The sequence below is a fragment of the Triticum dicoccoides genome, chromosome 3A, assembly GCF_002162155.2.
Source record: "Triticum dicoccoides isolate Atlit2015 ecotype Zavitan chromosome 3A, WEW_v2.0, whole genome shotgun sequence".
NCBI classification, from domain to species: domain Eukaryota; kingdom Viridiplantae; phylum Streptophyta; class Magnoliopsida; order Poales; family Poaceae; genus Triticum; species Triticum dicoccoides.
Window position 1 is genome coordinate 253825193 of NC_041384.1, and position 72089 is coordinate 253897281.

Sequence of the window (72089 nt, forward strand, 5' to 3'; positions counted from 1 at the left end):
CTCCAGTCCGAAGCGGCTATCAAGCACTACTCGGAAGAACAACCTTCGCTCGTTTTAATGCAATACCACATTACGCTTATCTTAAGCTTAAGATGCCCGGTCCCCGTGGCATCACCATAGTTAGCGGAAACTTAGAGCATTCCTTACATGTGGATGAAAGTACAGCGGCTTTCGCAGCCGAACACTAAACGACCCCTCCAACCATAATAAATGATCGGTCGTCAAGACCGTGGACACGGCTCGACGAGTCCGGCGCACCCCTCGCTCTAACAATTCAGATAAACCCGAGATTGGGTCGACGGATAAACCCCCATAGGTGGCACTAGGGGCTTCCCGCATGTAAAAAGGACTATAGTTCGGTTTGACCTTACTGAGATTGAATTTCCATGGTCTATTAAGAATAACAAATTTTCCACACGTAGACTTTCACCTGGGTTTTTCCTCTCTTGCAGATGACAATCGTGCTACACCCTTCTAGGACACAGGACAACAGAGACACAGGCGCAGACGTGCAGGAGGGCCCCGCTCAAAGGTTTCTTTCTAGATTAAGACCCTGTGTAAACCATTCTCATTGTCTCTTCTTGCTTCACGCCCTCCGGATAATCAGCACAACCGAGAGGGACGCTGACGTTATTGGCATTTTTGCCACATCAGACTGATGCATGTACCTGGAAATTCAGGGTTCATTATCAAGGGCTTCGTTCAGCCCGGTATATGTTGTAAAGTCCAAATACCTTAGGGAGTGTTCAGCGTCGCGAGTTTGGCCTTATATGCATCAGCTCCGAATCATGTCTTTGGTCAAATGTTGGGTTTGCCCGGCTCCCGTATTTTGCTACCTTACGTTCTGCTCTATTGGATAAGGTGGCACCGGGAGAACTACTGCGATTGTGCCCTGGTTCATCTGGATGAGCACCATAGTAGAGAAAGCCGAAAACTGACTGTCATGATAAAGCGCGAGACTGGTCAACCACTCGTGGACTCAGCGGAACCTTCACGATTCCTCCACATTAACGAAGGACCGGTTTCCTGGTCATGTATGTACACGCACTGTATTCGGATAAGCATGGAAGTACCAGGGGCTATATAGTAGCCCCATTGTCAAACTCCTATGGCTAAGTGAAATTGTTAAAGCAATATAGTTCGATTTCCTGTTCGCCGCGCTATCACCTCCTTCATGGACCAAGACGTTGGATCAAGTGTGAATACGTGCTTTTCCAAACACCCCCGCATAATGTGCGTGGGGGCTGAAGCCGATGACTGCAAATTCCAGGTTATATACTTACATAAACGGCCGCACAGGAGGGATCATAATACCTTCAGGCAATAAAAATAGCCTGTGTAATTCAAATAACACTATTATTACAATGGGGATACATGTCACTCGAACATGATACTCTTCGAGCACTGAGCCTCTATTAAACGAGCGCCTTCTAGGACTTCTTCTAAATAGTGCTCGGCCGAGACCTAGCCCACGGCCAGACCCTGGGTTGCAATAGCGGTGGCATCCATCTCTGCCTAGTATGTCTTAACACGGGCAAGAGCCATCCGCGCACCCTCTATGCACGCCGACCTCTTTACAGTATCGATATGCTGCACAACACCAAGGAATCGTTGCACTAAACCAAAATAACTATTCGGCTTTGGTCCTTCCAGCCAAAGATGATCCACGACAGACCTCATGGCAAGCCCGGACAACCTATGGAGCTCAGCCCACTCGGACATTCGCTCATTTAACAGCAGCGGACGCGTCGGAGCACTGAACTGCGACCAGAACAACTTCTCTACCTTGTGATCTTCTTGATCTTTGAAAAACGCAGTCGCATCAGCAGCACTCATTGCCAAGTCCACATACGCGTATGTAGCACTCAATAATAGATCTAGAGGGGCATAGTTTGGATCTCCAAACTTCATCCGCAACAAAAGGGCTTCCAAGCCGTGATATCTCCGGCTTGACGGAGCTCCTCCTCTGCTGCTCTGATTTTAGAATGGGTTTCCTTGGCTGCCTCCACGGCTCTCTTCAGGTCAGCCGCTCTCGCTTGGCTTTCTTTTTAAAGAAGCTCATATCGGCCGGCGGCATGTTTCAGCTCAACAACCATCTTGGCTATTTCATCTTCGCTCTTGCGATGAGCAGCCTGTTCGGCTCTTAAGCCTTCGGCCACCTTTAGGGCGGCTGCATCACTTCTCCTTGCTTATTCCTTGGCTCGGACAAGTTCTGCCCGAAGGGTCTCCACGGCGGCAGCTCCATCTGCAGTCAAAACATATCATAGATACTAGCATCATGCTCCTCTTAATACTTGTTGACTACCCGAAAATACATACCATGTGCCTCGTCAAGCCGCTTGTTCACAAGCGCAATGTCGGCATATGTCGCGTCCAGTTGCCGGCTAAGTCTGGCCAGCCACCAGACCGTCCGCTACCTGCACATGAAAGCAGCATGATCATTACCTGGGACTATGATCCTCTGTTTGCCGCCTTGGGACAGCAACCAGAGTCTCAGGGGCTACTATCTATATAGAGCACACCTAGCGTGTGCTGTACCATCAAATTTTTTTTGGGTACCTCAAAGCCTTTTAGCAGGCTCGTAAAAGCTTCATGCAACCCACTTTGGGCGGATGAGATCCTCTGAACCACCGTACCCATTAAAGTACGATGCTCCTCCGAGATAGCCGCTTGCTCCAAAAGACCCGTCAGTACGTCCGGTTGCGCACCGGAAAATCCCGGACTCTTTCTGTTACTCCCCTTAGGAGCCGAATAATCCGGACTTCGAGTGGCCGAAGGGTTACCTTCTGGCATTGGCGGATCAGGATAAATCCTCCGTGAAGACACCTCAGGGTCATCCGCCCCAAGAGGCGGGGAGATAAGGGGAGGCATTTCGCTCTCCATCATCTTCGAAAGAAGATCCCCCGAAGACAAACTCTGTCGGGAAGGGCTACGATCCGGACTGCAAGACATATGTCTCGGTTATTGTCCGCAGAAATAAAGTAGAATATATTTACCAAAAGTACTTTTGTTCACTTACAGCTCGGTGGAGGGCTGACCCCTTTGCCGACATTGTGCGGTAAGGATGCCCGTCGAATCAGGACCCCCTGGCGAGGGTTTCTTCACTCCTTTGGAAACCCTTGTTTCCAAGTCTTCAGGAGCGGTCCTTTTCCTTCCTTGGGGAGAGGGAATTTCAGATTCTTCTCCCCGATTATCCTCCTTTGTGGAGGTACTAATTCCTTCGGTTTGGATGAGTAATGCGTGAGGCTCGCTTTCAGCTTTTTCGTCTCTCCCTTTATCTCCCCAGAGGGCACTTGATAAGGTGCGTACTCCAGCATCCTAACTAGTACAGGATCCGGCGAGCCTTTGGGAAGGGGAGCCAAACACCTGATCATCTTTGACTTTCTTACCTAGTCCTGGCCAGGAGCAATTCTTTCAAAATTATGTTATGGCAAATGAAAAGACAGTGTGTTCAGTCCTGGAAATACTTACCTGGGTATCTGGACGATTACAGTTGAGACCCGCATCCTCGGTGGTGTCCGGACACGTTATTCGTGATCCGAAGAACAATCCATACATCTCTTCGAGCGTCATGCCGAAGAACTGCTGAATAGTTCGATGTCCTTCCGGGTTGAACTCCCACATACGGAGAGATCGACGTTGGCATGTCAGGGCCCGACGAACTAGCATAACTTGCATTACTTTGACGAGACCGACATCCCTCTTGAGGAGATCTTAGATGCAACTTTGCAATGTTGGCACGTCATTAACCGGCCCCCAGTCTAGCCCCTTGTTGAGCCATGACGCCAGTTGTGGTGGGGGGCCTGAATGAAAGGCGGGGGCAGCCACCTACTTAGTACTTCGGGGAGCTATGATGTAAAACCACTCCCGATGCCATAAGTTGGATATCTCTGGGAAGGAACCCTTTGGCCATGGGGCATCGATGCCTTTGCTTATTGTGGCACCTCCGCATTCTGCGTGTCACCCATCGATCATCTTTGGCTTCACATTGAAGGTCTTGAGCCATAAGCCGAAGTGTGGGGTGATGCGGAGGAAGGCCTCACATACGATGATAAATGACAAGATGTGAAGAATGGAATCCGGAGCTAGATCGTGGAAGTCAAGCCCATAATAGAACATGATCCCTCTGACGAAGGGATCAATACTAAAGCCTAGCCCTCGGAGGAAGTGGGAAACAAATACGACACTCTCGTTGGGTTCGGGAGTGGGGATGACCTTCCCTCGGGCAGGCAGCCTGTGCGAGATTTCAGCGGTCAGATACCTGGCCTCCTTTATATTCTTGATGTCCTCCTCTGTGATAGAGGAAGCCATCCACCAGCCCTGAAGGTTGATCCGGACATGATTGAAGGTCTGAAGCGCTTCGCCTGAGCCTTGGGTGTTGCAACTCGGGGTGGGGGAAGGGAGGGATTGAGTGCGAGAGGAAAGGGACTTGCCTTGGCCCCTTTATAAAGAGGGCGAATATCAAGCGTCCTCCGCGTGGCCGTTTGGAACTTGCCTAAAATCGAGGAGTCGTACTAACGAGCATGATTGGATTACACACCCGTATTGATGAGAATCCCGTGATAAGGGACACTATCTCTGCTTCGAGAAGACGTGCCAATAAAACCGCCTCACAACACGTGTAGTGGCGGGCAGGGAAAAATGGTTCGAATAAGGACCGAGGCCATGGCATGATGTCACATTATGAAAAGTTGTCAGCAGATTAGATTTGTGGAAATATTATACTCTCTACGGTGGTATGTGGAATTTGTTTTGCAGAGTCGGACACTATCCTTGTGTTCAAAATCTTCTATGGAATATTCGGAGGAGGAACCCGCCTTGCAATGCCGAAGACAATCTGCGCGCCGGACTCATCGTCATTGAAGCCTGCTTCAGGGGCTACTAAGGGAGTCCTGGATTAGGGGGTCCCCGGACAGCCGGACTATATCCCTTGGCCAGACTGTTGAACTATGAAGATACAAGATTGAAGACTTCGTCTCGTGTCACGATGGGACTCTCCTTTGCGTGGAAGGCAAGCTTGGCAATTCGGATATGTAGATCTCCTCCCTATATAAACCGGAGGGTTTTAGTCCGTAGGACAACAACAATCATACCATAGTCCAGCTTCTATGGTTTAGCCTCTCCGATCTCATGGTAGATCAACTCTTGTAATACTCATATCATCAAGATCAATCAAGCAAGAAGTAGGGTATTACCTCCATCGAGAGGGCCCGAACCTGGGTAAACATTGTGCCCCCCGCCTCCTGTTACCATTCGCCTTAGACACACAGTTCGGGACCCCCTACCCGAGTTCCGCCAGTTTTGACACCGACAGTAGGGCCTTGCACAAACGATCCTGGCGTGGCAGTGTGAGGAGTGGCGGAGCGTTCTCTTGCGGTTGAGGGACTTCTTGACAGCTTGTTTCTTCACACGCGGGTGCCGGACACGGTGGGTCGCGCCGTGGAGCCGCGCGCCTTGGTGCTAGGGTGCGGTCTTGGTGTAGAGGTGGTGGAGGTGCTTCGTGAGCTACGTCGCCCGTGGCTGGCGGAGGGCGAGGCTGAGAGAGGGACGACGCAGGGGAGCCCCCTGTGGCGTGGACATGAAGCCAGTACTCGTAGAGGTCGTCGACTGGGCGGTAGCGCAGGAGCTCGTGCGCCATGAGGAAAGTGGCCCGTGCGTCCGTGGGAACGCGACGAGTGTGCGACGACAAACCAGCGGGAGTCAGTGATGGAGTGGTGGTGCGGCCGTCCTGTCACACCGAGGGGTGCAGCGAGGATGCTTGCTGCTCGTTCCCTGCCGGCCCGGTGGCGGCGTTGGCGGCAGGCGACGGAGAGCGATGGGGTGGCCCGTCGACAGGGGCCGTCTGAGCAACGCGGGTGGCGAGGGCAGCCCGGTGCTCGGCGCGTGCGCGGCGTGCGTCCGCCATGGAGACGATGAAGCAACGTGACGCAGAGCGACATAAGGGAAGCTTCGGTGCACCCCTACCTGGCGCGCCAAATGTCGGATCACGAGTTCCGGCAAAACCCTTAAGGTTCTAGCACTGGGGTGCGCGCGAAGATCTCCCCCTACCGATCCACTTCCTAGCTCGGCTAAGATCTTACGGACTAACTCGACGAACTCGCAACACAATGGACACAAGATTTATACTAGTTCAGGCCACCATTGTGGTGTAATACCCTACTCCAGTGTGGTGGTGGTGGATTGCCTCTCGGGCTGAGGATGAACAGTACAAAGGGAAGAACAGCCTCCTGAGGTTGAGGTGTTCTTGGGCTTGGCGGACTTGTGTGTGTTCTGGTCTCTCTTCATCTCACCCCCTAGCTATGGTGGTGGCTAGTCCTATTTATAGAGGCCTTGGTCCTCTTCCCAAATATTGAGCGGGAAGGGATCCTACAACGGCCAATTCGAAGGGGGACAGCTAGTACAAGCTATCTAACAAAAGCAGTCTTCGCCTGCCAAAGGCTCTGGTGGTGACGCCATCTTGGGCTCCACGGTGACCTCTGCCTTGTCGTCCTTCTGGTCTTGGTCTTGTTGCACTGATATGGAAACCTTTGCTTGACGCCTTGGTACTCCGCGCCTGCGCCTGCTTCCTGAGCACCGTAGAGGAAACAAGGACACTGCGCGCTGGCGCCCTCCTGGCCTTGGTCGTCATGGCTCACGTCACTAGAACCTCGCGAGGTTTTCCTGGCCTTGAACTCTCCGCCCCTCGCGAGCCAGCCTAGTGAGGCCGCTCCTGAGGAGGTCTTGTGTCGTCCGCCCCGTGAGGCTTGGCCCCTCCCGAAGGTCTTGAATGCCTTGTTGATGAAGATGGGCCGTACAGGCCTGCTAGCAAAGCCACGCTGTGGGCCACAGGTAGGCAAGTCTGGGGACCCCGTTCCTAGAACGCCGACAGGCTTTCCTATGGACTGAATGTGATCTTGGATCACTAAAAACAAAATGTAGAGCCTTGAGCCAATATTTTGTCCTTAGCATTTTGAAGGGGTTCCACATCTTCTTCTCCACGCCACTCCATATGTTGAACTTATTTGAAATATACTAGATAAACCATTAGTCCAACAAGAGATATGTTGACATTAATTACCAAAACCACCCATGGAGCACTTGTGCTTTCAATCTCCCCCTTTTTGGTAATTGATCACAACATACATCAAAGCTTTAGATAAAGATGTAGAGAATAGCAAGTAAAGCTTTGGAAAGACATGTAACATGCATGGACTCCCTCTACATGCATGCAATCATGTCAATATGGAAAGTAAGAGCATGTGAATGCATAAACATGACAGAGCAAGCAATGTGTTGCATGTATCTTGGCTATATGCAGCAGAGCAAATGATGTGAGTGTATGAAGTTGTAACTTCATGCTCATGATTCCTTCTTGCAAACAGTATGTACATCAGCAAGAAATCCTCATGCACATGAGTGTGATGCATATACTTACCTTGTGGTCTTGAGCAGGCTTTGAAAGAGATGAACCTGGGTAAACAAGGTTAGATAACACAGAGACATCTACTAAGTAGAGCAGAACAGCAAACCACAAGAGTACCAAGATTGGGATGACATGTAGAGAGTGAATATTAGGTACCAAGATTGTATATAGACATGTCCCCAAAGGGTGAAGATATGCAATGAATTCAATGATTTCCTTCCCTAGCAGTCTTTCTCCCCCTAAATCTTGTATTGGATAATGGGAGAACATAGGGAAGCAAAATCAAAGAAAAACAGATCATAAACATAAACATAACATAGACATGTCTTTCCCCTCTTAAACACATGTGACTTCTCTCCTCTTGAACACCAAGCATCTGGGGCCTTTGATGTGATTACCTCGCTCTCCCCCTTTGAAGAGAATAAGCTTTGATGTGATCTCTCTCCCCCTTTGACATCAATTTCCAAGAAGGGATCTTCAGGAGTGTGAGTCAAAATAGGTTTGGTCCTTGAGTCACAGAGCAAAGCAGCATATAGATTGTGATGCCGGTAGAGGACAAGAATCATCAAGTGGAGCTGGAACAAAACTGCAAGAACAAGTGGCAAATTGTTTTCTCTGTATTGAAATCGGTGACACCGAGTTATATTTTTCGGTTGCACTGAAATGGTTCTGCGTGACCGAAAGAGACGAATCGGTATGACCAAGTTCCAGACAGAGAGAACATTTGTCACCTCAGCTCACTAGGCAAATAAGATCTCACAAAGATTTGCAAGGAATTAACTGAAAGATTTGCAATGAATTGGATGCAGAAAATGCAGAACTAAATAGAAAATGAGAAGAAATCTAGATGAAGGGAAATAAATACGCAAGAGACAAATGCAAGAATACATAGAAACACTAGAGAACTTCATCTAGAATTGGTCGTCAACGAGTCACCTATGTTAGATTATATTGACTGAGGAGTCAAGTGAGAACACTTGATCGTAGGTCATACTCATCGTTTAAGCTCAAAATGGGGTTACCATTTATCGTTTAAGCTTTTGATGTATTCGCATCTTGTTGGGTTGCTTTGACCCATGTCTCGGGGTAAAGCTTCTCTAATATGGAATAACATACCTTGGGTGGTAGTGTTGAACTTGATCATGTAGTTGAACTTGTGTGGGTTTCTCAAGGTTGAGGTAGCTCATCACGAGTTGGGAGAACCACTTGAAATTGGAGTTCATCTACCTACATGGGTTAGTCTTTCAAGGAAGAGCACCTGTGTATCCAAGATGACAGTCGTGAAATTTGATATAGGATTTGTCAAAGGATATGTTGTGGGGTTTCATGCTTCCTTGTCTTGAATATGCTTGAGCGCAACATGAACCAACGACAATGTATTCCGCTTCGGCGGTGGATAAGGATAACGAGTTTTGTTTCTTGGAATACCAAGACACGAGAGATCTACCAAGAAATTGGCAAGTACCCGAAGTGGACTTTCTATCAACCTTGTCTCCAGCATAGTTCGAACCGGAGTATCCAACACGATCAAAAGAAGACCTCTTGGGATACCAAATGCCAAAATTTGGTGTATGTATTAAGTATCTCACTATCCTTTTCACAACCTTAAGATGACATTCTTTGGGGGGCGCTTGACATCGTGCACGCATGCACACACTTAGCATGATATCGGGACGGGAGGCACATAGATATAATAATGAACCAATCATAGAGCGATAAACCTTTTGGTCAACCGGTTTTCCATCCTTGGTCAAGTCAAGATGTCCACTAGTAGGCATGGGAGTTTTCATACCTTTGCTTTCTTGCATGTTAAACTTCTTGAATAAGTCCTTAGTGTACTTTGTTTGAGAAAAAAGGTACCTTCCTTAGTTTGCTTGATTTGCAAACTAAGGAAGAACTTGAGTTCACTCATCATAGATATCTCAAACTTTTCCGACATTAGCTACCCAAACTTTTCACTAAAATGAGGGTTAGTCGAACCAAATATTATATCATCAACATAAATTTGGCACACAAATAATTTATCATTAATCATTTTAGTAAAAAGAGTAGAATCTATTTTTCAAAACTCACACCCTTTTTCAATAAGGAACTTGGTTAAGCATTTATACCACGCTCTAGGAGCTTGTTTAAGACCATAAAGAGCTTTGTGATGTTTGTAAACATGATTAGGTTTCTTAGGATTGACAAAGCTAGGAGGTTGTTTAACATAAACTTCCTCCTCAATTTCACCATTAATAAAAGCACTCTTAATGTCCATTTGGTACAAGGTGACATCATGGTGATTAGCATAGGCAGGTAAGATGCGGATGGACTCAAGTCTAGAAACAGGGGCATATATCTCACCGTAGTCCATACCTTCGACTTGAGTGTAGCCTTGGGCGACGAGACATGCTTTGTTGCGGACGACTTGACCATCTTCGTCTTGCTTGTTGGAAAACACCCATTTGGTACCACTGATGTTGTGGTTGTTGTCGGGCTTATCGACCAATGTCCACACTTGATTTCTCTCAAAGTTGTGTAGTTCTTCATGCATGGCATTTATCCAATCCGGATCTTCTAATGCTTCTTCAACCTTCATAGGTTCAATGCTAGAGATGAACGAATAATGTTCACAAAAGTTAGCCAAACGAGTTTTAGAGCGAATGATTCTCCCAGTTTGAATAACATTGAAGATTTGTTCGACGGGATGGTCTCTTGAGACTCTTGCTCGAACTCGTGAAAGCTTTTGCTTTGGTCGGGGTTGAACATCTTCTTCATCATCTTGTCCTTCTTCTTGGCCTTCTTCATTATTGGCGTTGTTGTTCTCTTATCTTGGTGGAGAAGGAGGTTGATGAGGTTCTGATACGTCTCCAATGTATCTATAATTTTTTATTGTTCCATGCTATTATATTATCTGTTTTGGATGTTAATGGGCTTATCTATAGACTTTTATATTATTTTTGGGACTAATCTACTAACCCAAGGCCCAGTGCAAATTGCTTTTTTTTTGCCTATTTCAGTGTTTCACAGAAAAGGAATATCAAACGGAATCCAAACGGAATAAAACCTTCGGGAGAGTTATTTTTGGAACAAACGTGATCCAGGGGACTTGGAGTGGACGTCAAGAAACCAATGAGGAGACCATGCGGTAGAGGCGCGCCTACCCCCTGGGCACGCCCTCCACCCTCATGGGCCCCTCGCGGCTCCACTGACCTACTTCTTCCTCCTATATATATTCATATACCCCGAAAACAGTGAGGAGCACCACGAAACCCTATTTCCAGCGCCGCAACCTTCTATACCCAATAGATCCCATCTTGGGGCCTTTTTCGGAGCTCCGCTGGAGGGGGAATCGATCACAGAGGGCTTCTACATCAACAGCATAGCCTCTCCGATGATGTGTGAGTAGTTTACTTTAGACCTTCGGGTCCATAGTTATTAGCTAGATGGCTTCTTCTCTCTCTTTGGATCTCAATACAATGTTCTCCTCGATCTTCTTGGAGATCTATTTGATGCAACTCTTTTTGTGGTGTGTTTGTCAAGATCCTATGAATTGTGGGTTTGTGATCAAGTTTATCTTTGAACAATATTTGATTCTTCTCTGAAATCTTTTATGTATGATTGGTTATCTTTGCAAGTATCTTCGAATTATAAGTTTGGTTTGGCCTACTAGATTGATCTTTCTTGTAATGGGAGAAGTGCTTATCTTTGGATTCAATCTTGCGGTGTCCTTTCCCAGTGACAGCAGGGGCAGCAAGGCACGTATTGTATTGATGCCATCAAGGATACAAATATGGGGTTTATATCATATTGCTTGAGTTTATCCCTCTACATCATGTCATCTTGCCTAATGTGTTACTCTGTTCTTATGAACTTAATACTCTAGATGCATGCTGGATAGCGGTAGATGTGTGGAGTAATAGTAGTAGATGCAGAATCGTTTCGATCTACTTGTCGTGGACGTGACGCCTATATACATGATCATGCCTAGATATTCTCATAATTATGCACTTTTCTATCAATTGCTCGATAGTAAATTGTTCACCCACCGTAATACTTATGCTATCTTGAGAGAAGCCACTAGTGAAACCTATGGCCCTAGGGTCTATCTTTTATCATATAACTTTCCAATCTATTTTATTTTGCAATCTTTATTTTCCTATCTATATCATAAAAATACCAAAAATATTTATTTTATTATTATTATCTCTATCAGATCTCACTCTCGTAAGTGACTGTGAAGGGATTGACAACCCCTTTATCGTGTTGGTTGCGAGGTTCTTATTTGTTTGTGTAGGTACGAGGGACTTGCGTGTTGTCTCCTACTGGATTAATACCTTGGTTCTCAAAAACTCAGGGAAATACTTAAGCTACTTTGCTGCATCACACTTTCCTCTTCAAGGGAAAACCAACGCAGTGCTCAAGAGGTAGCAAGAAGGATTTCTGGCGCCGTTGTCGGGGAGATCTACGCACAAGTCAAGACATACCAAGTACCCATCATAAACTCTTATCCCTCGCATTACATTATTTGCCATTTTCCTCTCGTTTTCCTCTCCCCCACTTCACCCTTGCCATTTTATTTGCCCTCTTTTCTAGTTCACCTTTTTTCGCTTGCTTCTTGTGTTGTCGTGTGTCATCATGGCTAGTCCATTATCTGCCCCTTTGTCCCCCGAGTTTGAAGTTCTTCACTTCAAACAAAGACAAGGAGAAAATTTAAAAGATGCTTGGTTTAGGATGATGGAATCTTATCGAAATTGCACCCTAGAGGTGAATTTAAGAATTTTACTTCACAATTTTTATGTTGGGCTGAATATGTCGCACAGAAAACTCTTGCATTGCGCTGCCAAAGGGAATTTTATCGAAATTGATCCTAGTATTGCTCATGAAATCATAGAGGGAATAGTGGGAGCACTACCTCAACAAAAGGGGTCACATCATACCTGCTACCTCTTGAGCACTGCGTTGGTTTTCCCCGAAGAGGAAGGGATGATGCAGCAAAGTAGCATAAGTATTTCCCTCAGTTTTTGAGAACCAGGGTATCAATCCAGTAGGAGGCCACACGCGAATCCCTCATACCTGCACAAAACAAATAAATCCTCGCAACCAACGCAAATAGGGGTTGTCAATCCCTATAAGGCCACTTACGAGAGTGAGATGTGATAGATATGATAAGATAATATTTTTGGTATTTTTATGATAAAAGATGCAAAGTCAAATAAAGGCAAAGTAAATAGCAAAGGAAATAACTAGGTAGTAGGAGATCAATATGATAAAGATAGACCCGGGGGCGATAGGTTTCACTAGTGGCTTCTCTCGAGAGCATAAGTATTCTACGGTGGGTGAACAAATTACTGTTGAGCAATTCACAGAATTTAGCATAGTTATGAGAATATCTAGGTATGATCATGTATATAGGCATCAAGTCTGAGACAAGTAGACCGACTCCTGCCTGCATCTACTACAATTACTCCACTTATCGACCGCTATCCAGCATGCATCTAGAGTATTAAGTTAAAAACAGAGTAACGCCTTAAGCAAGATGACATGATGTAGAGGGATAGACTCATGCAATATGAAGAAAACCCCATCTTGTTATCCTCGATGGCAACATTACAATACGTGCCTTGCTGCCCCTACTGTCACTGGGAAAGGACACCACAAGATTGAACCCAAAGCTAAGCACTCCTCCCATTGCAAGAAAGATCAATCTAGTAGGCCAAACCAAACTGATAATTCGAAGAGACTTGCAAAGATAACCAATCATACATAAAAGAATTCAGAGAAGATTCAAATATTATCCATAGATAGACTTTCTCATAAACCCACAATTCATCGATCTCAACAAACACACCGCAAAAAGAAGATTACATCGAATAGTTCTCCACAAGAGAGGGGGAGAACATTGTATTGAGATCCAAAAAGAGAGAAGAAGCCATCTAGCTACTAACTATGGACCCGTAGGTCTAAGGTAAACTACTCACACTTCATCGGAGAGGCTATGGTGTTGATGTAGAAGCCCTCCATGATCGATGCCCCCTCCAGCGGAGCTCCGCAACAGGCCCCAAGATGGGATCTCGTGGATACAGAAATTTACGGTGGTGGAATTAGGGTTTTGGCTCCGTATCTGATCATTTGGGGGTACGTAGGTATATATAGGAGGAAGGAGTACGTCGGTGGAGCAACAGGGGGCCCACGAGGGTGGAGGGCGCGCCTGGGGTAGGCAAGCGCGCCCCCCTACCTCGTGGCCTCCTCTCTTGTGCCTTAACGTAGGGTCCAAGTCTCCTAGGTCTTATTCATTGAGAAAATCACGTTCCCGAAGGTTTCATTCCATTTGGACTCCGTTTGATATTCCTTTTCTTCGAAACCCTAAAACAGGCAAAAACAGCAATTCTGGGCTGGGCCTCCGGTTAATAGGTTAGTCCCAAAAATAGTATAAAAGTGGATAATAAAGCCCAATAATGTCCAAAATAGTAGATAATATAGCATGGAGCAATAAAAAAATTATAGATACGTTGGAGACGTATCAAGCATCCCCAAGCTTAATTCCTGCTCGTCCTCGAGTGGGTAAATGATAAAAACAGAATTTTTGATGCGGAGTGCTACTTGGCATAATTTTAATATAACTCTTCTTAATTGTGGTATGAATATTCAGATTCGAAAGATTCTAGACAAAAGTTCATATTGACATAAAAATAATAATACTTCAAGGATACTAACAAAGCAATTATGTAACACCCCGTATGTAACATGCCATATTTGTATTCCAACTCTTGCCATTTTCGGCACTAAGTTATGATATTCCCTCGTTGTCGGGTTTTTGTCTTCGTGTGCTTTTGTCTTTTTCATGCATCTCATATCATGTCATCATGTCCATTGCATTTGGATACGTGTTCGTCTCATGCATCCGAGCATTTTCCCCGTTGTCCGTTTTGCATTCCGGCGCTTCTATGTCCTCCGGTGTCCCTTTCTACCTCTTTTCGTGTGTGGGTATTAAACGTTCTTGGATTGGACCGAGACTTGCCAAGCGGCCTTGGTTTACTACCGGTAGACCGCCTGTCAAGTTTCGTGCCATTTGGACTTCGTTTGATACTCCAACGGTTAACCGAGGGACCAAAAAGGCCTCGTGTGTGTTGCAACCCAACACCCCTTCAAATTGGCCCAAAACCCACCTAAACCCCTTCCATCATCTAGGCCACTCGATCACGATCGCGTGGCCCCAAACCACACCTCATTTGGAGCCTCCTAGCTCCCTCTACCTCTATTTATAGATCTCTCCCCGAAAATCCCGGGTCTCCTCCACCCCTAACCCTAAAAACTCTGCTCACGCCGCGTCGGACGTGTCCGCTTCCGGCCGTACAACCCCGCCGCACCAACCACATCATGCCACGTGTCACCGCCGGGTCTCCCCCGCCGCCGGCCCGCGCGCCCCGCGCCGCCTCCTACCGCGCCCCGCCGCCTTCTTCCGCTGTCCGGCATCGCCGCGCCGCCGCGGGCACCTCGCTGGACTTCGCCTCCTCGCCGCCAGATAGCTCTGTCGGCCGCCCCCGCGCCAAAGCCGCCCCTCGTCGCCCGGATCTCCGCCCCGCGCCGCCGTGGACGTGCGTCGGCGACGGCCGCACCACCACCTCGCCTCCCCGCCTCTTCCTCGTCTCCGGCCGGCGACCCATCTCCGGTGAACAGGATTTCAGGCGAACCTTGGGCCGCATGCAGCTACAGTGCCCCGGATCTGGATCTATGATTCGGTTGACTTTTGCCCCCCTAACCCTAATTTTTATGCGATCTTCATCATGTCATAACTGCATCACCGTGGCTCCGTTTCGTGCGTGTAGCATATTGAAATGTTCGCCTCGACGAGTACTTCATTTCATCTCATTACATCGTGTTCATTTGAGCTCATCTTGATGCCCTAAATGCTGTTGGAAGAGGGCTATGTGATGTTTGTTTCAGATCCGTATGAGCATTTGCACTTTTGTCATTTTTGCCATGATTAATGTGTGCCTCCCATGAACTTGAGCCCTACATGTGTTTTGAAGCATGCCATGCCATGTTTACTGAGGTGTATGCCATGTATTTTTATGATCTCTGTGGTGACTAGCACAAGCATGCAAAGTAGCTTACTTAATGTTGCTGATTTTAGGGACTTACAAATATTCTAAATCTTTGTCCTGCTATAATTTTTATGCCATGTGTTCATGTTTCTACCGAGTGATCTGTTTCTCTTTTGAGCACCCTATGTCTATCCATCCATCCATGTTTTGTTGATATGGTGGTGCTCTATCCATCCATGTCTTTGTTTGCATTTATGGAGCACCCAATCTTGAGTCAATCGAGCTCTACTTTTGCTACATAATGTTCCTGGCAGATTGTTAACATGTTTAGCAATTTTGCCGAGCTTGTTGTAATTGATCCGTGCATGCTATGTTGTTGTTCTTGCCATGTTTAGCTTCTATGCCATGTCTACTTGCTGGGTGTATTATTAGTTTGTCATGTCTTGCTTTGTGGTGAGTTCATCGAACTCGTAAACATGCCTACTTGATATCTGTTTTGCCATGTTCCAGTTTTTCACAAAGTCTGAATTTGTTAACGATAATTGCTATGTTCACATGGTTGCCATTGTATTTTCTGATCCCATTTGGCTCATGGTCAGTAATGGACTTTTGTTGTATGCTTTGAGTAGCTTCATGCCATGCCTTACCTTTCCATGATATGTTCCAGTAGCATGTTGTTATCTTGCTCTAAACATTGCTTCCTGATGTTAAATTCCTGACTTGTTATTTTCACTAAGTCTGTAACCTGTAATCTTTTGCTCTTTTGCCATGCTTGTTTGAACCTGCTATTGAGTGAATTAGCCATAGCTCAGTGTTCATCGTTTGTCAAGCATCTTGAGTGGATCCCTGACATGTATTTTGTTGTTATGTTAGAGTGTTGTAGCATGTTGTTCTTGATGCATTTAGATGGTCTCGTGCTGTTAATCGCAGACCGGTGCCATATTTGTTTTGCTTGCCATTTCCAAACCGTGCATCCGATTCCGGTGATCTTTATATCGATTTAGACCGAAATAAACTCCTCTTTCCGGTGGCACTCTTTGTTTTCAAAATTGAGGCCAGGTTCAATCATTCCTTTCCGAATCATGCATATGCATCGCATAACGCATCCCGCATATCATGCCATGTTTTGCATCATGTTGCTTGTGCATTGCACGTGGTTGATTGTGTCTCCCTTTGTTTGTGTTCTTGCTTGGGTAGAGTCGGGAGATGAGTACATGATCGAGGATCCCGTTGAGTATGTTTACGAGGATCGAGCTAACGTCAACTCAGAGAACTTTGCAGGCAAGATGACCATACCCTTGAAATCACTTCTATCTTTGCTTGCTATATGCTCGCTCTTTTGCTATGCCTATGCTACGATACCTACCACGTGCTTATCATGCCTCCCATATTGCCATGTCAATCCTCTAACCCACCTTGTCCTAGCAAACCGTTGTTTGGCTATGTTACCGCTTTGCTCAGCCCCTCTTATAGCGTTGCTAGTTGCAGGTGAATATTAGAGTCTGTTCCTTGTTGGAACATGTTTATTATTGGGATATCATTATTATATCTTGTCTACTTTAATGCACCTATATACTTGGTAAAGGGTGGCAGGATCGGCCTTATGCTTGGTGTTTTGTTCCACTCTTGCCGCCCTAGTTTCCGTCATACCGCTGTTATGTTCCTTGATTTTGCGTTCCTTACACAGTTGGGTTATAATGGGAACCCCTTGACAGTTCGCCTTGAATAAAACTCCTCCAGCAATGCCCAACCTTGGTTTTACCATTTGCCACCTAGCCTCTTTTTCCCTTGGGTTTCCGGAGCCCGAGGGTCATCTTTATTTAAACCCACCTGGGCCAGTGCTCCTCTGAGTGTTGGTCCGACCGAGTAGACTGTGGGGCCACCTCCGGGCAACTTGAGGGTTGGTTTTACTCGTAGGATGTCTCATCTGAGTGTGCCCTGAGAACGAGATATATGCAGCTCCTATCGGGATTTGTCGGCACATTCGGGCGGCTTTGCTGGTTTAGTTTTACCATTGTCGAGATGTCTTCTAACCGGGATTCCGAGTCTGATCGGATTGTCTTGGGAGAAGGAATATCCTTTGTTGACCGTGAGAGATTGTGGTGGGCTAAGTTGGGACACCACTGCAGGGATTTGATCTTTCGAAATCCATGCCCGTAGTTATGGGCAGATGAGAATTTGTTAATGTCCGGTTGTAGATAACCTGAAAATTAACTTAATTAAAATGAATCAACAGAGTGTGTGGCCATGATGGTCTCTTTTCGGCGGAGTCCGGGAAGAGAACACGGTCTCGTGTTATGATTGAACGTAGGTTGTTCTAGGATCACTTCTTGATCATAGTTGTTCGATCGTGCCTTTGCCTTCTCTTCTCGCTCTCTTTTGCGTATGTTAGCCACCATATATGCTAGTCGCTTGCTGCAGCTCCACATCGTACTTTTACCCTTCCTATAACCTTAAATAGTTTTGATTGCGAGGGTGTGAGATTGCTGAGTCCCCGTGACTCACGGATTCTTCCAAAACCAAATGCAGGGACCGATGATACCGCTCCAGGTGATTCGACTGAGCTCAAGTGGGAGTTCGATGAGGACTTAGGACGATACTACGTTTCATTTCCAGACGATCAGTAGTGGTGCCCAGTTGGGGCGATCGGGGACATTGTTGCTTTTGGGGTTTATCTTCATTTTGGTTCCGTAGTCGGACCTTGAGTGTAACTGGATGAATGTAATGATATTTATGCTATTTGTGTGGCGTGGCGAGTGTAAGCCAACTATGTACCTTTTCCCTTATTTATTACATGGGTTATTGTGAAGATTACCTCACTTGCGACATTGCTTTCAATGCGGTTATGCCTCTAAGTCATGCTTCGAGACGTGGGAGATATAGCCGCATCGAGGGCGTTACAAGTTGGTATCAGAGCCTTCCCCGACTTCAGGAGCCCCCTGCTTGATCGAATCGTTGGCGTTGTTGAGTCTAGAAAAATGTTTTGAGTCATTTAGGAATTATATATATCGGAGAGTAGGATTCTTTTTACTCCTCAGTCCCTTCGTCACTCTGGTGAGGCATCATGACGTAGAGTTTTGACTCTTCTCTTCTCAAATTTCACAAAAAAAGTTTTTAGTATCACGCGGGTATCTTGGAATCGTTCTGATGGTTTTGTGACGAGAACATTGTTCTTGGTGCCTCCTGACATTTAGGGGTTGTGGCAGTGTCCCAGGGAGTTGAGCTCCGAGGTGTTGTCGTCACAATTTTATCGTTGCAATTCTGGAATACCTGAGTTTCGTCGACATCAAAAATATCTTTTATGCAGTTGCTGGTGAGATAACCTCGACGCCGCCCAGTACTGGGGCGGGAGGTCGGGAGTATCGCCATAACTCGTATAACTGATGCTTTTCGAAGGTTGAGGTAAATGATTTCTGATGTTTTCTTGGTTATGTGTTGAAGGATGGATACAGCTGGATGTAGGATTTGCTAGCTTTGGGTGAGATATTATGCTTCCCCTGTATCCCCAACACCTGATTGCATAATCGGAAAGGTTCGGGAGTTTCATAGGTGGGAATTCATGTAGATCTTGTATTTCTTCCGCGGATATTTGGTTTGTGATTGGGTAATCCTCACCAAGTATTTGTTCATGTCCGTACCTTGTTGTTTTTTTATTCTTCTACCTCTATCTAAGTGGCTTCTCAATTTATGGAAGTGTGACCATTTCTATTGGAATGCATTCGTTCATTTTGTTCGAATGTTAAGACTATATGTTGCAATTTCAATCTGTTTGATTCAGCTTGAATATATGTCTGTCAAGATGCTAACGGATGTCACCCTCTCCAAGATGGCTCCTCCAACGCGTACGAGTCCGAATCCTGATCTGCCACCACCACCTCCACCTCCGGAGGCATGGCAAGCTATGATGGCCGCTACCAATGCAAACACATAGCTGATCATGCAAATTCTGCAAGAGCGCAACCAAGGGTATCATGGCCATGGCAACAATCAGAATCAGTTTGCTACACTCAACCTGTTCCTCGCTAACTAGCCAAAGACCTTCAGCAATTGTGTCGAGGCAACAGACGCTGATGATTGGCTCGTGGATATCTTCCAGCATTTCGAGTGCAGCAACGTCAGGCCTGAGGACTTTGTCAAGTTTGCCTCCTTCCAACTCAAAGACCAAGCTGCAGAATGGTTTCAACAATACAAAGATTCCAGAGGAGGCCGTGTGATTACCTGGGATGAATTCCGTCAAGACTTCAAAGCTCACCACATTCCTTAGAGTGTTGTTGAGAGCAAGCGTGAGGAATTCCGCAACCTGAAGCAAGGCAGCTTGTCTGTTTACCAGTATAACATCATGTTCCAGAAGCTCGCTCGTTTCACCAAGCAGGACGTCCCTGATGAGAAGAGCATGATTTATCAGTTCAGGGGTGGCCTCAGAGAAGATCTTCAACTTTCTCTTGTCCTTTTCGAGCCTCAGAAGTACGATGAGTTTTCCAACATGGCAATGAAACAACAAGATGCTCAACTCAAGTGCGATGCTTCCAAGAAGCGAGTCAGAGATGCAACTCCTTCTTCCTCAACTCAAGTGGCTACTAAGCAGCAAAAGTATTGGTTGCCTCCTCCTCCTCTGTTCTGTCAACCTTATCAGCAGAAGAGCAAAGGTGGCAATGGATCTTCCCACCCACCCAACCCAGGCTTTCAAAACAAGACTTCATCTCAAGCTCCAAAATCAAGTGCTCCATATCACCATCCGCTTTCAGAGGTCACGTGCAACAAGTGTCAGCAGAAGGGTCACTATGCCAACAAATGCTTCAACCAGAGGCGTCTCCCTCCTCCTCCTCCTGTGAGATCTGCCAGCACCGCAGTGGTCAAGCATAATCCCAACCATGCCAAGGTCAACTTGTTGAACGCAGCTCAGGCAGAGGACTCGTCAGATGTCATCATGGGTAACCTTCCTGTTAACGATGTTCCTGCTAAAGTACTTTTTGATACTGGTGCATCGCATTCTTTATTGCCATTCCCATTTGCATCGAAGCACAATGTTGACACTGAGGTTTTACCTAAAGTCATGCAAGTTGTTTCTCCTGGAAAGCTTATGACTTCTAGTTTGGTTGCTCCAGATGTTTCTATCACGTTGGGCGACTACAAGTTTCTGTCCTCTCCAGTGGTCCTTGGTAACTCAGATATTGATCTTATTCTCAGAATGGATTGGCTTTCTAAGCACAAGGCTCACCTTGATTGTGCTGCCAAGCAGATCCAATTGACACATTCGTCTGAGGATGTCATCGTCTTTGCCGCTCGTGATGATACCATTCGACTGTTTTCTCTCAATGAGAAGGGCGAGCTGGATGCCATCTCTCAGATTCGAGTCATTTGTGAGTATCAAGACATCTTTCCAGATGAGCTTCCAGGAATGCCTCCTCACCAGCCTGAATTCGTCATCGATCTTGAGCCTGGCACGGAACCTGTTTGTAAACGTCCTTACAAGCTTGGACCTGAAGAGTTAAAGGAGCTGAAGAAGCAACTCGATATTCAAGAGCGTATGGGTCTGATCCGACCAAGTTCTTCTCCATGGGGTTGTGGTGTTCTTTTCGTCAAGAAGAAGGATGGAATGGACCGACTTTGTGTCGACTACCGTCCATTGAACAAGAAGACCATAAAGAACAAGTACCCACTTCCCAACATCAACGAGCTGTTTGAACAACTCAAAGGTGCTCAAGTATTCTCCAAGCTTGATATCCGTATGGGCTATCATCAGATTCGCATTCGTGAAGAAGATATCCCTAAGAAAGCATTCAGAACAAGCTATGGTTCATATGAATATACTGTCATGTCTTTCGGCCTTGTCAACGCTCCGCCAACATTCTCTCGCATGATGAACTTCATCTTCAATGCCAACACTAATGACTTCGTCTTGGTATACCTCGATGACATTTTGGTCTTTTCCAAAAACAAGGAGGATCATGCCAAGCTCTTAAGATTTGTGCTGGATAAACTCAGAGAACATCAGTTCTATGCGAAGTTTTCAAAGTGCGAGTTTTGGCTCGATGAGGTTCTCTACCTTGGGCATATCATCTCTGCCAAGGGCATAGCGGTTAATCCTGAGAAGGTGTCTGCAATTGTGAATTGGGAACCACCTCAGAACGTGAAGCAACTCCACAGTTTCCTTGGGCTCGCAAGTTATTGTCGAAGGTTCGTTGAGAACTTCTCTAAGATCGCAAAGCCTCTTTCCAACCTTCTCTAGAAGCATGTGAAGTACGTCTGGTTACCTGAATGTTACATCGCTTTCAACACCCTAAAAGAGAAGTTAGTCACTGCTCCAGTTCTGACTCCTCCTGATGAATCCAAACCGTTCAAGGTCTACTGTGATGCTTCCCTTCAAGGTCTTGGTGCAGTGTTGATGCAAGAGAAGAAAGTTGTGGCCTATACCTCTCGCCAGTTGAAGCCCAACTAAAAGAACTACCCCACTCATGACCTTGAGTTGGCGGAAGTTGTCCATGCTCTTTTAACTTGGAGACATCTCTTATTAGGAAGAAAAGTGGACATCTTCACTGATCATAAAAGTCTCAAGTACATCTTCACTCAGCCAAACCTCAACCTCAAGCAGACTCGTTGGATCGAAATGATTCAACAGTATAATCCGAGTATCGAATATACTCCAGGCAAGGCCAATGTAATTGCTGATGCACTGAGCAGGAAGGCTTACTGCAACAGTCTGATTCTCAATCCTTACCAACCCGAGCTTTGTGAAGCTTTCCGCAAACTCAATCTGCAAGTTGTTCCTCAAGGATTTCTGGCCAACCTCCAAGTCTCTCCTACTTTGGAAGATCAGATTCATGAGGCTCAACTTCTTGATGCTATGGTGAAGAAGGTGAAGATTGGGCTAGCCAAGAGTCAACCCAAGCACAAGTGCTATCGCCTTGATGACAAGGATACTCTATTCTTCGAGGATCACATTGTTGTGCCAAAAGGTGACCTTCGTAAAGTCATTATGAACGAGGCTCACAATTCACTCCTCTCTATTCACCCTGGGAGTACAAAGATGTACCAGGACCTCAAGCAGTCGTATTGGTGGACTCGAATGAAGCGCGAGATTGCTCAGTTCGTGAATGAATGTGATGTCTGCAGAAGAGTGAAAGAAGAACACCAACAACCAGCTGGTCTCCTCCAACCTCTTGCCATTCCAGAATGGAAGTTTGACCATATTGAGATGGACTTCATGACTGGATTTCCAAAGTCTAAGCGTGGCAATGATGCTATCTTTGTTGTCATCGACAAACTCACTAAAGTGGCTCATTTTCTTCCTATCAAAGAATCTATCACAGCAGCTCAGTTGGTAGAGCTATATACCTCCCGGATTGTCTCTTTGCATGGCATTCCGCAGTTGATTTCTTCAGATCGTGGCAGCATCTTCACATCTAAGTTCTGGGATTCTTTTCAGAAGGCCATGGGCACCAACATTCCCTTCAACACAACTTTCCATCCTCAAACTAGTGGCCAAGTCGAGCGAGTAAATCAGATTCTTGAAGATATGCACATGGCTTGCATCATTTCTTTCGGTATGAAGTGGGAAGATTGTCTTCCATATGCCGAGTTCTCCTACAACAACAGCTTTCAAGCGAGTTCGGGCAAGGCCCCATTCGAAATTCTCTATGGCAGGAAGTGCCATACTCCTCTTAACTGGTTAGAGACTGGCGAACGCCAACTTCTTGGAAATGACTTGATCACAGAGGCAGAAGAAATGTGCAAAGTCATTCATGAAAATCTCAAAGCCGCGCAATCGCGCCAGAAGAGTTACTATGATAGCAAGCATCGTGACTTGGCTTTCGAGATCAGAGACCATGTCTACCTCCGCGTCTCTCCAATGAAAGGTACTCATTGCTTCGGTATCAAAGGGAAGCTTGCCCCTAGATACGTGGGTCCTTTCAAGATCATCAGCAAAAGAGGCGATCTCTCCTATCAACTTGAGCTTCCCTCCAACTTTGCAAACGTGCACGGCGTGTTTCACGTGTCTCAACTCCGCAACTGTTTCAAGACTCCTGACCGCACCATCAACTTCAAAGAGATTGATCTCCAAGAAGACCCGTCTTATCATGAGTACCGCGTTGCTATTCTTGAAGAAACTAAGCGCAAGACTCGCAACAAGTCTATCAAATTCCTGAAAGTCAAGTGGTCACATCATTCCGACCGTGAAGCCACCTGGGAACGCAAGGATCACCTCCGTTCTGAGTAACCGGAGTTTTTCTAGTCCTAGATCTCGGGACAAGATCCTTTCGTAGTGGTGGAGTGTTGTAACACCCCGTATGTAACATGGCATATTTGTATTCCAGCTCTTGCCATTTTCGGCACTAAGTTATGATATTCCCTCGTTGTCGGGTTTTTGTCTTTGTGTGCTTTTGTCTTTGTCATGTATCTCATATCATGTCATCATGTGCATTGCATTTGCATACGTGTTCGTCTCATGCATCCGAGCATTTTTCCCGTTGTCCGTTTTGCATTCCGGCGCTGTCACACCCTAGCTAGTCATGCATTAGAGTGTTGCATCATGTTTACTCTTTCATCAGAAACTTGAAATGGGGATGACAGAACCCCCAGTCCCCTCTGAAACCAACTAGGGTTACTAAAATAATTTTCAATGAACCTGAAATGCCCTTCTAAAATGCCCATCATTTTTGTCTTGGTTCAGAACCTCTGCCAAAAGTGGTGCACATTTTCCTAGGCCATCTTAGGGTTTTTGAATTAAATCATAAATATTTGAATTTGGGCATTTAAAATTATATAAAATATTTAAATGCTCAAATATCTTCAAACTAAAATGTTTCATGTTGGAAATAATCCAACTATGGGCCAGGAGTAGTTTGGTGATTTTTGAAGTTGCCTAGGTATTTTTATTAAATTCAACAAAGTTGCAGATATATAAAAAAAACAGAAAACAGAAGAAAATGGAAAAACTTACCTGTCGCCCAGCACCGGCCCACCTGCCGGCCCAGCCCAGCACCGCGCCAGCGAGCTGCTTCCGGCCAGGCACGCAGGCAGGTGCTCGACGGCGAGCACCGCATGGGTGCCACGCACCTGCTCGCCGCCTCGCCGCCTCCCTCGCCCGGCTAACGCCGTGGATTGGCTTCCCTCTCTCCCCCGAACCTCCCAGACACCCCCTCTCCTCTCCAGCTCCTCCCCCTTGCATGCCCCAGCCATGGCCGACGCCATCGCCGCCACCCCCTCGCCGTAGCCACGCCCTCCGTCCACCCCACGCTGTGCCACCGTGTCCAGGAGCTCCGCCGCCGTCCACTTCATCGAGCTAGCCGAGCCCCGTGTGCTCGTGCGGCCCGAGACCACCGCACCGACCTCGCCCGAGCTCACCGTTGCCGGAGATCCCCTTCAACGCCGTCGCCGCCTCAGCTCGTCCCCGACCTCGCCGGTGGCCTCTACGGGAGCGCCGTGAGCCTAGCTACTCCTCCGACCCTCTCTCTCTCATTCCTGAGCCGTGTAGCCACCGCACGAGGATCACACGCCCGCACCGCCGCGGATCTCGTCGCCGACGTGCTTCCGGCCACACTCCGGCCACAAGATGGTGCCCATCTTACTCACCGAGTCCCGCAGCACCTAGCTAGCCACTCCCCGAGCCTCACTGACCCCTCTAACGCCAAGTTCATCTTCGACCGAACCCCGGTGGCCGCCAAGGTCGTCGCCGGCGCCAACTCCGGCCACCCCGACCCCAACGGACTCCACCAAGAGCTGCGGCTTGTCCTCAGCTCCACTCCGGTGGTCTCCGCGATCCATTTGGTGGCCGAAATGGCCAAAACCACTCCCGCCGCCGCGTCGGACTCGCCGGTGGCTAAACGCCGGCGTCGCTGGTTTGACTTTGACCACGGGTGGGCCCTGGTTGACTCCCCTGAGTCAATGACAGGTGGGGCCCAGCCCTGTTAATTAAACCTGTTTAGTTTTAATTAAACTTTAATTAAAGTAATCACCCTGACATGCGGGACCCACTGTCAGGTTTGACCCAGACCTGTTCCGTTGACCTGCTGACGTCACTCTGACGTCAGGCTGACGCAATAATGATTTTTTGGAATTATTCTAATATAGGAAATTCCAGAATATAATTTAAACTTCAAAAATTCATAACTTTTATTCTGTAACTCCAAATCAGACAAATTATATATGAAAAATGATCAGAAAAATCCAATCTATCCATCTGTACTATTTTCATGCATGACTAAACAAGTTAACTTGATGTTTAATGCAGAACAAGGAAAAGCACTTTAAAAGGCCATGCTTGAGTTTGAAATTTGAATCTTTGATTCAAATTTGTTCAAACCCTTCTGGTTTTAGTTGCATTAGCCCAACACACCCATATTGCCATGTTTCATGCATGCATCATATTGTTGCACATTGTTTGGTGATGGTTGTGTATCGGTGTCCTTTGCGACAGGTTCTGCCTCCGAGGAGTACCGTGATTACCCTAACGAAGAACCGTATCAGTGCATCGAACCATCAGGCAAGCAACCAACCATTTGATCATATCGATACAATCCCATGTTCTCGCTCCTGCTCTCTTTTACTGCATTAAGACAACACGTTTCAAACTGCTGTGTGCTACGGTAGTTGAACCCATTTCCTCTGCATGACCTGTCATTGCCACAGTAACTAGATGAAACCCTCTAGCATGTGTAGGAGTTGATTGAGCCATATGTATGTGTTGTTCCTACCTTGCTATGCCTGCTATGCTTAGAGTCGTGTCAGGTCTGGTTCATCTGGGTGATGGCTAGAGTGAAATGATTATGTCGGTAATGAGAGTGGTGTGGTGAACACGATTTGGTAAAGGTATCGATGAGAGGCCATGTAGGAGTACATGGTGGGTTGTTTCATTGAAGCCGACCTTAAGCACTGAGATCTGTATGTGTGATTTAAGATACAGCTACTACCATGCATTGGGCCCTGAAATATGACCCCGCTCGACTTCTTATTCACCCTAGCTCTCTGTCCAGGAGTTGCAAGTAGTTTCTGGTGTTTGTAGCCTACTGGAGGCCGTGGACAGCGCTGACCGTAGGGGTGGGCTGTGATGCGGTAGGTACGTGGCACGGTGTACCGAATACCCGTTAGGTATCTCGGGAACCCTGTTCACATCGTTCGAGGCCGTATGGGAAACCTCGGCCGGACTCCCTGCGGATGGAACCTGGATAGGCGATAAACCTGGACTAGAGGCTTAAGTGTTTAGGTAGGTCGTGGTCTACACCCACGACCTACCTAAACTAACTACCCCCCCTGACACTGACCAGTGGGCCCCAGCGCCACTAATTCCTAATTAGGATTAAATTAACCCTGTTAAACCCCCCTGTCACTGACGTGTGGACCCCACACGTCAGGTTTGACCCCAGCCAGCCGCAGTTGACCACTGACGTCATGCTGACGTCATGCTGGCGCAATATATATATTTCTGGATTTAATTTAAATCAGGAAATTCCAGAATATTATTTAAACTTCAAAAATTCATAACTTTTATTCTGTAACTCCAAATCAGACAAATTATATATGAAAAATGATCAGAAAAATCCAATCTATCCATCTGTACTATTTTCATGCATGACTAAACAAGTTAACTTGATGTTTAATGCAGAACAAGGAAAAGCACGTTAAAAGGCCATGTTTGAGTTTGAAATTTGAATCTTTGATTCAAATTGGTTCAAACCCTTCTGGTTTTAGTTGCATTAGCCCAACACACTCATATTGCCATGTTTCATGCATGCATCATATTGTTGCACATTGTTTGGTGATGGTTGTGTATCGGTGTCCTTTGCGACAGGTTCTGCCTCTGAGGAGTACCGTGATTACCCTAACGAAGAACCGTATCAGTGCATCGAACCATCAGGCAAGCAACCAACCATTTGATCATATCGATACAATCCCATGTTCTCGCTCCTGCTCTCTTTTACTGCATTAAGACAACGCGTTTCAAACTGCTGTGTGCTACGGTAGTTGAACCCATTTCCTCTGCATGACCTGTCATTGCCACAGTAACTAGATGAAACCCACTAGCATGTGTAGGAGTTGATTGAGCCATATGTATGTGTTGTTCCTACCTTGCTATGCCTGCTATGCTTAGAGTCGTGTCAGGTCTGGTTCATCTGGGTGATGGGCTAGAGTGAAATGATTATGTCGGTAATGAGAGTAGTGTGGTGAACACGATTTGATAAAGGTATCGATGAGGGGCCATGTAGGAGTACATGGTGGCTTGTTTCATTGAAGCCGACCTTAAGCACCGAGATCTGTATGTGTGATTTAAGAATCAGCTACTACCATGCATTGGGCCCGAAACCAATGGACCCTCTCGACTTCTTATTCACCCTAGTCCTCCGTCCAGGAGTTGCAAGTAGTTTCTGGTGTTTGTAGCCTACTGGAGGCCGTGGACAGCGCTGACCGTAGGGTGGGCTGTGATGCGGTAGGTACGTGGCACGGTGTACCGAATACCCGTTAGGTATCTCGGGAACCCTGTTCACATTGTTCGGGGCCGTATGGGAAACCTCGGCCGGACTCCCTGCGGATGGAACCTGGATAGGCGATAAACCTGGACTGGAGACTTAGGTGACTAGGTAGGTCGTGCCCGACACCCACGTTGGGCTTCCGCTTGAAGGTTGCCGAGTACATGTCGTGTAAACGACAGTAAGTGGTGAGAGCGTGTATGAAGAAGTACACCCCTGCAGGGTTATCATAATCTATTCGAATAGCCGCGTCCGCGGTAAAGGACTACTTGGTTGCCTATACAGTTCATAGACAAGTAAATGGAAACTACTAAAAGCCTCAAGATAAGTGTGAGTGCCGAGGGTGGCTCTTCCGTAGGAAGACGGAGGCGAACCCTCGGTAGTGTATTGAAGTGGTGAGTAGTGGACTCGTGTGCACAAAACCATTTCAAGTTGAGGTATCGTAGGATAGTCTAGCCAAGAGTCAAAGCTGGCTTGCTGCAATAACTCCACCTACCCTTCTTGACAATGTGCATGTATGTAGGATCTGATGTAAGTCTTGCTGAGTACCTTTGTACTCATGTTGCTATAATTTACATTTTACAGAAGACGCTGCAACCCCTTCTGATGGGTTCTACGTAGACGTTGACATCAACGAGTAGGCTAAAGGCCCAGGTGGTGATCCTGAGCTTGTGAAGGACCATGTAGTATAGCTAGGCTTTCCAAGCCTCTTTTATTTTACTAGTTGTCTGTACTCAGACAAGTTACTTCCACTGCTGGTTTGTATGACTGTATGACTTGAATGTTGGGTCGTGAGACCCGTACCTTGTGTATGTTATGTATGGCTCCCTGAGCCTTAAATAAAGTACTTGTGTCATAGAGTCATGTTGTGATGCTTCGTTGTATTTGCACATATCGAGCATATTGTGTGTATGATTGAAATGCTTGGTATGTGTGGGATCTGACTACCTAGTTGTTTATCTTTAGTAGCCTCTCTTACCGGGAAATGTCTCCTAGTGTTACCGCTGAGCCATGGTAGCTTGCTACTGCTCTGGAACACTTAGGCTGGCCGGCATGTGTCCTTCTTTGTTCCTGTGTCTGTCCCTTCGGGGAAATGTCACGCATTGAGTACCGGAGCCCTGTTAGCCCGCTACAGCCCGGTTTACCGGAGTCCTGCTAGCCCAGTGCTACAGCCCGGACCCACTTGCTGATGACCGACACGTTCGAAGCTGGGTCATGGATGCCTGTCCCTGTAAGTCTGTGCCACTTTGGGTTTACGACTAGTCATGTCAGCCCGGGCTCCTTATCATATGGATGCTAGCGACACTATCATATACGTGAGCCAAAAGGCGCAAACGGTCCCGGGCAAAGGTAAGGCGACACCCGTGGGGATACCGTGCGTGAGGCCGCAAAGTGATATGAGGTGTTACCGGCTAGATCGATGTGACATCGAGTCGGGGTCCTGACAGCGTTGGCATCAGAGCCGGACTGCCTGTAGGTTCTCCAAGCCAAACTGGTCGATGTTGAGTCTAGAAATTCTTTAGTTATGTGTAGGGGAATTGTTTGTGGGTTGGAACGTAAGGCTCTTTTTACTCCTTTATCTTATGACATTCTGATCTGAGTCAGTCTATTCTTCCACCGGGGGTTAAGGAATTAGGATCTATTCTCTCTATTAGGTTCACGTGTTACTAATCAGTAGTACCTTATAGGTTTGATGGATACAAGCCTAGTTCAGTTCTTCTACCACGTTATGTTGTTAGGATGGTCTCAGAACTTTGATATAATGATGATGAGTGTGTATGAAATCCTTTGCCAAATGTCTCAAAATCTTTTTTTGAGCATTTACAGCTGTTATGCTGCCGAAATTTTGCTAGAAATTCTAATGCCTTTGCATTATGATTGTGCTTTCAGATGGCCACTCGCGACCTCAATCAAGTGGTTCGCCTGACTCGATGCCTAGATGTACCCGGTCATACCGCCATGTTGGTCAGGGTAATGACTGAGGCTGGATACCGCTGGTATCCTGAGTACACGGTCGAAGAGCAATTCCGAGACTTTAATCAAAGCCAGTATCTCTGCACTGTCAGGATATTTCCATCTTATCCTGGATCCACCGAGCCCCTTCACTGCTCCTATGGACTCGGGGTTACTATTGAGATGGCGGTGCAGGACGCCGCCTACTCTATGATGACCATCATGCGAGTCAGATCTGGTCTATTTCGGGACTCTGGTTTCCGGTATATGCCAGGATCACTTCCGGGAGCACAAGGGTATCTTCAGGCTATTTATGCTGACCCCACCCAGGAGGATTCACGGACTCGCACCACTGCTGAGATGCTCGAGGATAAGGACCGTGAAAATCGGGCCTTGAGGTTAGAGCTCTTCAATACCCGTGCTGACCACTGGGCCACATTGACTCGGTTCGCACCGGCGGTGCAAGCTGGATATTCGGATATGCGCGATCTCTATCCTGTGAGATCTGCTCTGCCAGACGTGATGGGTTGGCATGATGTAGGAGGCATCACCCCACCTCGCGGTCCCCGCAGGCCACCGTCTGTTGGTCCACGACCTCATCCTAGCCCCTATGGTCCACAAGCTCCGCGAGATCGTCTGTTTCCAGATGATCATGTTGAGCTTCCAGGCTATGGAGGTGACTTCTACGAGGACTACTACGGATCGGTCTGAGTTAGTGGTAGTATCACTAGTTCGTGATAGCCGTGTCGTCTATCGTCCTGCGTGACTCGTGGGATATGACCTAGTTTGTACTCTTTCCGGAGATGTAGAAAAATAATGTATAGGAGCTTGGGATGCCTCCGATGAGATGTAATCCTCTTTTCACCGTAATAGTACTTTGTTTGGTCTTGTACTAAACCCTGTATGGTGTGTATGATGATGGAATAAAGAAGCAGTTTCTGTATCTACCATGTCATACGGATGATCATCCTGCATTTCGAGTTATTCCTTACATTTTGTATCCTATGTCGGAATTTTATCATCCTGACTAAAGCATTGTCTTGTTTACCTAGGATGGTCAACACGCGCACTAACCCTGCTCCTCAAGAGCAGGCCGAAGGCAGTGAAGTCAGGAATGCAAATCTGCCTCATCCTCCTTCCCTAGCCGAGGTTATGATGGAAGCTGAGAGAAACAAGCGGGAGACCAACCGTTTGTTGGAGCGTATTGAACAGAACACAACACACCATCAGAGGACTAACGTGGTGTCACTCAGTGATTTTATCAAATTACATCCACCCACGTTCCACCACTCCGTCGAGCCTCTCGCCGCTGATGACTGGCTTCACAGTATCTCTCACAAGCTGCGTTCCGCGCTGGTAGCGGAGGCTGACAAGGTCACCTTTGCTGCATATCATCTTGAAGGCCCCGCCAGTCTATGGTGGGAGAATTATGGAGCTATGCGCCCAGCGGGCCATGTCACTACTTGGGCTGAATTCAGCGAGGCTTTCCGTGAACATCACATTCCGGAGGGTCTCATGGACCGTAAACGTGAGGAATTTTGCAATTTCACCCAAGGCCGACTCTCTGTGGATGCTTACAGCAGGGAGTTCGGTAACCTCGCACGATATGCAACTGAGGAAGTGTCTACTGATGCCAAGAAGCAAGCAAGGTTCCGTAAGGGCCTTAGTCCTGAGCTTCGCCGCGACCTCCGTCTGCATGAGTGCACATCTTTTCAGAAACTTGTTAACAAGGCCATTAGTGCTGAAACTGGTCAGACTGATTATGACGCAACACGCAAGCATGGCCGTGACATGGGTTCCTCATCCGGTGCTGGTCCTCAGAAGCGCCGCGTGTGGGTGCCCAACACCGCCCTGCCACCCAGGTTCACACCGAGGCCATCTTTCCAGGCGCCCCGCCCTGTTCAACAGTCTGCACCAGCCAAGCCCTATGGGGGTCCAACCAACAATGCTCCTCCACGTACCAGTTCCGTGACTTGTTTCAAGTGTGGGGAATCTGGCCACTATATGCGTGAGTGTCCCCAGACTAACCCCAACCAATCTGCTAAAGCTGTTGGCCGTGGCAAGCCAACAGGAAAAGTATTCCACGCCAAGCCGGCCACCGCTACACGTGGCCATGTCAACTGTATCTCTGCCGAAGAAGCTCAAGAGGATCCCAACGTCGTTCTCGGTACGCTTCTTGTTAATTGCCACCCGGCATCTGTTCTTTTCGATACAGGAGCCTCTCATTCTTTTATATCCGAAAATTATGCTCGTTTGCATAACGTCGCATTCGGTGATATGCCTACCTCTATGGTAATTCAAACTCCGGGATCCAAATGGCAAACTTCTAGAGTAAGCCATGGAAATGAAATCCAAGTCGACAGACTTGTTTTCCTCGCATCTTTGATAGCCCTTAAATCTTCAGATATTAATATCATTTTGGGTATGGACTGGATGTCGGCTCATCATGCCCAAATTGATTGCTTCTCTAGGACTGTTCAACTCACCCATCCTTCGGGGAAGATAGTCAATGTCTTGACCCGAATAGCCAAGCGACAGTTATATTCTCTTAACGCCAGCCCTTTGCCAGACCTTGAGGACGTTCCGGTAGTCCGTGACTTCCCGGATGTCTTCCCAGAGGAATTGCCAGGTGTTCCACCTGACAGAGATGTTGAGTTCGTAATAGACCTCATTCCAGGAACCGTTCCGATTGCTAGAAGACCCTATAAGATGGCACCACTAGAACTAGCCGAGCTTAAGAAACAACTCGATGAGTCCTTGAAAAAGGGTTTCATCCGACCTAGCTCATCTCCGTGGGCTTGCCCCGTCCTCTTCGTCAAGAAGAAGGATGGTACGGACCGGATGGTTGTAGATTACCGACCTGTCAATTTGGTCACAATCAAGAACAAATATCCGCTCCCTAGGATCAACGACCTGTATGATCAGCTCGCTGGATCCTCAGTCTTCTCCAAGATGGATTTGAGGTTGGGCTACCATCAAATCAAAATCAGAAATGGGGACATTCCTAAAACGGCCTTTGTTACTCGTTATGGCCAATACGAGTACACCGTCATGTCCTTCGGTTTAACCAACGCTCCAGCCACCTTTTCTCGGTTAATGAACTCAATCTTCATGGAGTATTTGGATAAATTCGTTGTAGTTTACCTCGATGATATACTCATCTACTCCAAGAACGAGGAAGAACATGCCGAACATCTAAGGCTAGTGTTGAAGAAACTTCGAGAGCATCGCCTTTATGCCAAATTTTCTAAATGTGAATTTTGGTTGTCAGAAGTGACCTATCTGGGTCATGTAATATCTGGTAAAGGTATTGCTGTTAACCCTGAGCGAGTTCAAGCCGTCCTTAATTGGACTCCACCTGAATCGGTCAAGCAAGTTCGGAGTTTTCTAGGCTTAGCGAGCTATTGTCGTCGCTTTGTCGAGAACTTCTCCAAAGTTGCCAAACCTCTAACCGAACTCCTCAAGAAAGATAAGAAGTTCGAATGGACTCCACAATGTGAGCACAACTTTCAGGAACTGAAAAGACGCCTGACTTCTGCTCCCGTACTGGTACCGCCAGACTTCTCCAAGGACTTTGTTATCTACTGCGACGCCTCGCGACAAGGACTAGGTTGCATTCTCATGCAAGATCGACACGTAATTGCCTACGCTTCACGGCAATTGCACCCACATGAGGAGAATTATCCTACTCATGATCTAGAGCTTGCAGCCATAGTCTATGCACTTAAGACCTGGCGACATTACCTCCTCGGTAATCGTTGCGAAATATTCACTGATCACCAAAGTCTGAAGTACATTTTCACCCAACCGGATTTGAATCTCAGGCAAAGACGTTGGGTTGAGTTGATCACAGACTTCGACTTAGGAATAACCTACACCCCAGGGAAAGCCAACGTCATGGCTGATGCGCTAAGTCGTAAATCTTATTGTAACAACCTGATGTTACAACAAAGTCAACCGCTTCTCCATGAGGAATTTCGGAAGCTTAACCTTCACATTGTTCCTCAAGGTTTTCTTTCCACCTTGGTGGCGAAACCTACCCTTATGGATCAGATCATCAAAGCACAGAAGGTAGATCCGGGAATTTCCCGCATCAAGAGAAACATCAAGAAAGGAATTGCGAATTGTTTCTCCATTAATGATCAAGGGGTCGTATACTTCGGGAATCGACTAGTGGTTCCCAAGGTGCGAAACCTGAGACGATTGATCCTTAAGGAAGCTCATGAATCTCCTCTCACCATTCATCCCGGTAGTACTAAGATGTATCAGGACCTACGCCAGAGGTTCTGGTGGACTAGGATGAAAAGAGAAATTGCTCAATATATTGCTAATTGCGATGTCTGTCGTCGTGTAAAAGCAGAGCATCAACGGCCTGCTGGCACCCTTCAACCCTTAGCTATTCCTGAATGGAAATGGGATAAAATTGGTATGGATTTCATTACCGGTTTTCCCAGGACCAAGAGAGGGAATAATGCTATCTTCGTCGTTGTCGATCGTCTTTCCAAAGTAGCCCATTTCTTACCTGTTCGTGAGAGTATAACCGCTAGTCAGCTGGCAGACTTATACATCTCCCGAATAGTGTCTCTCCATGGTGTTCCTTTGGAAATTAACTCGGATCGAGGAAGTCTCTTCACCTCTCGATTTTGGGAAAGTTTCCAAAATGCTATGGGAACCCGTCTCTCCTTCAGCACTGCCTTCCACCCTCAGTCGAGTGGTCAAGTGGAACGCGTCAACCAGATTCTAGAAGACATGCTTCGAGCCTCTGTTATCTCATTCGGGATGGACTGGGAGAAGTGCCTTCCATTTGCCGAATTCGCTTATAACAACAGCTATCAGTCTAGCTTGGGTAAAGCCCCTTTTGAAGTTCTCTATGGACGACGGTGTCGAACACCCCTTAACTGGTCAGAGACCGGGGAAAGACAATTCTTTGGCCCGGACATGATTCAGGAAGCAGAAGAACAAGTTCGTATCGTTCGTGAAAAGTTGAAAACAGCCCAATCCCGTCAAAAGAGTCAATATGACCGAAAGCATAAGGCTATGACTTTCGAGGTTGACGAGAAGGCTTATCTTCGGGTCACCCCTCTGAAGGGAACCCATCGTTTCGGTATCAAAGGCAAATTGGCTCCTCGTTACATTGGACCTTTTCGCATTCTCGCCAAACGAGGAGAAGTTGCCTACCAGCTGGAACTACCTCCGCATCTCTCCAGAGTCCACGATGTCTTCCACGTTTCTCAACTCAGGCGTTGCTTCTCGGATCCTATCCGTGGAGTAGACTACGAAACGCTTGATCTCCAAGATAATCTTACATACCGAGAGTACCCCATTCGTATCCTCGATCGGGCCGAGCATACCACTCGACGTCATAATATCAAGTTTCTCAAGGTTCAATGGTCGCACCATTCTGAGGATGAAGCAACTTGGGAAAGGGAGGATCGTCTTCGACTCGAGTACCCCGCCTTCTTTCCGGAGGAACCCAAATCTCGGGACGAGATTCTTTTGAGTGGGGGTGAGTTGTCACACCCTAGCTAGTCATGCATTAGAGTGTTGCATCATGTTTACTCTTTCATCAGAAACTTGAAATGGGGATGACAGAACCCCCAGTCCCCTCTGAAACCAACTAGGGTTTACTAAAAACTTTTTCAATGAACCTGAAATGCCCTTCTAAAATGCCCATCATTTTTGTCTTGGTTCAGAACCTCTGCCAAAAGTGGTGCACATTTTCCTAGGCCATCTTAGGGTTTTTGAATTAAATCATAAATATTTGAATTTGGGCATTTAAAATTATATAAAATATTTAAATGCTCAAATATCTCCAAACTAAAATGTTTCATGTTGGAAATAATCCAACTATGGACCAGGAGTAATTTGGTGATTTTAGGAGTTGCCTAAGTATTTTATTTAATTCAACAAAGTTGCAGAAGTATTAAAAAAACAGAAACAGAAAGAAAAAGGGAAAACTTACCTGGCGCCACCACAGGCCCACCAGCCAGCCCACCTGGCCGGCCCAGCCCGGCCACCGCTCCAGCGAGCTGCTTGGCTTGCCAGGCAGGCAGCCAAGGTGCTCGGCGGCGGCACCGCAGCTCGCCACGCAGCTGCACGCCGCCCTGCCTCCCCCTCTCGCCGCCCTGATGGCCTGGACGAGCTCCACGTCGCGCCCCGACCCTCCTGGACACCTCCATTCGCCCCCAGTTCCTCTCCCTCGCGCTCCCACGCCATGGCCGACGCCACCGTCGCCGCACCGCCGTCGTAGCCGTGCTCCCCGTCGTCTCCACGCCGCGCCACCCTGTCCAGAAGCTCCGCCGTCCTCTACTTCATCGAGCTAGCCGAGCCCCGTGTGCTCGTGCGGCCCGAGACCACCGCACCGACCTCGCCCGAGCTCACCGTCGCCGGAGATCCCCTTCAACGCCGTCGCCGCCTCAGCTCGTCCCCGACCTCGCCGGTGGCCTCTACGGGAGCGCTGTGAGCCTAGCTACTCCTCCGACCCTCTCTCTCTCATTCCTGAGCCGTGTAGCCACCGCACGAGGATCACACGCCCGCACCGCCGCGGATCTCGTCGCCGACGTGCTTCCGTCCACACTCCGGCCACAAGATGGTGTCCATCTTACTCACCGAGTCCCGCAGCACCTAGCTAGCCACTCCCCGAGCCTCACCGACCCCTCTAACGCCAAGTTCATCTTCGACCGAACCCCGGTGGCCGCCAAGGTCGTCGCCGGCGCCAACTCCGGCCACCCCGACCCCAACGGACTCCACCAAGAGCTGCGGCTTGTCCTCAGCTCCACTCCGGTGGTCTCCGCGATCCATTTGGTGGCCGAAATGGCCAAAACCACTCCCGCCGCCGCGTCGGACTCGCCGGCGGCTAAACGCCGGCATCGCTGGTTTGACTTTGACCACAGGTGGGCCCTGGTTGACCCCCCTGAGTCAATGACAGGTGGGGCCCAGCCCTGTTAATTAAACCTGTTTAGTTTTAATTAAACTTTAATTAAAGTAATCACCCTGACATGCGGGACCCACTGTCAGGTTTGACCCAGACCTGCTCCGTTGACCTGCTAACATCACTCTGACGTCAGGCTGACGCAATAATGATTTTCTGGAATTATTCTAATATAGGAAATTCCAGAATATAATTTAAACTTCAAAAATTCATAACTTTTATTCTGTAACTCCAAATCAGACAAATTATATATGAAAAATGATCAGAAAAATCCAATCTATCCATCTGTACTATTTTCATGCATGACTAAACAAGTTAACTTGATGTTTAATGCAGAACAAGGAAAAGCACTTTAAAAGGCCATGCTTGAGTTTGAAATTTGAATCTTTGATTCAAATTTGTTCAAACCCTTCTGGTTTTAGTTGCATTAGCCCAACACACCCATATTGCCATGTTTCATGCATGCATCATATTGTTGCACATTGTTTGGTGATGGTTGTGTATCGGTGTCCTTTGCGACAGGTTCTGCCTCCGAGGAGTACCGTGATTACCCTAACGAAGAACCGTATCAGTGCATCGAACCATCAGGCAAGCAACCAACCATTTGATCATATCGATACAATCCCATGTTCTCGCTCCTGCTCTCTTTTACTGCATTAAGACAACACGTTTCAAACTGCTGTGTGCTACGGTAGTTGAACCCATTTCCTCTGCATGACCTGTCATTGCCACAGTAACTAGATGAAACCCACTAGCATGTGTAGGAGTTGATTGAGCCATATGTATGTGTTGTTCCTACCTTGCTATGCCTGCTATGCTTAGAGTCGTGTCAGGTCTCGTTCATCTGGGTGATGGGCTAGAGTGAAATGATTATGTCGGTAATGAGAGTAGTGTGGTGAACACGATTTGATAAAGGTATCGATGAGGGGCCATGTAGGAGTACATGGTGGGTTGTTTCATTGAAGCCGACCTTAAGCACCGAGATCTGTATGTGTGATTTAAGAATCAGCTACTACCATGCATTGGGCCCGAAACCAATGGACCCTCTCGGCTTCTTATTCACCCTAGTCCTCCGTCCAGGAGTTGCAAGTAGTTTCTGGTGTTTGTAGCCTACTGGAGGCCGTGGACAACGCTGACCGTAGGGGTGGGCTGTGATGCGGTAGGTACGTGGCACGGTGTACCGAATACCCGTTAGGTATCTCGGGAACCCTGTTCACATCGTTCGGGGCCGTATGGGAAACCTCGACCGGACTCCCTACGGATGGAACCTGGATAGGCGATAAACCTGGACTGGAGACTTAGGTGACTAGGTAGGTCGTGGCCGACACCCACGTTGGGCTTCCGCTTGAAGGTTGCCGAGTACATGTCGTGTAAACGACGGTAAGTGGTGAGAGCGTGTATGAAGAAGTACACCCCTGCAGGGTTATCATAATCTATTCGAATAGCCGCGTCCGCGGTAAAGGACTACTTGGTTGCCTATACAGTTCATAGACAAGTAAATGGAAACTACTAAAAGCCTCAAGATAAGTGTGAGTGCCGAGGGTGGCTCTTTCGTAGGAAGACGGAGGCGAACCCTCGGTAGTGTATTGAAGTGGTGAGTAGTGGACTCGTGTGTGCAAAACCATTTCAAGTTGAGGTATCGTAGGATAGTCTAGCCAAGAGTCAAAGCTGGCTTGCTGCAATAACTCCACCTACCCTTCTTGACAATGTGCATGTATGTAGGATCTGATGTAAGTCTTGCTGAGTACCTTTGTACTCATGTTGCTATAATTTACATTTTACAGAAGATGCTGCAACCCCTTCTGATGGGTTCTACGTAGACGTTGACATCAACGAGTAGGCTAAAGGCCCAGGTGGTGATCCTGAGCTTGTGATGGACCATGTAGTATAGCTAGGCTTTCCAAGCCTCTTTTATTTTACTAGTTGTCTGTACTCAGACAAGTTACTTCCGCTGCTGGTTTGTATGACTGTATGACTTGAATGTTGGGTCGTGAGACCCGTACCTTGTGTATGTTATGTATGGCTCCCTGAGCCTTAAATAAAGTACTTGTGTCATAGAGTCATGTTGTGATGCTTCGTTGTATTTGCACATATCGAGCATATTGTGTGTATGATTGAAATGCTTGGTATGTGTGGGATCTGACTACCTAGTTGTTTATCTTTAGTAGCCTCTCTTACCGGGAAATGTCTCCTAGTGTTACCGCTGAGCCATGGTAGCTTGCTACTGCTCTGGAACACTTAGGCTGGCCGGCATGTGTCCTTCTTCGTTCCTGTGTCTGTCCCTTCGGGGAAATGTCACGCATTGAGTACCGGAGCCCTGTTAGCCCGCTACAGCTCGGTTTATCGGAGTCCTGCTAGCCCAGTGCTATAGCCCGGACCCACTTGCTGATGACCGACACGTTCGAAGCTGGGTCATGGATGCCTGTCCCTGTAAGTCTGTGCCACTTTGGGTTTACGACTAGTCATGTCAGCCCGGGCTCCTTATCATATGGATGCTAGCGACACTATCATATACGTGAGCCAAAAGGCGCAAACGGTCCCGGGCAAAGGTAAGGCGACACCCGTGGGGATACCGTGCGTGAGGCCGCAAAGTGGTATGAGGTGTTACCGGCTAGATCGATGTGACATCGAGTCGGGGTCCTGACAGGCGCTTCTATGTCCTCCGGTGTCCCTTTCTACCTCTTTTCGTGTGCGGGTATTAAATATTCTCGGATTGGACCGAGACTTGCCAAGCGGCCTTGGTTTACTACCGGTAGACCGCCTGTCAAGTTTCGTGCCATTTGGACTTCGTTTGATACTCCAACGGTTAACCGAGGGACCAAAAAGGCCTCGTGTGTGTTGCAGCACAACACCCCTTCAACGTGGCCCAAAACCCACCTAAACCCCTTCCATCATCTAGGACATTCGATCACGACCGCGTGGCCGCAAACCGCACCTCATTTGGAGCCTCCTAGCTCCCTCTACCTCTATTTATAGATCTCTCCCCGAAAATCCCGGGTCTCCTCCACCCCTAACCCTAAAAACTCTGCTCACGCCACACCGGACGTGTCCGCTTCCGGCCAGACAACCCCGCCGCACCAACCACATCACGCCACGTGTCGCCATCGGGTCTCCCCCCCTCCTGTCGGCCCGCTCGGCCCGGGGAGAGCCCCCGAGGCCCGCGCGCCCCGCGCCGCCTCCTACCGCGCCCCGCCGCCTTCTTCCGCCGTCCGGCGTCACCGTGCCGCCGCGGGCACCTTGCCGGACATCGCCTCCTCGCCGCCAGACAGCTCCGTCGGCCGCCCCCGCGCTGGAGCCGCCCCTCATCGCCCAGATCTCCGCCCCGCGCCCCTGTGGACGTGCGCCGGCGACGGCCGCACCACCACCTCGCCTCCCCACCTCTTCCTCGTCTCCGGCAGGCGACCCATCTCCGGTGAACAGAATTTCAGGCGAACCTCGGGCCACGTGCAGCTACAGTGCCCCGGATCTGGATCTGGACGATTCGGTTGACTTTTGCCCCCTTACCCTAATTTTTATGCGATCTTCATCATGTCATAATTGCATCATCGTGGCTCCGTTTCGGGCGTGCAGCATATCGAAATGTTTGTCTCGACGAGTACTTCTTTTAATCTCATTGCATCATGTTCATTTGAGCTCATCTTGATGCCCTAAATGCTGTTGGAAGAGGGCTACGTGATGTTAGTTTCAGATCCGAATCAGCATTTGCACTTTTGTCATTTTTGCCATGATTAATGTGTGCCTCCTATGAACTTGAGCCCTACATGTGTTTTGAATATTCCATGCCATCTTTACAGGGGTGTATGCCATGTATTTTTTGATCTCTGTGGTGACTAGCACAAGCATGCAAAGGAGCTTACTTAATGTTGCTAATTTCAGGGACTTAGAAATATTCTAAGTCTTTGTCCTGCTGTAATTTTTATGCCATGTGTTCATGTTGCTACCGAGTGATCCGTGTCTCTTTTGAGCATGATCAGTAAGGATGTTTTGTTGATATGGTGGTGCTCTATCCATCCATGTCTTTGTTTGAATTTATGGAGCACCCTAGCTTGAGTCAATCGAGCTCTACTTCTGTTATATAATGTTCCTGGCAGATTGTTAACATGTTTAGCAATTTTGCTGAGCTTGTTGTAATTGATTCGTGCATGCTATGTTGTTTTTCTTGCCATGTTTAGCTTCTATGTCATGTCTACTTGTTGGGTGTATTATTAGTTTGTCATGTCTTGCCTTGTGGTGAGTGCATCGAGATCGTAAACATGCCTACTTAATATCTGTTTTGCCATGTTCCAGTTTTTCACCAAGTCTGAATCTGTTAAAGATAATTGCTATGTTCACATGGTTGCCATTGTATTTTTTGATCCCTTTTGGCTCATGGTCAGTAAGGGACTTTTGTTGTATGCTTTGAGTAGCTTGATTCCATTCCTTACTTTGCCATGATATGTTCCTATAGCATGTTGTTATCTTGCTCTAAACATTGCTTCCTGATGTTAAATTCCTGACTTGTTATTTTCACTAAATCTGTAACCTGTAATCTTTTGCTCTTTTGCCATGCTTGTTTGAACCTGCTATTGAGTGAATTAGCCGTAGCTCAGTGTTCATCGTTTGTCAAGCATCTTGAGTGGATCCCTTCCATGTATTTTGTTGTTATGCTAGAGTGCTGTAGCATGTTGTTCTTGATGCATTTAGATGGTCTCGTGCTGTTAATCGCAGACCGGTGCCATATTTGTTTTGCTTGCCATTTCCAAACCGTGCATCCTATTCCGGTGATCTTTATATCGATTTTGACCTAAATCAACTCCTCTTTCCAGTGGCACTCTTGGTTTTCCAAGTTGAAGCCAGTTTCAATCATTCCTTTCCGAATCATGCATATGCATCGCATAACGCATCCCGCATATCATGCCATGTTTTGCATCATGTTGCTTGTGCATTGCACGTGGTTGATTGTGTCTCCCTTTGTTTGTGTTCTTGCTTGGGTAGAGCCAGGAGACGAGTGCATGATCGAGGAGCCCGTTGAGTACGTTTACGAGGATCAAGCCAACGTCAACTCGGAGAACTTTCCAGGCAAGATGGCCATACCCTTGAAATCACTTCTATCTTTGCTTGCTAGATGCTCGCTCTTTTTCTATGCCTATGCTACGATACCTACCACTTGCTTATCATGCCTCCCATATTGCCATGTCAAACCTCTAACCCACCTTGTCATAGCAAACCATTGTTTGGCTATGTTACCGCTCTGCTCAGCCCCTCTTATAGCGTTGCTAGTTGTAGGTGAAGATTGGAGTTTGTTCCTTGTTGGAACATGTTTATTGTTGGGATATCATTATTATATCTTGTCTACTTTAATGCACCTATATACTTGGTAAAGGGTGGAAGGCTCGGCCTTATGCCTGGTGTTTTGTTCCACTCTTGCCGCCCTAGTGTTATGTTCCTTGATTTTGCATTCCTTACACGGTTGAGTTATAATGGGAACCCCTTGATAGTTCGCCTTGAATAAAACTCCTCCAGTAATGCCCAACCTTGGTTTTACCATTTGCCACCTAGCCTCTTTTTCCCTTGGGTTTCCGGAGCCCGAGGGTCATCTTTATTTAAACCCCCCTGGGCCGATGCTCCTTTGAGTGTTGGTCTGACCGAGTAGACTACGGGGCCACCTCGGGGCAACTTGAGGGTTGGTTTTACTCGTAGGATGTCTCATATGAGTGTGCCCTGAGAACGAGATATGTGCAGCTCCTATCAGGATTTGTCGGCACATTCGGGAAGCTTTGCTGGTTTAGTTTTACCATTTTCGAGATGTCTTGTAACCGGGATTCCAAGTCTGATCGGATTGTCTTGGGAGAAGGAATATACTTCGTTGACTGTGAGAGCTTGTGATGGGCTAAGTTGGGACACCCCTGCAGGGATTTGATATTTTGAAAGTCGTGCCCGCGGTTATGGGCAGATGGGAATTTGTTAATGTCCGGTTGTAGATAACCTGAAAATTAACTTAATTAAAATGAATCAACAGAGTGTGTGGCCATGATGGTCTCTTTTCGGCGGAGTCCGTGAAGAGAACACGGTCTCGTGTTATGAATGAACGTAGGTTGTTCTAGGATCACTTCTTGATCATAGTTGTTCGATCGTGCCGTTGCCTTCTCTTCTCGCTCCCTTTTGTGTATGTTAGCCACCATATATGCTAGTCGCTTGCTGCATCTCCACATCATACTTTTACCCTTCCTATAAGCTTAAATAGTTTTGATCGCGAGGGTGTGAGATTGTCGAGTCCCCGTGACTCACAGATTCTTCCAAAGCCAGATGCAGGGACCGATGATAACGCTCCAGGTGATTCGACTGAGCTCAAGTGGGAGTTCGATGAGGACTCAGGACGATACTACGTATCCTTTCCAGACGATCAGTAGTGGTGCCCAGTTGGGGCGATCGGGGACATTGTTGCTTTTGGGGTTTATCTTCATTTTGGTTCCGTAGTCGGACCTTGAGTGTAACTGGATGAATGTAATGATATTTATGCTATTTGTGTGATGTGGTGAGTGTAAGCCAACTATGTACCTTTTCCCTTATTTATTACATGGGTTGTTGTTAAGATTACCTCACTTGTGACATTGCTTTCAATGCGGTTATGCCTCTAAGTCGTGCTTCGACACGTGGGAGATATAGCTGCATCGAGGGTGTTACAAATTATGTCTTCTCAAAATAACATGGCTAAAGAAAGTTATACCTACAAAATCATATAGTCTGGCTATGCTCTATCTTCACCACACAAAATATTTAAATCATGCACAACCCCGATGACAAGCCAAGCAATTGTTTCATACTTTTGACATCCTCAAAACTTTTTCAATCTTCACGCAATACATGAGCATGATCCATGGACATAGCACTATAGGTGGAATAGAGTGGTGGTTGTGGAGAAGACAAAAAGGGAGAAGATAGTCTCACATCAACTAGGCGTATCAACGGGATATGGAGATGCCCATCAATAGATATCAATGTGAGTGAGTAGGGATTGCCATGCAACGGATGCACTAGAGCTATAAGTATATGAAAGCTCAAAAAGAAACTAAGTGGGTGTGCATCCAACTTGCTTGCTCATGAAGACCTAGGGCATTTTGAGGAAGCCCATCATTGGAATATACAAGCCAAGTTCTATAATGAAAAATTCCCACTAGTATATGAAAGTGATAACATGAGAGACTCTCTACTATGAAGATGATGGTGCTACTTTGAAGCACAAGTGTGGTAAAAGGATAGTAACATTGTCCCTTCTCTCTTTTTCTCTCATTTTTTTATTTGGGCATTTTCTCTTTTTTATGGCCTCTTTTCCTTCTTTTTTCATCTGGAGTCTCATCCCGACTTGTGGGGGAATCATAGTCTCCATCATCCTTTCCTCACTAGGACAATGCTCTAAAAATGATGATCATCACACTTTTATTTTTCTTACAACTCAAAAATTACAACTCGATACTTAGAACAAAATGTGACTCTATATGAATGCCTCCAGCGGTGTACCAGGGTATGCAATTACTCATGAGTGACATGTATGAAAGAATTATGAACGGTGGCTTTGCCACAAATACGATGTCGACTACATGATCATGCTAAGCAATATGACAATGATGAAGTGTCTCATAATAAACGGAATGGTGGAATGTTGCATGGCAATATATCTCGGAATGGCTATGGAAATGCCATAATAGGTAGGTATGGTGGCTATTTTGAGGAAGGTATATGGCGGGTGTATGATACCGGTGAAAGGTGTGCGGTATTAGAGAGGCTAGAAAAGGTGGAAGGGTGAGAGTGCATATAATCCATGGACTCAACATTAGTCGTAAAGAACTCATATACTTATTGCAAAAATCTACAAGTTATCAAAGCAAAGTATTATGCGCATGCTCCTAGGGGGATAGAATGGTAGGAAAAGACCACCGCTCGTCCCCGACCGCCACACATAAGGAAGACAATCAATAAATAAATCATGCTCCGACTTCATCACATAACGGTTCACCATACATGCATGCTACGGGAATCACAAACTTCAATACAAGTATTTCTCAAATTCACAACTACTCAACTAGCACAACTTTAATATCACCATCTTCATATCTCAAAACAATTATCAAGTATCAAACCTATCATAGTATTCAACACACTCATAAGAAAGTTTTATTATTAATCTTGTGTACCAAGCATATTAGGATTTTAAGCAAATGACCATGGTATTTAAGACTCTCAAAATAATCTAAGTGAAGCATGATAGATCAATAGTTTCTATAAAACAAATCCACCACCGTGCTCTAAAAGATATAAGTGAAGTACTAGAGCAAAATTATATAACTCAAAAGATATAAGCGAAGCACATAGAGTATTCTAACAAATTCCAAATCATGTATGGCTCTCTCAAAAGGTGTGTACAGCAAGTATGATTGTGGTAAACTAACAAGCAAAGACTCAAATCATACAAGACGCTCCAAGCAAAACACATATCATGTGGCGAATAAAAATATAGCTCCAAGTAAAGTTACCGATAGAAGTAGACGAAAGAGGGGATGCCTTCCGGGGCATCCCCAAGCTTTGGGTTTTAGGTGTCCTTAGATTATCTTGGGGGTGCCATGGTCATCCCCAAGCTTAGGCTCTTGCCACTCCTTGTTCCATAATCCATCAAATCTTTACCCAAAACTTGAAAACTTCACAACACAAAACTTAAAGAAGAAAATCTCGTGAGCCCCGTTAGCGAAAGAAAACAAAAGACCACTTCAAGGTACTGTAAAGAACTCATTCTTTATTTATATTGGTGTTATACCTACTGCATTCCAACTTATCTATGGTTTATAAACTATTTTACTAGCCATAGATTCATCAAAATAAGCAAACAACACACGAAAACAGAATCTATCAAAAACAGAACAGTCTGTAGTAATCTGTAGCTAGCGCAAGATCTGGAACCCCAAAAATTCTAAATTAAATTGCTGGACGTGAGTAATTTATATATTAATCATCTGCAAAAACTAATTAACTAAATAGCACTTTCCAAATAAAAATTGCATTAGTTCTCGTTAGCGCTAAAGTTTCTGTTTTTTACAGCAAGTTCAACAAGACTTTCCCCAAGTCTTCCCAACGGTTCTACTTGGCACAAACACTAATTAAACAAAAAAAACACAACCAAAACAGAGGCTAGAAAAATTATTTATTACTGAACAGTAGCAAAAAGCAAGGAATAAAAATAAAATTGGGTTGCCTCCCAACAAGCGCTATTGTTTAACGCCCCTAGCTAGGCATAATAAGCAAGAATAGATCTAGGTATTGCCATCTTTGGTAGGCACTTCTTCAATTAGGCATCTACCATCTTTAGGAATTTCTTTCTTTTTATTAATTATCAAACTTTTAGGCACAAGATCTAAAAATTCATTTGTAACAAATGGTTCCTTAATGATAGCAAAAAGATTGGGATGAATACTTATAGATTTGAGATTCGCATCCTTACTGGAGGATTCACCCTTATTTTTAGGAACGTACATAAGCTTGGCAACTTTAGTGGAAGGACTTGGAGTATTCTTTATGGAAGAAAAAGCGGTTCCCAAGTTGGTAATGATATTCTCAAGTTTATCGATCCTGACGAAATCGTGATTTATTTTCTCATTAACTATGGGTTCCTTTTCTTTAATATCTTTCAAAGTAACTCCTACTTTAGATCCATATTGAGAGATTCGACTGTGGATATTTTTATCCAAAATTTCAATTAATTCTACGGTAGCAACCTTAGTTTCAAAAATTTCAAGCCTTTGCATTACATGCTCCAAAGTTAATATAGTTCCATTAACCAACAGAGGAGGTGAGCCAAATAAATCTAACATAGCATTGTAAGAATCAAAAGTATGGCTACCCAAAAAATTCCCTCCGGTAATAGTATCAAGAACATAATGGTGCCAAGGAGTAATGCCTACATAAAAATTGCGAAGAAGAACGGAAGTAGATTGCTTCCTAGTAGATCTATTTTGAGCATTGCAAATTCTATACCAAGCATCTTTTAGATTTTCTCCCTCCCTTTGCTTAAAATTTAGAATTTCATTCTTGGGAGACAACGGAGAAGATAAGGGACTAGCCATAATGACAAGCAAGCAAACTAACACACAAGCAAACAGAAAGCAAGTGGGCAAAAGAGGCAAATAGAGAGGGAGGATAGAGAGAGAGAGGGAGAATAAAACGGCAAGGGTGAAGTGGGGGAGAGGGAAACGAGAGGCAAATGGCAAATAATGTAATGCGGGAGATAAGGGTATGTGATGGGTACTTGGTATGTTGACTTTTGCGTAGACCTCCCCGGCAACGGCGCCAGAAATCCTTCTTGCTACCTCTTGAGCACTGCGTTGGTTTCCCCAAAGAGGAAGGGATGATGCAGCAAAGTAGCATAAGTATTTCCCTCAGTTTTTGAGAACCAAGGTATAAATCCAGTAGGAGGCTACGCGTGAGTCCCTCGTACCTGCACAAAACAAATAAATCCTCGTAACCAACACAAATAGGGGTTGTCAATCCCTATAAGGCCACTTACGAGAGTGAGATCTGATAGACATGATAAGATAATTTTTTTTGTATTTTTATGATAAAAGATGCAAAGTAAAATAAAGGCAAAGTAAATAGCAAAGGAAATAACTAGGTAGTAGGAGATCAATATGATAAATATAGACCCGGGGGCCATAGGTTTCACTAGTGGCTTCTCTCGAGAGCATAAGTATTCTACGGTGGGTGAACAAATTACTGTGGAGCAATTGACAGAATTGAGCATAGTTATGAGAATATCTAGGTATGATCATCTATATAGGCATCACGTTCGAGACAAGTAGACCGACTCCTGTCTGCATCTACTCCTATTACTCCACTCATCGACCGCTATCCAGCATGCATCTAGAGTATTAAGTTAAAAACAAAGTAACGCCTTAAGCAAGATGACATGATGTAGAGGGATAGACTCATTCAATATGAAGAAAACCCCATCTTGTTATCCTCGATGGAAACAATACAATACGTGCCTTGCTGCCCCTACTGTCACTGGGAAAGTACACCGCAAGATTGAACCCAAAGCTAAGCACTTCTCCCATTGCATGAAAGATCAATCTAGTAGGCCAAACCAAACTGATAATTCGAAGAGACTTGGAAAGATAACCAACCATACATAAAAGAATTCAGAGAAGATTCAAATATTATTCATAGATAGACTTGATCATAAACCTACAATTCATCGATCTCAACAAACACACCGCAAAAAGAAGATTAAATCGAATAGTTCTCCATAAGAGAGGGGGAGAACATTGTATTGAGATCCAAAAAGAGAGAAGAAGCCATCTAGCTACTAACTATGCACCCGTAGGTCTGAGGTAAACTACTCACACTTCATCGGAGAGGCTATGGTGTTGATGTAGAAGCCCTTCATGATCGATGCCCCCTCCGGCGGAGCTCCGGAACAGGCCCCAAGATGGGATCTCGTGGATACAGAAAGTTACGGCGGTGGAATTAGGGTTTTGGCTCCGTATCTGATCGTTTGGGGGTACGTAGGTATATATAGGAGGGAGGAGTACATCGGTGGAGCAACAGGGGGCCCACGAGGGTGGAGGGCGCGCCTGGGGAAGGCAGGCGCGCCCCCTACCTCATGGCCACCTCTCTTGTGCCTTGACGTATGGTCCAAGTCTCCTGGGTCTTATTCGTTGAGAAAATCACGTTTCCGAAGGTTTCGTTCCGTTGGACTCCGTTTGATATAACTCTTCTTCGAAACACTAAAACAGGCAAAAACAACAATTCTGGGTTGGGCCTCCGGTTAATAGGTTAGTCCCAAAAATAGTATAAAAGTGGATAATAAAGCCCAATAATGTCCAAAACAGTAGATAATATAGCATGGAGCAATCAAAAATTATAGATACGTTGGAGATGTATCAATACCCAGGAAGAGACACAACTTTTTGAAAAGATTTGCGAAGTAACAAAAATCTTACAAAAGTCTCTTGAATCTCTTGAGAGTCTTAGTGGAAACATTCACCGCATGAATATGTTGATTACCCTTTTCAATAAGCGGTTGGACTCTTTAGATCTAAAAACTTCTGAATATGAAGGGAAATGTAAATAACCTCCCGGATTCGAGCTTGACTCCGCTAAAAAAATTAAAACCAAAGATGATAACACCTAGATCTATTCTTGCTTTTATGCCTATCTAGGGGCGTTAAACGATAGCGCTTGTTGGGAGGCAACCCAATTTTGTTTTTCTTCCTTGCTTTTTGGTTATGTTTAGTAATAAATAATTCATCTAGCCTCTGTTTACATGTGGTTTTATGCTTTCAATTAGTGTTTGTGCGAAGTAGAACCTTTGGGAAGACTTGGGGGAAGTCTTTGCGATCTTGCTGTAAAAAACAGAAACTTTAGCGCTCACGAGATTTGCTACCATTGTTTACTGGAGAGTGAGATTAAGTTGATTCTTTTTGCATATAATTAACAGATAAACTACTCACGTGCAGATACTTAACTTAGAATTTTCGGGGTTGCAGAAGTATTCGAAACCTACAGATTACTACAGACTGTTCTGTTTTTGACAGATTCTGTTTTTAGCGTGTTGTTTGCTTATTTTGATGAATCTATGACTAGTATTGGAGGTTATGAACCATAGAGAAGTTGGAATACAGTAGGTTTAACACCAAAATAAATAAATAATGAGTTCATTACAGTACCTTAAGTGGTGGTTTGTTTTCTTATACTAACGGAGCTCATGAGATTTTTTGTTTAAGTTTTGTGTTGTGAAGTTTTCAAGTTTTGGGTAAAGATTTGATGGATTATGGAACAAGGAGTGGCAAGAACCTAAGCTTGGGGATGCCATTGGCACCCCAAGTTAAAATTCAAGGACAACCAAAAGCCTAATCTTGGGGATGCCCCGGAAGGTATCCCCTTTTCGTCTTCTTCTATCGGTAACTTTACTTGAGGCTATATTTTTATTCACCACATAATATGTGTTTTGCTTGGAGCGTCTTATATGATCTGAGTCTTTTCTTTCTAGTTTACCAAAATCATGCTTTCTGTACACACCTTTTGGGAGAGACACACATGAATTGAAATTTATTAGAATACTCTATGTTCTTCACTTATATCTTTTGAGCTAGATAATTTTGCTCTAGTGCTTCACTTATATCTTTTAGAGCACAGTGGTGGTTTTATTTTATAGAAATTATTGATCTCTCATGCTTCACTTATATCATTTTGAGAGTCCTTTAGAACAGCATGGTAATTTGCTTTGGTTATGAAACTAGTCCTAATATGATAGGCATCAAAGATGGGTATAATAAAAACTATCATAGAAAGTGCATTGAATACTATGAGAAGTTTGATACTTGATAATTGTTTTGAGAGATAAAGGTGGTGATATTAAAGTGTGCTAGTTGAGTAATTGTGAATTTGAGAAATACTTGTGTTGAAGATTGCAATTCCCGTAGCATGCATGTATGGTAACCGTTGTGTAACAAATTTGAAACATGAGGTGTTCTTTGATTGTCTTCCTTATGAGTGGCGGTTGGGGACGAGCGATGGTATTTTCCTACCAATCTACTCCCCTAGGAGCGTGCACGTAGTGCTTGGTTTTTGATGAGTTGTAGATTTTTTCAATAAGTATGTGAGTTCTTTATGACTAATGTTGAGTCCATGGATTATACGCACTCTCACCCTTCCATCATTGCTAGCCTCTTCGGTACCGTGCATTGCCCTTTCTCACCTTGAGAGTTGGTGCAAACTTCGCCGGTGCATCCAAACCCCGTGATATGATACGCTCTATCACACATAAACCTCCTTATATCTTCGTCAAAATAGCCACCATACCTACTTATTATGGCATTTCCATAGCCATTCTGAGATATATTGCCATGCAACTTTCCACCATTTCATTTATGACATGCTTCATCATTGTCATATTGCTTTGGATGATCATGTAGTTGAAATCGTATTTGTGGCAAATCTACCATGCATAATTTATCATACATGTCACTCTTGATTCATTGCCCTTCCCGGTACACTGTCGGAGGCATTCCTATAGAGTCATATTTTGTTCTAGTATCGAGTTGTAATCATTGAGTTGTAAATAAATAGAAGTGTGATGATCATCATTAATAGAGCATTGTCCCAAATAAAAAAGAAAGGCCAAATAAAAAGGCCCAAAAAAGAAAAAAAGAAAAAAATAAAAAGGGGCAATGCTACTATCCTTTTTTCCACACTTGTGCTTCAAAGTAGCACCATGATCTTTATGATAGAAAGTCTCTTGTTTTGTCACTTTCATATACTAGTGGGAATTTTTCATTATAGAACTTGGCTTGTATATTCCAACAATGGGCTTCCTCAAATGCCCTAGGTCTTCGTGATCAAGCAAGTTGGATGCACACCCACTTAGTTTATTTTGTTGAGCTTTCATACATTTATAGCTCTAGTGCATCCGTTGCATGGCAATCTCTACTCCCTGCATTGACATCAATTGATGGGCATATCCCTAGCCCGTTGATTAGCCTCGTCTATGTGAGACTTTCTCCTTTTTGTCTTGTCCACATAACCCCCTATCATTATTCTATTCCACCCATAGTGCTATATCCATGGCTCATGCTCATGTATTGCGTGAAGGTTGAAAAAAGTCTGAGATTACTAAAGTATGAAACAATTGCTTGGATTGTCACCGGGGTTGTGCAAGATGAGAGCATTCTTGTGTGACGAAAATGGAGCATGCCCAAACTATATCATTTTGTAGGGATGAACTTTCTTTTGCCATGTTATTTTGAGAAGACATGATTGCTTAGTTAGTATGCTTGAAGTATTATTATTTTTATGTCAATATTAAACTTTTGTCTTGAATCTCTCGGATCTGAACATTCATGCCACAATAAAGAAAATTACATTGAGAATTATGCTAGGTAGCATTCCACATCAAAAATTCTGTTTTTATCATTTACCTACTCGAGGACAGGCAGGAATTAAGCTTGGGGATGCTTGATACCTCTCCAACGTATCTATATTTTTTGATTGTTCCATGCTATTATATTATCTGTTTTGGATGTTAATGGGATTATTTATACACTTTTATATTATTTTTGGGACTACCCTACTAACCCAAGGCCTAGTGCAAATTGCTGTTTTTTTGCCTATTTCAGTGTTTCGCAGAAAAGAAATATCAAACGGAATCCAAACGGAATAAAACCTCCGGGAGAGTTATTTTTGGAACAAACGTGATCCAGGGGACTAGGAGTGGACGTCAAGAAACCAACGAGAAGGCCACGAGGAAGGGGGCGCGCCTACCCCCCCTGGGCGCGCCCTCCACCCTCGTCGGCCCCTCATGGCTCCACTGACCTACTTCTTCCTCCTATATATATTCATATACCCCTAAAATAACGAGGTGCACCACGAAACCCTATTTCCACCACCGCAACCTTCTGTATCCAAGAGATCCCATCTTGGGGCCTTTTCTAGAGCTCCACCGGAGGGGGAAACGATCACGGAGGGCTTCTACATCAACACCATAGCCTCTCCGATGATGTGTGAGTAGTTTACCTCAGACCTTCGGGTCCATAGTTATTAGCTAGATGGCTTCTTCTCTCTCTTTGGATCTCAATACAATGTTCTCCTTGATCTTCTTGGAGATCTATTTGATGTAACTGTTTTTGCGGTGTGTTTGTTGAGATCCGATGAATTGTGGGTTTATGATCAAGTTTATCTATGAACAATATTTGATTCTGCTCTGGAATCTTTTATGTATGATTGGTTATCTTTGCAAGTCTCTTTGAATTATCAGTTTGGTTTGGCCTACTAGATTGATCTTTCTTGCAATGGGAGAAGTTCTTAGCTTTGGGTTCAATCTTGCGGTGTCCTTTCCCAGTGACAGCAGGGGCAGCAAGGCACGTATTTTATTGTTTCCATCGAGGATAAAAAGATGGGGTTTATATAATTTTGCTTGAGTTTATCCCTCTACATAATGTCATCTTGCCTAATGCATTACTTTGTTCTTATGAACTTAATACTCTAGATGCATGCTGGATAGCTGTCGATGTGTGGAGTAATAGTAGGAGATGCAGAATCGTTTCGATCTACTTTGTCACGGACATGATGCCTATATACATGATCATGCCTAGATATTCTCATAAGTATGCACTTTTCTATCAATTGCTCGACGTGATGCCTATATATCTTGAGAGAAGCCACTAGTGAAACCTATGGCCCCGGGGTCTATCTTTTATCATATAACTTTCCAAACTATTTTATTTTGCAATCTTTATTTTCCTATCTATATCATAAAAATACCAAAAATATTTATCTTATTATTATTATCTCTATCAGATCTCACTCTCATAAGTGACCGTGAAGGGATTGAAAACCCCTTTATCGCGTTGGTTGCGGGTTCTTATTTGTTTGTGTAGGTACGAGGGACTTGCGTGTAGTCTCCTACTGGATTGATACCTTGGTTCTCAAAAACTGAGGGAAATACTTATGCTACTTTGCTGCATCACCCTCTCCTCTTCAAGGGAAAACCAATGCAGTGCTCAAGAGGTAGCAGGTTCATCTTGGCATACTTCCTTGTTTTCCTCATCTTGGTGCGTCCCACTTGTGGATGCTTCCATATCAACTCTTGGTTCACCTTGTCGTGAGGTAGAAGCTTCCACTTGGATGGACTAGGTACTCTCCTTCACCTCCGTTGGACGAATCTTGCCAATAGACAAGTCTTGGATTGCTTCCGAAGGATCCTTATCTCCTACATTAATTGGCAATTGCTCTACTTGCGAGCCTTTAGATTCATTAAACTTCACATCTACCGTCTCTTCAACCTTTCGGGTGAAATTGTTGTAGACACGGTAAGTGTGAGAGTTTTAGCCATAACCAAGAAGGAAACCTTCATGAGATTTAGGAGCAAATTTAGAATGACGATGCTTATCAAGAATGTAGCACCTTGTGCCGAATACTGGAAAGTACCCAACTTGGGGTTTGTTACCGGTGAGAAGCTCGTATGTCGTCTTGCCGAGCAGCTTGTGAAGATACAAGCGATTTGTTGCATGACAAGCTGTCTCAACCACTTCCGCCCAAAAGTGTTTTGGAGTCTTGTACTCATCAAGCATCGTTCTTGCCATCTCAATAAGAGTTCGGTTCTTCCTCTCAACAACTCCATTTTGTTGAGGCGTGTACGTAGCCGAGAACTCATGTGAAATCCCTTCTTCGTCAAGAAAGGTATCCACATTTGCGTTCTTGAACTCTATTCCGTTGTCACTGCGAACCTTCTTGATCTTCACTTCAAATTAATTTTGGGCCTTCCTAGTGAAGTTTTTGAAGATCTTTTGGACCTGCGATTTATCATCAAGAAAGAACGCCCACGTAAATCTTGAAAAATCATCGACTATGACTAGACCAAATGAGTTACCACTGAGACTCTTGTAGGCATTGGGGCCAAAGAGATCCATGTGAAGTAGCTCGAGCGGTCTTCTCGTGGTCATGATGTTCTTCACGGGGTGGCTTCCTGCAACTTGTTTTCCTGCATGACAAGCACTACAAAGCCTATCCTTGTCAAATATAACATCTTTTACTCCAAGGATATGATCACCTTTAATAAGATTATCAAGATTTCACATGCCCACATGACCTAACCTTCTATGCCACAACCAACCTTTCAAGGATTTAGCAATTAGGCAAGTTCTAGGTTGAGCCTTTCTAGTGAAATCAACAATATATAGACCACCTCTACGTGTACCGACAAAGACCATTTTATGATTATCTCAATGAAACACTTGGCAAACTACTTCAGTAAATAGGACATTGTAACCAAAGTCAGCAAGTATAGATACGGAAAGTAAATTGTAGCCAAGAGATTCAACGAGCATAACAGTTTGTATAGAGCTATCATGTGAGATGGCCACCTTACCAAGGCCAACCACCTTACCCTTTGAGTTATCACCAAAAGTGACATACTTTCGAGGGCCGTTGTTTTCAGCAAGCTCACAAAACATATCTTTGTCTCCGGTCATATGATCGGTACACCCACTATCAAGAACCCATTCCTTTCCTCCAGCCATGTAGCTGCAAAGATTAGCCATCAGACCAAAGTGTCTCATTGCATCATCAAGATCATAGTCACTATCATAGTATCCATGTTCAACATCGTCATGTGGTGGATCAATTCCTAGAGAGAGTGATTCATTAGAAGTACGACCGTAACAATGTTTATCTCTATGAATTCTAATGACTTCGGAAATGATATTGCTAAAGATTCCAACATCTCCTTTGGCACTCATAAGATTAGTAATCTCAAATAAACAATCACCAAATTTGGGATCATTGGAACTCATCTAACTCAAAGCAATAGACTTATGAAGAATCTCACCTCAGTTTTTCAAGGAATAGTTTGGAAATCGTTCCTCAAGGAATCTCCATATGGTGTAGGCACAATCAAGAGCAGGCACGCTAGCAAGCAAGTTTCTAGGCAAACCTCTAGTGATTAAATTGACAGTTCTAAGATTACGGATCATTTCAATAGACTCATCAAGGGTAGGATGCAAAGGATCAACATGAGGTGCACAAGGGCTAGTAATGTACTTGTTCAAATGATATTCATTGAAAATATCAAGCATTTCAATTTTCCACTAATGAAAGTACTATCCATCAAGAATAGGCACTCTACGTCTAAGACTTCCCAACGTATACTCATCCATCTTCCTCCAATGGTGATTAAACCAAAGCAATGGAGACCAAAGCTATGATACCAATTGAAAAGGATCGAGAAGAGGTGTCTAGAGGGGGTGAATAGACACTTAGCAAAGAAAAGTGACCGTTTTTAACTTCTTCAAGTTAAGGTGGAGTATTAGAACATGTTTAAACATTCACAATACATATCAAGCAAGCATGACAAGAGTATATGGGCAGCGAAAGTAAAGCATGCAACTTTGCAAGAATGTAAAGGAATGGGATTGGAGTTTGCAAACGCAATTGGAGACACGGTGATTTTTGGCATGGTTCCGATAGGTGGTGCTATCGTACATCCACGTTGATGGAGACTTCAACCCACGAAGGGTAACGGTTGCGCGAGTCCACGGAGGGATCCACCCACGAAGGGTCCACGAAGAAGAAACCTTGTCTATCCCACCATGGCCATCGCCCATGAAGGACTTTCCTCACTAGGGTATATCTTCACGAAGTAAGCGATCTCCTTGCCCGTATAAACTCCTTGGTTCAACTCCACAATCTTGACGGAGGCTCCCAAGTGACACCTAACCAATCTAGGAGACACCACTCTCCAAAAGGTAATAGACGGTGTGTTGGTAATGAACTCCTTGCTCTTGTGCTTCAAATGATAGTCTCCCCAACACTCAACTCTCTCTCATAGGATTGGATTTGTTGGAAAGATGATTTGAGTGGAAAGCAACTTGGGGAAGGCTAGAGATCAAGATTTATGTGGTTGGAATGGAATATCTTGACCTCTACACAAGTGTAGGTGGTTCTCTCTCAGAAAATGTATGATGGAACTGTAGGCATTTTCTGATGGCTCTCTCCATGAATGAAGAGTGGGTGGAGGGGTATTTATAGCCTCCACACAAAATCTAACCGTCACACAGAATTGACCAAACTCGGTGAGACCGAATCGTGAAACTCAGTCGGACCGATTCAGTTCAGAATGTGAACGTTAGGATTTTCGGTGGGACCGACATGATCAGCTCGCTGGGACCGATGTGCTACGGTTAGGGTAAAACCTCATCTCAGTTCGATCGATTACACAAACTCGGTGGGACCGATTTGGGTAATAAGCAAAACAGAGAGTTGGCCAAGCAAACTCATGGGACCAGTTGCATATCTCGGTGAGACTGAGATTATTGCAATCGGCAACAAAGAGTTTGCAAGCCCATCTCGGTGAGACCGAGATCCCATCAGTGTGACCGAATTGATTAGGGTTTGTGGCAATGGCTATGTCAAGAGAACTCAGTGGCGCCGGTTGAAAGATTTCAGTGGGGTCGAGTTTGACTTCTCGTTTGGGACATATGTGGATATGAGAAAGTGGTTGAGAGCTTTGGAGCATATCACTAAGCACTTTGAGAAAGCAAGCCATTAAGAAACACCTCATCCCCTTTTAATAATATTGTCTTTCGTATGGACTCAATGTGATCTTGGATCACTAAAACCAAAATGCATAGTCTTGAGCCAATCTTTTGTCATTGGCATTTTGAAGGGGTTCCACACCTTCTTGTCCACGCCACTCCATCTATCGAACTTATCTGAAATATACTAGATAAAACCATTAGTCCAACAAGAGATATGTTGACATTAATTACCAAAACCACCCAGGGAGCACTTGTGCTTTTGGGAATCAGGCTAGCAAAGAGGGCATGAAGATGAATGGGGATATCAATGGTCATCCTATCAATCGCGGCGCGGGAAGCAGACCAGGGTACCGTCGCCCCCCACTCATTGGAATCGGTAGGGAGCATCGGGCGAACCTTTTCCATCGCTTCTTGGTTGAGCACAACCGAATGCTCGACGGCGGGCTCGAAGGACGACGGTGCTTCGGCTAAGGCCTGTGGCTTCTTCTTTCCCTTCTTCTTTCAGCTAGGTGCCATGGCTATGGAGAGGGTTGGACCCCGGTCGAGGCGGAGGGGGAGACCGCTATTTTCTAGAAGGCGAAGGAGTTGGGGGAGCGTGCTACCAATGATGGAGGTGGAGCTGTGTAGGTAATGGAGGTCGCCTAGCCTAGTGGATATCAAGGCCGTGTGGGGAAGTGGAGGCACCCACGTACTGTCGGTTGCCACACGTCGACCGAGGCCGCGGGAGGTTGAGGCCCGCGGTGCTCCGCACTTTCCCTTTGGCTTCACCTCAAAGCCAAGTTCGAGCATGCCTTGGGCTCGGGGGCTACTGTCAGCATCCTAGGAACGGGGGTACCCAGACTTGCCTGCCTGCGGCCCATGACGTGGCTCCACCAGCAGCCTGGTACGGCCCATCATCTGAAGTGACAACTCAAGACCCTCGGGAGGGGCCAAGCCTCGCATGGCGGATGACGCCAATGTAACACCCCGGATGTAATTTACCTTATTTGTATTCCAACTCTTGCCGTTTCCGGCACTAAGTTATGATATTTCCTCATTGTCGGGTTTTGTCTCCGTGTGTTTTGTCTTTGTCATGCATCTCATATCATGTCATCATGTGCATTGCATTTGTATACGTGTTCGTCTCATGCATCCGAGCATTTTCCCCGTTGTCCGTTTTGCATTCCGGCGCTCCTATGTCCTCCGGTGGTCCTTTCTACCTCTCTTCGTGTGCGGGTGTTAAAAGTTTTCGGATTGGACCGAGACTTGTCATGCGGCCTTGGTTTACTACCGGTAGACCGCCTGTCAAGTTTCGTGCCATTTGGACTTCGTTTGATACTCCAACGGTTAACTGAGGGACCGAAAAGGCCTCGTGTGTGTTGCAGCCCAACACCCCTCCAAAGTGGCCCAAAACCCACCTAAGCCTCCTCCATCACCTAGGCCGTTCGATCACGATCACGTGGTGGCAAACCGCACCTCATTTGGACTCTCCTAGCTCCCTCTACCTCTATTTAAAGGCCTCCCCCTGAAATTTTCGGGCAAACCCTAGTCCCCTCCCTCTCAACGCGCCGCTGGAAAAAATTTCGTCTGGCCGGACACGTCCAACCTGCCCCCGCCGCCGCCACATGTCACCACCCTATTCGTCGCCGCCCGGTCCCCAGTTCACCGTGTCGCCAGGGCCCGCGGGGCCCATCTCCGGCCCTCCCCCCAGCCCATCCGAGTGCCGTCGCCCGCGCCTGTTCGCCATCATCACCGACCCAGTTCCCCGCCGCCTTCGCCGCTCGACCTCACCGCCGGCGAGCTTGCCCGCCGCCCAGCCTCGCGCAGCCCGACACCGGCCGCCCTTGCCTCCACAGCGCCACCGCGCGTCCACGCCGCCGGCCAGCCGCCTCTCCGTCGGATCCGCTCGAGCACCGCGCGCCCCTCGCCGCCCTCGGGTGCCACGGCCTCCCCTCGCTGGAGCGAGCTCGTAGCTCGCCGGAGACCTCGAGTTGCACCGCCACTACAGTGCCCGTCGCCGGATCTGAGATTGCCGCTACAGTAAACCCTAGTCGGGGGTTGACTTTTCGCTCTCCTCATGTTACTTTTTGCATACTTTGACGCATCATAACTTCCTCATGGTGGCTCCGATTCGTGCGTGTAGCATATCAAAATGTTCATCTCGACGAGTACATCATTTCACCTTAGTGCATCATTTTCATTTGAGCTCATCTTGATGCCCGAAATGCTGTTGGAAGAGGGCTATTGATGATAGTTTCAGATCTATTTCAGCAAATGCACTTTTGTCATTTTTGCCATGATTAATGTGTGCATGCTATGATCCTGAGCTCTACATGTGTTTTGAAGAATGCCATGTCATCTTTCCAGGGGTATATGCCATGTATTTTTGTGATATTTGTGGTGACTAGCACAAGCATGCAAAGTAGCCTACTCAATGATGCTGATTTCAGGGACTTAGAATTTCACTAAGTCATTGCCCTGTCATTATGTTTATGCCATATGTTCATGTTGTTTCCTAGGGATCCGTGCCTCTTTTGAGCATGATCAGTAAGGATGTTTTGTAGATAATGTTGTGCTCTATCCATCCCTGCATTTGTTTGCATTTCTAGAGCACACTATCTTGAGTCAATCGAGCTCTACTTTTGCTATAAAATGTTCCTGGCAGATTGTTAACATGTTTAGCAATTTTGCCGAGCTTGTTGTTGTTGATCCGTGCTTGCTATGTTGTTGTTCTTGCCATGTCTAGCTTCTATGCCATGTCTATTTGCTGGGTGTATGCTTAGTTTGTCATGCAATGCCTCGTAGTGAGTGCATCGAGCTCGTAAACATGCCTACTCGTTATCTGTTTTGCCATGCTCCAGTTTTTCACTAAGACTGAATCTGTTTATGTTTTTGCTATGTTCACATGCTTGCAATTGTATTTTCTGATCCCTTTTGGCTCATGGTCACTAAGGGACTTTTGTTGTATGCTTTGAGTATCTTCATACCATGCCTTGCTTTGCCATGATATGTTCCTATAGCATGTAGTTATCGTGCTCTAAACTTTGCTTCCTGATGTTAAACTCCTGACTTGCTGTTAATTTCACTAAGTCTGAAACCAGTAATCTTTTGCACTTTTGCCATGCTTGTTTGAACCTGTTAATGAGTGAATTAGCCGCAGCTCAGTGTTCATCTTTTGTAAAGCATCATGAGTGGATCCCTACCATGTATTTGTGGTCATGTTTGAGTGTAGTAGCTTATTTATCTTGATGCATTTAAAAGGCTACTTGCTGTTTATCGCAGACTGGTGCCATATTTGTTTTGCTTGCCATTTCCAAACCGTGCATCCGATTCCAGTGATCTTTATATCGATTTTGACCGAAATCAACTCCTCTTTCCAGTGGCACTCTTGGTTTTCCAGGTTGAGGCCAGGTTCAACCGTTCCTTTTCCAAATCTTGCACATGCATCACATATCGCATCTCGCATATCATACCATGTTTGCATCATGTTGCTCGAGAATTGCACATGGTTGATTGTGTTCCTTTTTGCTTGTTGTTCTTGCTTGGGTAGAGCTGGGAGACGAGTATGTGAACGAGGAGCCCATTGAGTACGCTTACGAGGATCAAGACAACTCTGAGAACTTTGTAGTCAAGATTGGTCATACCCTCGAAATCACTTCTATCTTTGCTTGCTAGATGCTCGCTCTTTTGCTATGCCTATGCTACGATACCTTCCACTTGCTTATCATGCCTCCCCAGTTACCATGTCAAACCTCTAACCCACCATGTCCTAGCAAACCGTTGTTTGGCTATGTTACCGCTTTGCTCAGCCCCTCTTATAGCGTTGCTAGTTGGAGGTGAAGTTTGGAGATCGTTCCTTGTGGGAACATGTTTATTGTTGGGATATCACCATATTATCTTGTTTATCTTAATGCACCTATATACTTGGTAAAGGGTGGAAGGCTTAGCCTTATGCCTGGTGTTTGGTTCCACTCTTGCCGCCCTAGTTTCCGTCATATCGGTGTTATGTTCCCGGATTTTGCGTTCTTTACATGGTTGGGTTATAATGGGAACCCCTTGACAGTTCGCCCTCCAGCAATGCCCAACATTGGTTTTACCATTCTCCACCTAGCCTCTTTTTCCCTTGGGTTCCGCGGACTCAAGGGTCATCTTTATTTGAACCCCCGGGCCAGTGCTCCTCTGACTGTTGGTCCAACCTATCAGCTGCCGGTGGCCACCAGGGGCAACTCTGGGCTGGCCTACCGGAACCTTGGACAATCCGGTGTGCCCTAAGAACGAGATATGTGTAGCTCCTATCGGGATTTGTCGGCACATTCGAGTGGCTTTGCTGGTTTAGTTTTACCATTGTCGAGATGTCTTGTAACCGGGATGCTGAGTCTGATCGGATTGTCTTGGGAGAAGGAATATTCTTTGTTGACCGTCAGAGCTTGTGATGTGCTAAGTTAGGACTCCCAGCAGGGATTTGAACTTTAGAAAGCCGTGCCCGCGGTTATGGGCAGATGGGAATTTGTTAATGTCCGGTTGTAGATAACCTGAAACTTAACTTAATTAAAATCCACCAACCGTGTGTGTAACCGTGATGGTCTCTTCTCGGCGGAGTCCGGGAAGCGAACATGGTGTTGGAGTAATGCTTGACATAGGTTATTCTAGGATCACTTCGTGATCATAGTTTGTTGCTCGTGCCTTTGCCTTCTCTTCTTGCTCTCTTTTACGCATATGTTAGCCACCAAATATGCTAGTTGCTTGCTGCAGCTCCACCTCATTCCTTTACCTTACCTATAAGCTTAAATAGTCTTGATCGCGAGGGTGTGAGATTGCTGAGTCCCCGTGACTCACAGATTACTTCCAAAACCAGATGCAGGGACCGATGATACTGCTCCAGGTGATGCGTTTGAGCTCAAGTGGGTGTTCGATGAAGACTCTCGTCGTTACTACGTGTCTTTCCCAGATGATCAGTAGTGGTGCCCATTTGGGGCGATCGGGGACTTTGTCGCATTTGGGGGTTGATCTTCATTTTGGTTCCGTAGTTAGACCTTGAGTGTAATTGGATGAATGTAATGTTATTTATGCATTTGTGTGACGTGGCGAGTGTAAGCCAACTATGTTACTCCTTTTCCCTTATTGTATTACATGGGTTGTTGTGAAGATTACCTCACTTGCGACATTGCTTTCAATGCGGTTATGCCTCTAAGTCGTGCTTCGACACGTGGGAGATATAGCCACATCGAGGGCATTACAGCCAAGCCCTCCCTAGGGGCAGCCTCAATAGGCTGGCTCCTGAGGAGCACAAATATCTATGCAAGGGGCACCTCGTGAGGATCACGTGACATGAGCCATGACGACCAAGCCCAGGCGGGCGCCAGCAGTTGCAGTTTCCTCTTTAGTGCTAAAGATGCAGGAGTAGGTGAGGAGTCCCGAGGCATCAGGCAAAGGTTTCCATATCGGTGCAACAAGACCAAGGCCAGCATGATGGCAGGACGGAGGTCACCGCGGAGCCCATAGCAGCGTCATCACTAGAGTCTTTGACCGAAGACCACCTTTTGTTAGGATAGCTTGTACTAGTTGCCCCCCTTCAAACTTGGCCGTTGTGGGATCCCTTCCCGCCTAACATTTGGGAAGAGGACCAGGGCCTCTATAAATAGTGCTAGCCACCACCGTAGCAAAGGATGGATCATTCAGACCATCCACACACACACCTGATCATCGAGCTCAAGAACACATCTACTTAGGAGGCACTTCATCCATTGTACTAGTTCATCCCTAGCCCTCGAGGTAGTCCACCACCACCACACTGGAGTAGGGTATTACACCACAACGGTGGCCCCAACCAGTATAAATCTCTGTGTCTCGTGTTTCTTGGGTTTGTCGAGTTAGGCCGTGGAATCGTCAAGCGAGCGAACCAGAGAGGAGGAATACTTCATGCACACCCCTGTGTTAAAACCTCAAGGATTAGCCGGAACTCATGATCTGACACATAAGGCTCCTACCAGTTGCCGATAACTTTTACAAAACATGATCATCTCATACAATAACGTATATATCATCATGTCTTGACCATATCACATCACAACATGCCCTGCAAAAACAAGTTAGGTGTCCTCTACTTTGTTGTTGCAAGTTTTACGTGGTTGCCACGGGCTTCTAGTAAGAACTGTTCTTACCTACGCATCAAAACCACAACGATTTTTCGTCAAGTGTGTTGTTTTAACCTTCAACAAGGACCAACCGTAGTCAAATTCGATTCAACTAAAGATGGAGAAACAGACACCCGCTAGCCACCTTTATGCAAAACAAGTTGCATATCTGTCGGTGGAACCGGTCTCATGAACGTGGTCATGTAAGGTTGGTCCGGGGCGCTTTATCCAACAATACCACCGAATCAAAATAAGACGTTGGTGGTAAGCAGTATGGCTATGATCGCCCACAACTCTTTGTATTCTACTCGTGCATATCATCTACGCATAGACCTAGATCTGATGCTATCAGATTCGGGTTCCGCAGACCCTTGATAGGTTCGGACACTGGGGTGCGTGGGAAGGACTCCCTCTTCCCAACCTGCCTGCTCAACGAACCCACGGCCTAGCTCGACGAACCCAAGGGACAAGAGACACAGTAGTTTATCCTGGTTCAGGCCACCATGAGGTGTAATACCCTACTCAAGCTTTGTGTTGGATTGCCTCGAGGGGCTGAGGATGAACTAGTACAGTCGACGAACAGCCTCAGGAGGTGAGGTGTTCTTGAGCTCGATGAGCTAGTGAGGTGGTCAGGGTGGAATGGATCCGATCCCCTCTATGGTGGTGGCTCGTTCCTATTTATAGTGGCCCCAGTCCTCTTCCCAAATGTAGGTGGGAAGGGATCCCACAATGGCCAAATTTGAAGGGAGACAACTAGTACAAGCTATGCTAACAAAAGTAGTCTTCGCCTGCAAAAGGCTCTAGTGGTGACGCTGCACTAGGCTCCGCGATGATCTCCGTCCTATCGTCCACGCAGTCTTGGTCTTGTTGCACCGATATTGAAATGTTTGCTTGATTCCTCGGGACTCCGTGCTTGTGCTCACCACCTTGGCACCAAAGGGGAAACTGGTACACTGCGCCCGCTGGCACGCGCCTGGCCTTGGTCATCATGGCTCACGTCATGTGAACCTCGCGAGGTGCACCTTGCATTTATATCTCCTCTCCTCAGGAGCCAAGCCGGTGAGGCCGCCAACCAAGGAGGCCCTGGTGTCATCCGCCTCGCGAGGCTTGGCCCCTTGTGAGGGTCTTGGGTTGTTGTTGATGAAGCTAGGCCATACCGTGCCGTTGACGGAGCCACGCCATGGGCCCCAACTAGGCAAGTCTAGGTACCCCCATTCCCAGGACGCCGACAGATGCCACTTTTGGGGACGTAGCATGCAATTTCAAAAAATTTCCTACGATCACGCAAGATCTATCTAGGAGATGCATAGCAACGAGAGGGGGAGAGTCGGTCCATGTACCCTTGTAGACCGAAAGAGGAAGCGTTAAATTAACGCGGTTGATGTAGTCGAACGTCTTCATGATCCAACCAATCAAAGTACCGAATGTACGACACATCTGATTTCAGCACACGTTCAACTCGATTACGTCCCTCGAACTCTTGATCCATTAAAGTGTTGAGGAAGAGTTTTGTTAGCACGACGGTGTGGTGACGGTGATGGTGATGTGATCCGCGCAGGGCTTCGCCTAAGAACTATGACAATATGACAGGAGGAGTAAACCGTGGATGGGGCACCACACACGGCTAAGAGAACAATTGATGTGCTTTGGGGTGCCCTCGTGCCCCCGTATATGAAGGAGGAGGGGAGGAGGCCGCCCTAAGGGGGCGCGCCATGCGGGGGGGGGGGGACTGACTAGGACTCCTAGTCCAAGTTGGCCCCCCTTCCTTCTTTCGGAGGGGGAAAGGGGGAAGGAGAGGGAGAGGGGGAAGGAAAGGAGGGCCGCGCCCCCTCCCCTTGTCTAATTCGGACAACCCATGGGGGAGGGGGCGCCACCCCTTGTGGGCTCCCCTCTCTCTCCCCTATGGCCCATGTTGGCCCATTAGTTTCCCGGGGGGTTCCAGTAACCTCCCAGTACTCCAAAAAATACCTGAAACACTCCAGAACCATTCCAGTGTCCGAATACCATCGTCCAATATATTAATATTTACCTCTAGACTATTCGAGACTCGTCGTCATATCCGTGATCTCATTCGCAACTCCAAACAATATTCGGTCACCAAAACACATAACTCATAATACAAATCATCATTGAACATTAAGCCTGCGGACCCTACAGGTTCGAGAACTATGTGGACATGACCAAGACACATCTCCGATCAATAACCAACAGCGGAACCTGGATGCTCATATTGGTTCCTACATATTCTACGAAGATCTTTATCGGTCAAACCGCAATGACAACATACGTTATTGCCTTTGTCATGGGTATGTTACTTGCCCGAGATTCAATCGTCGGTATCCTCATACCTAGTTCAATCTCATTATCGACAAGTCTCTTTACTCGTTCCGTAATGCCTCATGATGCAACTAACTCATTATTCACATTGATTGTCAGATTCGGGGTTCCGCAGACCCTTGAGAGGTTCGAACACTGGGGTGCATGCGAGGAACTCTCTGCTCCTTGTCTGCATGCTTGATGATTCCATGGCCTAGCTTGACGAACCCAAGGGACAAGAGACACAACGGTTTATCTTGGTTTCGGCCACCTTGCGGTGTAATACCCTACTCAAGCTTTGTGGTGGATTGCCTTGAGGGGCTGAGGTTGCACTAGTACAATGGTTAAACAGCTTCAGGAGGTGAGGTGTTCTTGAGCTCGATGAGCTAGTGTGTGAGTGGATGATCTCAGTGATCCCCCCTCCTCTCCTCTCTTCCTTCTTCTCTATGGTGGTGGCTAGGTCCTATTTATAGTGGCCTTGGTCCTCTTCCCAAATGTAAGGCGGGAAGGGATCCAACAACGGCCAAATTTGAAGGGGGACAACTAGTACAAGTTGTCCTGAGAAAAGTAGTCTTCGCCTGTAAAAGGCTCTGGTGGTGACGTTGTGGTGGGCTCCGCGATGACCTCCGTCCTGCCGTCCTGGCGGTCTTGGTCTTGTTGCACCGATATGGAAACCTTTTCTTGATTCCTCGGGACTCCGTGCCTGTGCTTGCCTCCTTGGCACCAAAGGGGAAACTGTTACACTGCGCCCGCCTGGCCTTGGTCGTCATGGCTCACGTCATGTTTACCTCGCGAGGTGCACCTTGCCTTGATATCTCCACTCCTCGGGAGCCATCCTGGTGAGGCCGCCCCCTAGGCAAGTCTTGGTGTCGTCCGCCTCATGAGGCTTGGCCCCTCACGAGGGTCTTGAGTTGTTTCTGAAGCTGTGTCGTACCAGGCCATTGATGGAGCCACGTTGTGGGCCGCAGGTAGGCAAGTCTGGGTACCCCCGTTCCCAAGACGCCGATAGCAGCCCCCGGGCCCAAGGCGCGCTCGAACTTGGCTTCGAGGCAAAGCAAAAGGGCAAGGGAGGAGTGCCGCGGGCCCGAACCACCTGCGGCCTCGATCGACGTGTGGTGATCAATGGGATGTGGGCGCCTGCGCTTCCCCATGCTGCCTCGGCAACCGTTCGACTTGACGAGCCCCTGCTGCATGCAAAGAAAACCATCATTATGCGTGATCATGCGATACAAAAAAGACATATCCGTGACATTTTGGGCCGAATGAATTTTTTCTGTCATACTTATGACATTTCTATGACGATAATTGTGACAAAACCCGGTATCATCATATATGTGGTGGGCTCCTACTTCTATGACAAAAAATCATGATAGAAAATGGGCTTTTCGTCCTGGGCGGGCCGAAGAGGCGGCTGCATGACATTCTTTGGGCCGTCCATGACGGAAAAAACCGTGGTAGAAGCGAGGGCGAGGAAAATATCGGGGAGTTCCCAGTTATGGTGGGTGGTTGGGGTTCGAGCGATGTGCGTTTCTCTCGTACGCACGCAGGTGTGTGCGAGGCGTTGCGCTCTAATTGAAATCGAGCAAGGCGTTGGGCTCTAACTAAACCCGAGCAATTGCACTGCAGGCTACGCGTACTGAACCCGGGCAATCGCTCGATGGCTGTTAACTGAACCTGATCGAGCGATTCCTTCGCTACTGCTGCTAACTGAAGCCGATCGATGCTGCCTCTGGATGAACAGCGAGCGTTGTTGGGGGGGGGGTTGTGTGTACAGTTCCCGGTGGTGGTTGGATGAACAGGAACCCGTGGTAGTAGAGGCTTTTTCCGCTGGATGAACAGTACCGTGATCGATCGAGCCGGTGGATGAAGAGGACCCCGTGGAGGGTTGGATGAATAGGACCCCGTGGAGGGCTGGTTTAACAGTAGCCGGTGGAGGGCTGGTTGAATAGTAGTCGGTGGAGGGCTGGATGAACAGTAGACCGTGGAGGGGTGGTTGAACAGGACCCCGTGGAGAGGGCTGGTTGAACAGTAGCGGTGGAGGTTGGATGAATAAGAGCCCATGGATGAACAGTCGCAGGTGGAGGCTGGAGGAGGTCGACGGTGGATGAACAGTAGCCCATGGAGGCTGGAGGAGATCGACGATGGGGATGAAAAGTATCCTGTGGAGTCCCGTTTTGCGGTACGCCACACCTCTCCCAATGAACAAGACCTCCGTTTCAACCGTAGCACTTCAACACAAGTCCGTTTCCTCCGTTTTGCGGTATGCCACACCCCTCCCGGTCAACAGGACCCTGTTTCAACAGTAGCAGGTCCAAGAGAAGTCCGTTTCCTCCGTTTTGTGGTACACCAGACCCCTCCCGATGAATAGGATCCTGTTTTGACTGTGACCGGTCAAACACAAGGCCGTTTCCTCCGTTCTGCGGTACGCCAGGCCTCGTTTCCATTGGTTGTTCCGTCCAAGCCGGTTGGCTCCTGATGAACACGACGACGCATTCCGTTCCGACCCAGCCGGTTAGCTCCCCATGAACATGATGACGACACAGTTTATCCATTCCGACCCAGCCATGTACACGAGCCCTGGCCGTACGTATGCGTGAGTAGGCATTCGAGACCCCACACGTATGTACGTATGTGGCTGTATTTACTTTATTGCACCCTGGCCGCTGTACGTACGTGTACATGCTACGTGCGTGCCTCTACTACGACATGTGCGCGCCTGTACTACGACACGTGCCCTTCCTTGCACGGCCACGGTTCATCGCTTCAGCCTGCAGACAGACCGATCGTATGTAGGTACACGTTCGCGACCAGAATGACAATGCTATGTATTCTTCGACAGGGTGGGTCTCGACTGTTAGGCACTTCCTTGCATGCGAAGATGTAGCTGGTGGGTCCCAGCAGTCAGGGGGGCGGATCATTTTTTTTGCCCGTAATATGGACGCATTTCCTTGCGTGCGAAGATGTAGATGGTGGGTCCCAACAGTCAGGGGGGAACGTTCTTTTGTCAAATATGGTGGCCCGACCAGTGGGTCCCTGCTGTCAGGTGGAGGAATCATTATTTTCCGCGTAATAAGGAGGCACTTCCTTGCTGTGGCCGTGGACCCAGCTGTCAGCCTCTCCATGTACAATACTCTTCCAATGGAAGTCGTTCCTTGACCACGTTGACCACGCCGTGCCAAGAGCACCTGGGCGGTGGACGACGGCGAGGCCTAGGAAGGGGACGACAGGGAGCCGGGGAAGATGAGGCAGTGGATGCCCACGCGGAGAGGAGTACGAGGGTTCACTAGTTCGGCTTTGGTGTGAGGCTGCCATCGCCGCAGAATAATATGGGGTGTGGGTGAGTGGAGGGATGGCCTGGCCAGCGGTGGGAGCAGTAGGGGGCGGTGAGGCCTCCGCGGCAGCATAGCCGGCCACGGGAGGCAGGAGCAGGCAGCATGATCGGTGCTGCTTTGGGCGGCTGGAGTGAAAAGACCAGAGGTTGAAGAAGCACTACGGCTGTTCGATGGACATCGTACGGTCACTGGAGCTAGAATCGTTCATATTGACTAGGTTGACAAAGCCCTCGGTCCACGTCATCTTAGTAGGCCCACAAGTCAGCCTCCCACAATTGTGGGTCCCGGCTAGTAGGGGGAGTATTCATCTTTTTGTCCATAATAAGGAGGCACTTCCTTGTGTGCGAAGATATAGCTGGTGGGTCCGAGCTGACAGTGGGGGGACGTTTTTTAAGAAATACAAAGGCCCTTTCGGTGGCTCCCAGTTGTCAGGTGGAGGAATCATTATTTTGCGTGTAATAAGGAGGCATTTCCTTGTGTGGACCCCTACTGTCAGCCTCTTACTATGGCTACTGTTTGTTGACCATGTTGACCTCGCCGTGCCGAGGGCACAAACGCGGTGGATGAGGGCGAGGCCCGGGAAGGGAACGACCCGGAGCCGGCGAAGCTACCGCAGTGGATGCCCACGCTGAGAGGTGTACGAGCGCTGACTTGTCGGCTGCAGGGTGAGGCTGACGTCGCTGGAAAATAACAAGATGTGCAGGTGTGCAGAGCGACGGCCTGGCGGCAACACAACCAGCCACGGGGGGAGGGAGCAGGCAGTCCCGTCGGTGCTGGTTTGGGTGGTTGGAGTAGGAAGATCAGAGAATGAAGAAGCACGGCGGCCGTTGGATGGACATCTAACAGTCACTGCTCTGTGTTGAAGAAGTTGACAAAGCCTTGCTATGTGTCAAAAAAATTTAAGACAGCGTCATCGTCAACCTAATAGGCCCAGAAGTCAGGCTCCAAATATGTGGAAAACAACATACAACCCATTATCCATTATTTTCAATAATTTACAGACCATTTGCTAATTCTTAAGGATATTTGAAGCCCATAATCTTTTTATTAGCATTACAGACCACGTATTCTGGGCACTGCTAAAAAAATCAACGAAAATTTTCAGATTTCGGTGGGGTCCGAACTCTTTTAATCACGAAATTTCGAGTCGCGTTAAAATAATTTTTAAAAACTTATATAAAAATAAAATTCAAAAAACAATTCTCTGCAAAAAAATGAATGAAATTTAAAATCTTAACTAGCAAGATGCCCGTGCGTTGCACGGAACATGAAGATGCATTTGTATGAGAAGTTTATCTTGTGGGACAAAGGATGATCTTTTAATGTAATTGCTAGTTGGATTTGGTTTTTATAAGAGTAGAGAGTAGAGAAATCTAGAAAAAATGATATTTTAATGTAATTGTCGGTTGGCTTTGGTTTAAATATTTACAACCCATTTCTTACAACTCACAGCCCATTTTCTGGGGAAGCCCATTTCTTACTACTTTACATCCCTCCCTCCTGGTCTTGAAAGATTTGCTGCCCAGCAGGGCTGAGAAAAGCAAGTAGGCCTCGGCTTTGGTGTTCTCCAAAAAAAGAACTGGTCTAGCTATTTTCAGAATAAAAAAGATATGAACTGGGCTCGTCATGTGCATCAATAAAAGCGTAAGCGTGGGCTAGACGGGCCATAGCTCCCGCACATCGTGCAGTTGAGGTCCGTCTATGAAACTAAAAAAACAACTAGGCGTGCTGCTGGGTCCCTGGTGTTATCCGCTTGTTGTGTAATTTTAACAAATCCGCCACCGCGCTGGCCTATGCATCACCGATATGAGATGAGACGTTGATGAGTTGTCCTGGCGACATGCTGCCGTTGGTGGACTCCGCGCTCACCTTGCTGAAGTCGACCGCGTCCTCTTCCTCATCGTCGGCGCCGCCTTCAAGGTTGTAGTACTCGTAGTAGTGGCTGCGCTAGAGCTCGCGTTGGTACTCCACTGCCAATTCCTCGACGGACAGACTCTTCTCTACATCGACCTCGACCACGCGCAACTCCTCCTCCCAGCGCTCCTTGATCTCCGCCGCCTCTTGCATCTCCAGCTCCCGCTCGACGACCTCATGAGGAAGCAGGTGCTCCATAGCCACCGTCGCCTTTTCAGACGTGGGTTGCATGCGGGAGTCCGAGGTGGCCTGGAATATCTTGGCGTGTGCATCGTCGATCTTGGCATGGATGGCCTCGACCCGGGCCAGGGCGACATCGGCGGCACAGACGGCAGCTCGAGTGCTCTCGGCGTTTGCATCCGTCGTCACAGTAGTAGCTGCAACCGTCTCGGCTGCCGCGCCTGCCCTGTCAGCTGCCGCAGACGCCCTCTCGGCAGAAGCGGACGTGCTCAATGTGGATGCCACGACAGTCTCGGTGTAGGCGGCCGCGCTCTCGGCATAGGGGGGCGGTGCTCGGGGGGACGCGGCCATCGTACGGACCTTCACGAAGCGTTTCCACGGCGTCATCTCTACAAGAAGGGGGTGCGGGAATGGGGATTGGGATTTGTGGATTCGGGGGTTGCCGGCACTGGAGCAGACGAGTTGGCGAAGCTTAAGGAGGGAGACTTAAATAGACCCAGATATTTTCATCGCAAACGGTTCCTACAAAACAACTGTGTGTGATGTTGTACATACTTTTTATTAGCTGTGAAATACAAATTTGGAGTAAAGTTGCAACGGATGGTGTTTTAAATCAACAAGAAATTTTCTAGTACTAATACAACTGTCATGTCAAAATTTGTAAAATTTCAGGGGTCATTTGACCTTTTAAGACATTTAAGTGATTTTCTAGCAGCGAGGAATTAGGAGGAAGTACATTTTTTGGCATCTAATAACGAGGCACCTGCTTGCATAATGGAATGACCCTGGTGGGTCCCTACTGTCAGCCTCTCCACGTACAGTCATCTCCTGATTCCTCTTGGTTGTTGACCATGTTTTTTTGCGGGGAGCTTGTTGACCATGTTCACAATGCCATACGGCGGCGGGCACAGCGTGTGAACCAAGGCGGAGAATGACGGCTAGGCCTCGGACGGGAACAAACAGCAGCCGTGGAAGATGCGATAGTGTAGTGGCAGGTGGAGGGGAGTACGAGGGCAACAACAAGCAACTCAAGCTTACAAATGGTACAAAAAGCCCAAGGATTAATTGTTCATCAAATTTTTAGAGAAAACCTAGATTGAACATGGAAGTAACATCCAACCCAACCACTCTTTTTCGCAGTCACAAACAAATGGATCGGCTTGATCCATAAAATGAACATCATGTGCAAAAACAATTATTTCAGGATGACTACAACTTGTTGTAAATAGAAGCCGAGCACGTTTAGAAGCCCATTTGTCCACCTGAAACTTCTTTTTTTGTTGTCCAACCTGTCCGTCCGTGAGAAATCTCTTGCAGTAAAACTTAAGCCACATGGACAATAATAACCTCGCATTCAACAGGAAGAATGTGGCAAAGCTTTTGTTTACCTGGTTGGA